This window comes from Scyliorhinus canicula, chromosome 28, assembly GCF_902713615.1.
Source record: "Scyliorhinus canicula chromosome 28, sScyCan1.1, whole genome shotgun sequence".
NCBI classification, from domain to species: Eukaryota; Metazoa; Chordata; class Chondrichthyes; order Carcharhiniformes; family Scyliorhinidae; genus Scyliorhinus; species Scyliorhinus canicula.
The window spans coordinates 10,042,819-10,114,907 of record NC_052173.1 but is presented as its reverse complement, the minus strand read 5'-3'; the positions used below and the strand labels follow the sequence as shown (position 1 = coordinate 10,114,907).

The window sequence follows — 72,089 nt, the reverse complement described above, 5'->3', positions numbered from 1 at the left end:
CCATCTTTGCAGGTCCTTTTTAACTTCCTCCGTCAGGCTGGTGAGGTTCCATTTGTGGATCCCTTTCCAGTCATGGGCTATTTGGATCCCCAGGTAGCGGAATTTATTTCGGGCTTGTTTGAACGGCAGGCCCTTTAGTGCTGCCCCCCCCCCCCCCCCCCCCCCCCCCTTGCGGGTGTACTGGGAAGATCTCACTTTTGCTCATGTTGAGTTTGTAGCCCGAGAAGGCTCCAAACTCTTTCAGGAGCGCTATGATTCCGTCCATGCTGCTTTGTGGGTCCGAGATATAGAGGAGCAGATCATCCGCATAGAGTGAGACTCTGTGCTCTCTACCTCCCCTTCGGATCCCCCTCAAATTTTTTGCTGCCCTGAGCGCGATTGCTAGCGGTTCGATTGCTAGTGCGAACAGCAGCGGGGACAGTGGGCATCCTTGTCTGGTGCCCCTGTGCAGCTGGAAGTATTGGGAGTTGGTATTGTTGGTCCGTACACTCGCCATGGGAGCGTTGTATAGGAGCTTTACCCAAGCGGTGAAGGCTACACATGCTTGGCTCCCATCTGGGCCGGCTTTCATGCGAGAGTCCGTTTACTCCGCTGATGGACACTCGCCCCTCAGCGGGGAAACTCGTATTCCACGAGGCTCATGGGGAGGCCAATTGGTCTATCCCCGTAGGTCTTGTGCGGGTTATAACACTCAAGCCTCAAACAACTTCCAGAAGATGTGTTTGCCCTGGATCGCAATGGAATCCAGGAGCTCTCATATGCTGCAGCCTTGACACCATCTGTCCTGCCATCCTTATTGTATTTTAATGAATTACTTAATTATATTATGCACTGATTTGTTACTTTTGGTACAAAGTACAAAGAACATAGAACATACAGTGCAGAGGAGGCCATACAGCCCATCGAGTCTGCACCAACCCACTTAAGCACTCACTTCCACCCTATCCCCATTACCCAATAACCCCTCCTAACCCTTTTGGACACTAAGGGACAATTTATCATGGCCAATCCACCTAACCTGCACATCTTTGGACTGTGGGAGGAAACCGGTGCACCCGGAGGAAACACACGCAGAATAGCCTGCAGGCACTTTACCACCAATTTTGTATACCATTTTAAACCTTAGGAATAGAATAGACCTTAACCACTCATCAGAAACTCACCAAAAGTTAGTTCCTTTCCCTGTAGTAGACCAAGAACCAATTCCTAGAGTGAGAATGGTAGAAAAAGCAAACAGAAACAAACACCTCCTTCCCCCACTTCACCAACCTCTCAGATTTGCACTCTGTCCCCTCAGCTGCGCTTGTTTTCTCACTCAAAACCCATTCACTTACAGTTAACATCGGCTCCATTTACTTGGGTTCCCTCTTCAGAGACGCTGCCTGCCCTGCTCAGTATTTCCAGCAATTTCTCTTATTATTTTAGACTTCAGTTCCTGTTACATTTAACACATGTCCAAAAAGTGTTTCACTTTTTTATGGACATCGAATTTTTTTTTTTAAATTTAGATTTTTTTTCCAATTAAGGGGCAATTTAGTGTGGCCAATCCATCTACCCTGCACATCTTTGGGTTGTGGGGACGAAACCCACGCAGACACGGGAAGAATGTGCAAACTTCACACGGACCGTGACCTAGGGCCAGGGTTCAAACCTGGGTCCTCAGCGCCGTAGACAGCAGTGCTAACCAGTTTGCCGCGCCCCCCCCCTCGGAAATTTATTTTAAAAACTGACGCAATGTTTATCGAACTTGGGTCAGAAATATGCCAGTAGTTACCAGTATAATTTTGACTGTTTCCACATAGGGAGTATCCTGAGCAGTGACCTTTGAGCTGAACCCGCTGTTCTGAATTGGAAAGTGGCAGTCATTTTGTGTGCTACAAGCTTCCTCAAATAGTAATGAAATAAATGACCAGATAATCTGTTTTTGTGGTGTGTGTAATGTTAGTTGAGAGATAAACGTTGGCCTGGACACTGGGAAGAACTTGCCTGCTCTTCAAACAGAGACATGGGGTCTTTCACATTCCCAAGAGGGCTGATGGAGACTAGGTTTAATGTCCCATCTGAAAGGCACTCCCTCAGTATTGTACTGGGAATGCCAGCCTGGATTATGTGTACAAGTGTCTGGAGTGGGGCTTGAACCCATGACCTTCTGACTCAGAGGCGATAGTGCTATCAGTTGAACCCAAGGCTGACACTATAAAGTTGTTAGCATGCTACTCCGTTTGCATTCTTTTGTCTATGTTTGAACCAAGGCTGAAATGAGATCAGGAGCTGAGTGACTCTGGTGGAACTCAAACTGAACGTCAGTGAGCAGGTTCTTGCTGAGTAAGTGCCACTTGATAGCGTTGTTGATAACCCCTTCCATTGATGAGGCGGTAATTGGCCAGGTTGGATTTGTTCTGTTTCTGGTGTACGGCACATACCTGAGCAATTTTCCACATTGCCGGGTAGATGCCAATATTGTAGCTGTACTGGAACAGCTTGGCTGGGGTTGTGGCAAGTTCTGGAGCACAAGTCTTCAGTACTATTGCCAGAATATTGTCAGGACCCATAGCCTTTTCAGTACCCAGTGCCTTCAGCCGTTTCCTGATATCATGTGGAGTGAATCAAATTGGATAAAGACTGTCATCTGTGTTGCTGGGGACCCGGTCCAGAGGAGACCAAAATGGACCATCCACGCGGCACTTATGGCTGAAGATTATTGCAAATTCTTCAGCCTCATCTTTTGCACTGCCATCAATGAGGATGGAGATATTTGTGGAGCCTCCTCTTCCAGTGAGTTAATTGTCCAACACCATTCACGGCTAGATGTGGCAGCACTGCAGAGCTTACATCTGATGCATTTGTTGTGGAATTGCTTAGCTCTGCCTACTACTTGCTGCTTATGCTGTCTGGCATACAAATAGTGCTGTTGTGCAGCTTCACCAGATTGACACCTCATTTTTAGTTATGTCTGGTGTTGCTCCTGGCACGGCCTCTGATATTCTTCATTGGTGGTAATGGTAGAGTGGGAGATATGCCAGGCCATAAGGATTGTGGTTGAGTGCAATTCTGCTGCTTCTGATCACCCACAGCGCTTCTGGAGTTGCTGGTTCTGTTTGAAGTGTATCCCACTGAGATCGTGCCACACAACACGATGGACACTGTCTTCACAAGGACTGTGCGATGGTCACTCCTACTGATACTGTCAAGCATCTGTGGCAGGCAGGTTGCTTTTTCCCTCTTGTTGGTCCCTCACCACCTGCTGCAGACCCAGTCTACCAGCTGTGTTCTGATCAGCGTGGTCTGTGGTGGCACTACCAAGCCACCCTTGGTGGTGGACATTGAAGTTCTGCGCTCTTGCTACCCTCAGTGCTTCTTCCAAGTGGCGTCCAACATGGAGAATCATCAGCTGAGGAGAGCGGTACGTGGTAATCATGTTTCACCTGATGCCATGAAACTTCACAGAGACCAGAGTCAACTCCCTCCCAACTGTATACCACTTCCAGCCATGTTTGCTTGATCTGTCCTGTTGGTGTTTTCTCACCTTTTGTAATTTTTGCAATGGTTGGAGATAATTGAGAAGCTTGCTAGGCCATGTAAGAGTCAAGGGTCTGGAGTCAGGCAAGGTTGCCTTCCCTAAAGGGCATTAGTGAACCAGATCGTTTTTTTTAATGGTAATCGGCAAGGTTTTATTCAACTCAAATTCCACCATCTGCCGTGGTGGGATTCGAACCCCTGGATCTCTGGATTACTAGTCCAGCGACAATACCACTGTAGCACCCAAAACAACTTCCACAACACGGAGGCAAGAGTGGGTTTGAGAGAGGTGATGGTGAGGTGAAGCTGGGGATCAGCAGTGTGAAAACCCACGTTATGACTTCCAAGTTCTTCAAATAAATGGGGTACAGAAAGGAAAAGAAAAAGTTGGCGAGTCAGCACATGGGACTGGGTGGCAGTGTAGAGCCATTGTGAGATGACAGAGATTGAAACCTAGAGCGTAGTTTCTATTATCAGTTGGGAGATACTGATGTCTTCCAATGGGTACAGGAAAATTCATTTAAGAATTTGTCTACTCTCCCTCTTAATATTTCAGCAATATTCTACATTGCTATTTCTAGCTTATATTCAGAATACACAAATCAAAACCCCCATGTCCTCAACATTATCTAGGGGATCTACTCCTCTCCGAACAAGTAATACAAAGGCCCATGGTCCATAGTAGCGCAGTGGTTAGCACTGCTGCATCACGGCACTGAGGACCCGGGTTCGATTCCGACCCTGGGTCACTGTCCGTGTGGAGTTTGCACATTCTCCCCATGTCTGCGTGGTTTCGTCCCCACAACTGAAAGATGTGCAGGGTAGGTGGTTTGGCCACGCTACATTACCCCTTAATTGGAAAAATTAAAAAAAAAATAAAGGCCCATGGTCAAATTCTTACTTTCCTCTCAATTCAGACTACTATTCCTCTTCCCTTTTTTCCAATCTCCCTTGGAAAACTGGCACTAATCTTCCACCACCCCTCCTAGTTCAAGCTGGCATTCCTCTTCCTCCCCAGATTCAAACTGGCACTCTTCTACCCCTACTCCAGTTCAGGCTGTAACTTACCCTCCCCTCTTGCTCAGTTAATGCTGGCAAATTTTTTCCTCTCCCACCTCAAGATGTCAGGCTCAGCATTTTCCCCTCACCAAGCAGTTGCAACACTGAGGGAGAAGGAGAGGGTTGGGGGGGCTAGTGGGTTTGGTCTGCACTGATTTTTGTCAGCTGACAAGTTGCTGTCTCGCTGCCATGTTTACCCAAAAAACAGTGACTTCACAATGGAATTATTTCAATGTGAAGTGCTTTAGAACAGTGTTCTTCAAAGTCGGGGGCACAACCCACGGGTGGGTCGCGGGCGGGTGTCGGGAGGGTCACGGAGCCGTTGTCCGCGGCTCTCCCGATCGCGCAAATCCCCGCGCAGCAGCCGGCTTTTCACAATGCCGGCTGCAAGCGGCCACGAACATGTTAAAAAAAAAAAATTGTCAGCATTGCGCATGCGCACACGATGATTGGCGTGCATGTGCATTCCGTGAACATGTTTAAAAAAATTCGGCCGCACTGCGTATGCACGCCGATAATCAGGCATGCATGTGCAGTGCGGCCACTATTTTTTTTCAACGGTTGCAGCTTTTTGTTTTACAAGTTCTGTAGTGGTTTTTATTCATTTATTTTATTCATTTAATTTTTATTTTTTTCATTTATTTTATTCATTTTCTTTTCTTTTACAAGTTCAAGAGGGGGGTTATTCATTCTTTTCATTTATTTTATTCATTTTATTTTGTTTTACAAGTTCGGGGGGGGGGGGATTTATTTGATAAAATTTTACAGGAAAAAAATGCAGAACTTTGGACAGATGGAGACTCCATACTTTCCGACACGGGAAGGCTTCACCTTCATCCAACAGGTTCCATTGGAGGAGCGTGTACGAGGGCCAAAGGGACCCAAAACCATTTCCTCCATTTTTGGCAGCAGCAAACAAGGTAAGAGAAAATAGTGGGTCGCGCAGGTGGGCAGGCGTGGGTCGCGAAGGTCGGCCGGCGTGGGTCGCGAAGGTCGGCTGGCGTGGGTCGCGAAGGTCGGCCGGCGTGGGTCGCGAAGGTCGGCCGGCGTGGGTCGCGAAGGTCGGCAAAAATGGGTCCCGGAAAAACAGTTTGAAGAACACTGCTTGAGAACATGATACAGGCATACAAGTGCAACCTGTTTCTTTCTACTTAACATGACTATGTACAATGTGTGCAATGCTGTGTGCTCCAATATGTACCACAACTCATATAGATATGTAAATTTTGCAGATAAAACTTCGGAAATGAGGTCTTCTGTGTTGATGACTTATATTTTTCAAATTGTTCAATGCAAACGTATTTCAGACAAAATCAGTTAATAATTAGTTCAAGGCCAATGCCTGGATTTGGTAATTCAGAGGGAATCTTACCAATCCATAGTAGGGTGCCCAGTCCACACTTCCCCAAACCTGGTCGATCTTGCATCCTCAGGCTAATTGCCATCATTCTGGTCCTGCTGCTATTTTCCCTTTATGCTGTATCCTGCATTTTTCAAACAACAAAAGTGTGGAATGCCAGACTTAACCAAAAATGTTCATCCGTCGCTTCTCTCTTTAGATGCCGACTTACCTACGAGCATATCTCTCGCACGTGATCTTTCTTTGATCCTGTATTTTAAACCAGGCTGCAACCTATATGGGTCTCATCATTTCTGTTTGGAAGAGTCAGATGACCAGCTTCACGAACTCAAGTCATTCCTCCCTCAGTTCATCTTAAGCGAACGTAATGGATACATTTCTTGTACGACTCAAGAAGCAACAAACAGCACACCTCTGCCTACTGTAGGCACCAATGCCAAAATAAATATTTTGCCTTTGAGCATAGCTTTATCCATAGTACTATGCTTTCATATACTTCATTTATGAGCTAGGCTCCGCCTCAGTCTTACTACCTATTTTTTACCCCCAAAATTGAATTTTACAAACTCAATTGTAACCCTTCCCCAAGGCAAAACAAATCCTTCCCTTTCCCTCTTTCCTCTATGCCTGATGGATGGTGCAGATCGTGTTACTGTGAAAATCCCCTAGTCGCCACATTCCGGCGCCTGTTCGGTTACACAGAGGGAGAATTCAGAATGTCCAATTCACCTAACAACACGTCTTTCAGGACTTGTGGGAGGAAACCGGAGCACCCGGAGGAAACCCACGCAGACATGGGGAGAACGTGCAGACTCCGCACAGACAGTGACCCAAGCTGGGAATCAAACCTGGGACCCTGACACTGTAAAGCAACAGTGGTAACCACGGTGCTACTGTGCCGCAAAAACCTCGGTGAAGGTCCATTTTGTACAGTGTACCTGTACTCGGGTTGCGAGTGCAGGAAATAAGTCAAGGGAGGGAGCAATGGTTTGGGCAACACTAAAAAAATAGGGTTTTTTAAAATTTGGAGATTTAAATAGGAAGAACAAAAATAGGAGGAAGATAAAAGAACGCTGCATTTTCTTCCCTACACCAACAATCCTCTCTAATAGTGAGCACTAGAGGGCGACAGCACACCATCAATGATTATCAGTGTCAAATTCTCAAGAATACTGTACGAAGATCATGTAGGGACATTTTCCACCCAGTAGCAAATTTGTTTTTCTTTCCCCAAGCAGGATGCACATTCTCCTATTTCCCCCTGGAGGTCTCCCTTTGCCACGCATCATATTTGAGACAGCAGCTCAATTTTCACTAATCTATCAGCAGCTCGGTATCATTGCCCTGATGGGACACTTTTAAGTGTGTGTGGGGGTGGGAAAAAAAATTGAGATGCCGGTACCAGTCAATAAAACGGATGGTAAATATTTCAAAACCTGTCCTCGAGAAAATTGTGCTCACGGTCCAATTTGAGTCAATAGATAGCCAGGGCAAGGCCGAGAGTTTATGGAGGCATCATAAAAATTCTAGTCAAGCAGCTAATGATTTTGGACTTTAAAAAAATCAATGTTTATCTTTAAATTGCAGAAGTTGTGCAATTTTTAAAAAACTCTTAAAAATTTGAAAGTTTGTGCTGTGTTAGTCAAAAAGGCAAAGTAGAAATAAGACAGTGCGGTGCAGAACCAGTCTGTCAGCATCTGAAAACATTAACCGTTGCAGTATAGCCCCTCTGTCATAACTGATCATTATAAAAATAGCCTTTAATGTCTCACAAAGACAAGGTCAACATATTTACACAGTTAAGCAGTACCCCAAAAGATGCGGAGAACGAAAGAGCTGTGCAGCCATTAGAAAAGGCTGAAAATTATCATCTCACTCGTACAAGTGTACATCTTGGAAGTCTACAGTTTGTTCCAGAGGTCCAATATGTTATTGGACTGTAAGAAATATCTCTCAAAGATATCTTAATTCCTTGTGGATCAATTCAATCTTTGTCCAAGAATTTATATTATCAGTAACTTGCTATGTATTTCTGCCTCTTGTGTAATTATCTTGTAAATGGGTCACACTTTATTAGCTTTAGCTGGAATGCAACAGTCCAACAAGCATGGCACTTACTGCCTTGCAGGCTAGATAGTATATGTGGCACATCCAACTTAATCTCCATAAGTTATTCTGTAACTAAAGAGGAATGATTAGTCCTATTGTCACCTTCACAACACACATCTGGGCATAGGCATCTCTTCAGTGCAGTACTGAGGGAGCGCTGCCCTGCACCAACTTTTAGCCGAGGTACTAAACAGAGGTTCTATGTGCTCTCTCCAGGGGGAATAAAAAGATCCCATGGCACTATTCAAAGCAGAGTCGGGGTGTTCTCCCAATCCCTTGACCAATGATTATCCCACAATCAACATCATAAAACAGCTTATTTGATCATTTTTCTCTTTGTGCAAGATTGCTATGTGCACATTGGCTGCTGCGTTTCAAACAGTGACTTTACTTCAAAAGTACTTAATCGGTTGCAAAGCACTCTGATGTCCTCAACTTGTGAAAGGTGCTATATAAATGCAAATTCTTCTTTTATTTCTTGATATCATCACAGCTCAAATTGTTGGAAATGGGTAGTTTTGGCTGTATCTAGACTTAAGGAAATAGGCTTCACTGATTTGATACAAAGTTAATTTTATATTTCAGTTCAGCCTTCCCTTCTCTCAATCAAACATTTTGCCACTTAAGAGCTTACAAGAGGGTCAATATGGCTGTTGCCAAGATTGTGGAGTTCCAGCAGGAACTGGTTGTGGGATCTTGTTGTGTACAGAATGGCTGTTAAACTTGTTTGCTCTTCAAATGAATTAATTGTAGATGAAGCACTTGGGTTGTGGCACCTTCTTACCTTCTTAAGTGTTCTCTGTCTCCACAGCATTGCTCCATTCTACCTAGGCTTCTGAACGATAAAATACAGTCACTGTGCAGAATTAACCACAGGCAGCAGACACAAGAAGAACTTTCACGACATTTTCTTGCTGATTTTTCCTGGAGAATCTGTATTGAGCATGAGGAAGACCATCTACACCTTTGCAGTTGGGACAGCTCTTAACTGTAAATTAAAATAGAGGTTTTCTTACTTTACTAAATAGAAACTCCAACCCAACAAGACCAGCTTACTCAACATTTGTCAAAAATACTAGGACAAAGTCATTGTATTTATTATGCATTCAACATGATGTTTATTTATTTTTTGATATTTAGAGTACCCAATTATTTTTTTCCAATTAAGGGGCAATTTAGCGTGGCCAATCCACCTAACCTGCACATCTTTGGGTTGTGGAGGTGAAACCCACGCACACATGGGGAGAATGTGCAAACTCCACACGGACAGTGAGCCAGATTCGGGATCGAACCCGGGTCCTCGGCTCCATGAGGCTGCAGTGCTAACCACTGCGCCACCATGCTGCCCCATCAGTAATCAGCCTTCACAGGTAGGTGATGTTATCTCATGCAGTTACAGTTCAGCAGCTTCTTTTATGTGTTCCCAATTCTTTGAAGACCATCATGAGATTATCCAAAAGGATGCCTGAAGCCATCAGTTGTGCACAAGGTAAAATTTTTCAGCTGACTTGGAAGAGAAACCACAAGCAAATTTTGTATTAAAAAACACAGGGAGATAGAAGAGACTCCCGAGGCCGGACATCAAAAAACTACAAGATTTTATGTCCGATTCTTCTCCAGATTCTCGCAGAGAACAATAAAGGGAAAAGTGCAGGTTCAAAACCTAAACAACATTGGGTTGACTTCCAATTATATTCCTCGGCTCCCATTTGCATTGCTATTCATACAATGCCCATAACATTATATTTCAGTAAGAAGTCTTACAACACCAGGTTAAAGTCCAACAGGTTTGTTTCAAACACGAGCTTTCGGAGCACGGCTCCTTCTTCAGGTGAATGGAAAGGCTTGTTCCAGAAATGTTTATATAGACACAGTCAGAGATGCCCCGGAATGCGAGCACCTGCAGGCAATCAAATCATCAAAGATGCAGAGAGAGAGGTAACTCCAGGTTAAAGAGGTGTGAATTGTCCCAAGCCAGTTCAGTCGGTAGGCCTCTGCAAGTCCAGGCTTGTTGGTGGGGGCCGAATGTAATGCGACATGAATCCCAGATCCCGGTTGAGTCCGCATTCATGCGTGCGGAACTTAGCTATAAGTTTTTGCTCAGCAATTTTGCGTTGTCGCGTCTCCTGAAGGCCTCCTTGTAGAATGCTGACCCGGAGATCAGAGGCTGAATGTCCTTGACTGCTGAAGTGTTCCCCAACTGGAAGGGAACAGTCCTGCCTGGTGATAGTCGCACGATGCCCGTTTATTCGTTGTCGCAGTGTCTGCATGGTCTCGCCAATGTACCACGCTTCGGGACATCCTTTCCTGCAGCGTATGAGGTAGACTACATTGGTCGAGTCGCACGAGTATGCGCCGCGTACCTGGTGGGTGGTGTTTCCACGTGTAATGGTGGTGTCCATGTCGATGATCTGGCATGTCTTGCAGAGATTACCCTGGCAGGGTTTTGTGGTGTTGTGGTTGCTGTTCTGAAGGCTGGGTAATTTGCTGCAAACAATGGTTTGTTTGAGGTTGCGCGGTTGTTTGAAGGCCAGTAGTGGGGGTGTGGGGATGACCTTGGCAAGATGTCCATCCTCGCTGATGATGTGTTGGAGGCTGCGAAGAAGATGTCGTAGTTTCTCCGCCCCAGGAAAGTACTGGACGACGAAGGGTACTCTGTCAGTGGTGTCCCGTGTTTGTCTTCTGAGGAGGTCGGTGCGGTTTTTTGCTGTGGCGCGGTGGAACTGTCGATCAATGAGTCGAGCGCCATATCCCGTTCGTACGAGGGCATCTTTCAGCATCTGTAGGTGTCTGTTGCGCTCCTCCTTGTCTGAGCAGATCCTGTGTATACGGAGGGCTTGTCCATAGGGGATGGCTTCTTTAATGTGTTTCGGGTGAAAGCTGGAGAAGTGGAGCATCGTGAGATTATCTGTGGGCTTGCGGTAAAGCGAGGTGCTGAGGTGACCGTCCTTGATGGAGACGAGTGTGTCCAAGAATGGAACTGAATTTGGAGAATAGTCCATGGTGAGTTTGATGGTGGGATGGAACTTATTGATGTCATCGTGTAGTATATTTCAGCTAAGTGAATCAATAGCAGAGTAGCTTCAAACTCTTTATGCATGGTTAACTATGTAGGCATGACCCATTTTAAGGGCTTCAACTATAGGCATGTGGATTTTTTTGCGAACAGTTAGGGGAGTTTTGAAATTAAATTAAGACGCACTTTCCAGCCTGACCTCCTAGATACAGCTCTCTTCAGACAAAAATCCAGCCGCTGCCAGAACTAGTTATATTTTAGTTTGTTAGTCAAAGTGGGAAATAAGGGGCTGCAGGAAGAATTACGAATATAGTTTTTTTCTTTCAAATTGACAAAGGCTAGTTATTAGAGGCTAGTTATCACTTGCTAGAGGCAAATCATGGTTTGGTTACAAAATTCAACTTGGAGAGTTTACCTGTTCTTTTTTTTAATTTTTCCAATTAAGGGGCAATTTAGCATGGACAATCCACCTACACTGACACAGGGAGAATGTGCAAACACCACACGGACAGTGACCCAGAGCCGGGATCAAACCCGGGCCCTTGGCGCCGTGAGGCAGCAGTGCTAACCACTGCACCACCACACTGCCCCAGCTTACCTGTTCTTAATACTTCTCGCAATCCATATTATCATATGTTACACAAACAAATCATTCATTTGAACATAGCTCCACTAGAACAGCAGAGTAACAATCAACTTAAATATAATTCTGTTAATGTTTTGGTTCTTGGAGGTGGTGGTGGGGGCGGGGGGTAGGGGGTAGGAGGAGGAGGCACCTATCTCTCACTTTATATAATCCTGGAATAAAAACTCGGGGGTTGCTACTGACCAGAAGCTTAACTGGAACAGCCATAAAAATACTGTTGTTACAATAGCAGGTCAGAGGCTATGAATTCAGCAGTGAGCAACTCACCTCCTGACTCCCCAAGCCTGTCCGCCATCTACAAGGCACAAGTCAGGAGTGTGATGGAATACTGCCCACTATCCTGGATGAGCGCAGCTCCAACAACACTCAAGAAGCTCAACACCATCCAGAACAAGGTAGCTCACTTGATCGACACTCATGCATCACCTGAAACATTCACTCCCTCCACCACTGACGCACAGTGGCAGCCGTGTGTACCATCTACAAGATGCACTGTATAACTCACCAATGCTCCTGAGACAGCACCTTTCAAATCCACAACCTTTACCACCTAGAAAGGACAAGGTCAGCAGGTGAATGGAAATATCACCACCTGCCAGTTCCCCTCCAAGTCACTCACCATCCAAACTTGGAACTACATATCTGTTCCTTCACTGTTGCTGGGTCAATATCCTGGACTCCCTCCCCAGCAGCACTGTGGGTGTACATACACCACATGGACTGCAGTTCAAGAAAGCAGCTCATCACCAGTTTCTCAAGGGGTAATTAGGGGAATGGGCAATAAATGCTGGACTAGCCAGCGACACGCACATCCCATGCAAGAATAAAAATATAACATTAGATATGACGATTGACAATCTTTTGACCAATAAAGCAGTTGCCCTGTCTCAGTATAATCAACTAAGAGATGATATCAAAATGATATCAAAACTTGAAAGTGCGTTCATAGATGATTAGTAATTTAAATTTGGACTGATGAATGTTCCCCTGCTGGCTGATACGTTGGCCAGGACATCTCCAAAAAGCAGACTGGGAGAGGATACCGCTAATAATAGTGCATGTGAATAAACATTTCTTGTTTTTATTTCAGACTTACAATATTTGCAGTTTCTACTTCTTGATGAACAAAATATAGAAGTACCCACAGTTATATGAACAATGTTGAAAAATAATTTGGTTGGCATTTAATTTCAATCTTGTGTTCACATGTGTGAATATTTCCCCAAATCAGTGGAATAATAGTAGTACTAATATTTACAACCCCAAATGTGCTCACAGCTTGTCCAGATGCAGGGTTCTTGTGCATATGTGATGTACTCATTGACTGCCGATCCATCAAAGTCTGTTGATCGTACTAGCTCTGGTAAATTCACATCACGAGAAACTTTCTTTTTTTCTGTATCTATTAGATGACCTCTTGTAGCAATGCACATGGGGAGTCAAGTGTAGTCTTCAGGTAAAATGGGGTTAGAAGGCCAAGGATAATTGGACCTGGCTACGGCGATGGAAATCAAACCCTATTTTATTTTAAATTTAGAGTACCCAATTCTTTTTGTTTTCCAATTAAGGGGCAATTTAGCGTGGCAAATCCACGTAGCCTTCACATCTTTGGCTTGTGGGGATGAAACCCACGCAAACACGGGGAGAATGTGCAAATTCCACGTGGACAGTGACCCAGAGCCAGGATCGAACCTGGGACATCGGCGCCGTGAGGCCACAGTGCTAACCCACTGTGCCACCGTGCTGCCCTTCAATCTGAGCCAGTTTTTAACGATTGATTCTATGAGCCGCAGCTGCTGAGGGAGCTCATATTACATGAACCCCACACGGAGATCAATTGCGTCATCCCCAAGGCCCTGTGGTAGTTGGTATTAGAGGTATTACGGTAGCCAGGTTGAGGCTGTAAGACCATTGGTGTGGGAGGTACCTGAGACAGCAAGATCATTGGTGAAGCCTGCCTGCTGGTTCTGCCCAGTAAGGCGGAGTATAAGAGTCTGTGTCTCCCCAGCTGCTGCATTCTGTACCTGTGCTGCTGGGGGAAACATCTAGTCCAATAAAGCCTTCTATTGTACTCCAATCTCGCTTCGAGTTATTGATTGTCCATCAATCCCTCCCCCCAAAGTCCAAAGGTCCCTCTGACGCTTGATGCAGAGAAGGTCTCCTTCACCGCTTTGCCTGAAGTTGTGCTTCCAACAGCTGTGGGAAGAGTTGAGGGGTGTATAAGGTGTCGGGGAACGTCATTTTCACGCCAATGATGTAGGAGGACTGTCTCTGACCATACTGCCCTCCGAAAGTATTGAGAATTCAGTATCCATATCTGATGCAGAGTCTTCCATCTCATGCAAACCTGGATCCTGGAGAGTTGTGCTCCCTGGCTCAGGGGACAAGGAACTGATTGGTCTGGCAGGGTGACCTCTGATACGGGTTCCCTGCCTTTGAGATGGTCCACATGTTTGCATTGTTAGACGTATTAGATGTTGTGGTATGAAGAGACATAAGTTCTGTTCCTTTTTCACCAACACACCTTTATTTCTTCCAACAGACTCTGCACAAAACTCTACACATCACCAGACCCAGAGGCCACCTGAAACCCCTTTACATATCACTGTCAATTATTGGACACTTAACATAAATGAGACAACTAATTGCAATGTCTCTTAACCCCTTCCTTGAAGAAAAAAAACCAATTAGGTGAAAACAACATTTCAAGAAACTAAAACACACACGTGATTTCCGCCCCCCTTTTTTCCCAGTTTTTTTTGTTTGGAGAAAAAAAAAGAAATCGCAGAAACAGGCGTCATTCATTAACAATATCCAAAAGTTTCCGTGAACTACTATAGTCCCTCTTTTCGTAAAACAGTCCAATAGTTGATAGCTACTGTCGACCCATTTAATTTTTGCTATCTCCCCTCTGTCCAACATCTGCTTCAAACTTGCAATGTCTATCCGTAACCTCTTTTCATTGACACTTTTTGTAGAGTGCACATTTTCCCACAGGGATTTACTGTCAATGTGACAGTCAATAGGTATATTACCCAAATCCCCTAATCCCAAAATTTCTGTCAATATCTGACTTATATAAAAGGCCATATCCACCGCTTCCACAAGGCTTAACGTCTCAGCAGCCAAAGTGCTTTTGACCACGCTCCTTATTTTCTTTGTTTCCCACACAAGAGGGCAACATTTACCATTGTTCCCCAAAAGGAAAATTATAAAACCTCCTGCACTTGAAACCCCATCACATAAATTTGCATAGGACGCATCACTATAAACTATGAGTTTCAAGTGCCTAAGGTCACCTAAAACCAGGAACTTCAAAACACACTCCTGCATTTTTAGTTTGGCCAACGCTTTATTTGCTCTTATTATGTCTTCCACTTTGGGATCATTTATTTTTGTACTCAACTCTAAGACATCAAAACTCACGTCCGGTCTAGTTTGTCTTCCTAACCAGTTCAGTTACCCAATTAAACTTCGCAGTTGCTCTTTTTCTATCTTTGAAACCATTGCGTCTTTTTGTGAAACCCGGCCACGACTAATTGCTATTGGGCTGATGCTTTCCAAATAAGATTGCCGACGTAAAGTTGCACCTAACTTAGTCTGTCCGATTTCCAGTCCAATATATTTAAATGCACCGGAAGCCTGACTTCCAACCCTGAATTCTTTTCTCAAACCAGAGATTACAATAGCTTCAAAATCACTAGTCCCACCCCACAAAAAATCATCGACATGCATCATAAAGATGCCAGAAAGATTTCCTTTATAGTGCCAGTAAAATATTGCAGGATCTGCTTTCAACTGGCAAAAGCCTAACTTTAACAAAACTGACCTCACCAAAAAGTACCACACTCTAGATGCATCATTTAATCCACATACACATTTGTTCAACTTCCAGGGTACCCCTTCTGTGTTAGCTGCTTCTTTAGGAGGATGGAGAAAAAATTATCTCTGGAGCTGATGCCCCTGCAAAAAGGCAGCTTTTATATCTATAGATTTGCATTTCCATGCCTTTGTGGCTAATAGAGCCAAGAAAATCTTTAAAATAACCTTTCCTGCTGTCGGTGAATCTACCCTTAAATCCTGATTTTCTAAGTTTTCTTCAAGTCCCCTTGCCACAAGCCTGGCCTTTGCCTTATAAGTTCCATCCGGAAGGACCTTTTCCGTGCAAATCCATCTGTGGGATAGAGCTTTTTGTCCCCTATCCGGTACTTCCGTGTATACCCCAAATTCACTCCAACTATGCAATTCTTGTTGTTTAGCATCTTTGATAACTTTTTCATCTAATTTATTTGAAGCCACCAAAATCTCACGTGCATGTGGGCTTCTACTCCTATTAGTATTCGTAGTCTTACTCATGTTCCGAGATCTTGATAAACTACATCCCCTCTCTCGCCTGGTATCTCGTTCTGTACTGCTACTGCTTGATCTTTCCCTTCTGTTGTGGGATGACCTGTTCCTGCGAACCTGTTCACTATCCGATGTACTATCTGAACTGGCACTGCGTTTCTGTGCCCTCCATTTTTGAACTTCGTTTTCCCAATCCATTGTCTTAACTCTCTCCCCTGAATGCTGTACATTCAACCAATGTTTATACTTTCCAGTGGCCTTCCCTGCTCTACTAATAACAGTTGCATCCTTCCATTGACTAGACCCTTCAGGCAAGTATGTCACTTTTGTACCAACTTTTGGCAGTTGCCCTTTTGGAAAAATGGCCTGTTCTAATTTATCAGGTGTCGTGTTCCTCGACAGAAACCCTGTCTATATCAGTTAGCTGGTCCTCATAGTTCTGTAACACGTGCGTACCAGATGACTCTGGTTCCTCGTCATGTCTGTCTGCTCTGTCTAAATTTGAAAATTTGTAATTGGTACCCATTATCCTTGATGAATGTACCCTAACAGTTTGATTACCATGTTGCAAAATAATTGTTTTGCCATCTATGCCTATGATCTTCCCTGGGCCTTTCCATTAATTAGAATTGTCTCTCTTGTAGTATACCATTTCTCCCTGCTGGAAAACGGCATCTGATGGCTGTTCATTATGTCTTAAAGCTCTGCAAATTCTTTCAGAGACTTCTGCTTCCAAAAAAGCTTTCCTACTGCTATGTAATGCATTTAAATGTTCAGCAAAACCTGAGCTAATTGTAGTCCCTTCCCAAGCTGGAGGCTGGTCATCCAAAATGGAGGGAATTTTAGGATTTCTACCAAACACTAATTGATAAGGACTATAGCCCCCAACCATCTGCAATGAATTATTTGCATGTACCGCCCATGCTAAAGCTGAATTGAGCCTGCAGTTTGGTCGATCTGCCAAAATGTTCTGAAGCATGTCATCAATGACAGCATGATTTCTTTCGCAGACACCATTACTAAATGGGCTTTCTGCAGCCGTGTTCATAAATCTGATATTCATGTTTTCACACATATCCATAAACTCATCATTAGCAAATTCTCCCCCATTGTCCGTAAGGAATTTTACCGGTGGACCCATTCCTGTCCCGATCCATTTTTCCAGGATTTGATCCAGAATTACTCTCTTTTCTTTACTTCGTACAATCGTTGATTGACAAAATCTGGTTGCTAAATCTACAAAATGCAAAATAAATATATTATTTGCTTTATCCCAGATCTTAAGGTCCATGGCCACAATGTTATTAAAATCTCTGGCCAAAGGTAGGGTTATTATCGGTTGTGCTGGTGTCCTTCTGTACTTCCTACAAACTTCACAGCGATCACTAACCTGTTCTATCAGTTTAGTATAGTCGTCATCCCTTACCCCTGCATCCTTTAATAAATTTTTCAGCCTCCGAGGAGACGGATGTGCAAATTGCCTATGCAGTTTTACTACAACAAGCTTTTTATCAGCTAAAGTCCCATTTTCAACTGCCATTAACACATCCTTAACCACTCTACTTGAAATATTATTTGTCAGTAATGGAATACAATAGTGTCCCGACTGTGTAAACTGTAAGTCCACCGTCTTTCCAAAAACTGTTGCATCCTGTTCCATATCCAGTTTCATGTGTGTTTTCTTCATCGACGGTCTGCTCAGAAGCAAAGGTATCTCACTTGATACAACATCCTTGCTAATGAAATGATTCACTCCAGCAATATTGCAACGGATCACCACTCTTTTCAGCGACTTCAGAGTATTATCATCCCCAAACCTGAAACTTGTGGAACTTTCAAATTCCTTAACCTTGTTATGATTTTCAGCATTCAAGGAGTCCAGATAACATTTTAACCAGTCAATCCCACACACAGTAGATGTGCAGCTACTGTCCAATACAGCACAGTTGAAGGATTCTGCAACCAACACCCTCATTACCAGCGTAAAACTGCTTGTTAATAGGACAATGCCTTCTTTCTGGTCACTATCTTTTTCCTCTTCCGACTCTTCCGTGTCATGTGTCGCTTCAAACACTCTATCATAACGAGTTGGACAGTTGAAAGCATAATGGTATTGAGAGTCACATCGATAACATCGATTTATCATGCCCAGTGCATTTCTGGGGTTCATCTTCCTATTGTAGGTTCTAACTGGGTTTCTGTCTTCATCATTTCCTTGTCTCGGTCTCCTTTTATAGTCTTGAGGCCTGTTCGTAGCCATACGATTTCGCCATCCTGTTAGTAGTGTATCTTCCATATTCTGCCTTATTGCAGGCTGACCTATTTGGGTCATCAGAGCCATCAGAATCGAATGTTTTCCCAGAAACTTTTGTAAAGCTTTTTTCATCTGTTCGAATAAGGTATCCTTATCCGTAAACTGAACTCCTGTCAAAACCAGGAGTCATGTTGCTCACTCTAGCACAGTCAAGTAATTTAAAGGCCAACACAGACTGTGGAAATTCCAGGTTGTGTTTCTGCAGCCTTTTATATAGTCTGCCAAATTCCATTATAGTCTTCCATGGATAAATCCTCCATTTTCTGGAACTTATCAAAATCCATGCTTCATACGCACTTAACAAGTCATCTTTCTTATAAATCTTATCCATATAATGTAATAAAGTCGCCAGACCTTCTTCCGAGTCTAACTCTTCCAATTCCAGCTCAGAAAGCACTTTGTTTCGGAATTTACTGCCATATGGTAAAGAAAGAGCCAATGCCATTCCTTGTTTTCTCTTTCCCAAGGACCTTAGTCCACATAACTACTGCACTTCTCCATTGGTCGTACGATTCCCTTTCAGAAAATAAGGGAGGATAGTCATATCCAGCCATCTTTATCCTGGGTTCAGCCATATATCCCTTTTTTTTCATTCACTCCTTGGTTTGATCTGGAAAAATTGTATCTTTCAACCCTTCACATTTACACAGCAACCATTCTCTGCTACCAATTGTTTGACGTATTAGATGCTGTGGTATGAAGAGACAAAAGTTCTGCTCCTTTTTCACCAACACATCTTTATTTCTTCCAACAGACTCTGCACAAAACTCTACACATCACCAGGCCCAGAGGCCACCTGAAGCCCCTTTACATATCAGTGCCAATTATTGGACACTTAACATAAATGAGATAACTAATTGCAATGTCTCTTAACCCATTACTTATCATGCATACAGGCCATTCCCTGGTTTTGACGCTAAAGGAGACTGGTCCTGTCTCCTCCACTATAGTCCTCGGTGTCCACCAGCTGTCAGCCTCAAAATTTCTGACGTATACTGCAGGCTCCGTACAGGAGAATGCCGTCCTATCCACTGAGTTCCTGTCGATTGGTTGTGAATGCTCACAGTTCTTCCTGAAGTTCCCCCTGTAGTTCCCCCATGTAGGACGACAGAGCGCAATTTTGCCAATGTAGGGTTGTTTTGAATCCATACACAAATTTGTGAGGCTGTGACAGGTAACATAGAACAGTACAGCACAGAACAGGCCCTTCGGCCCTCGATGTTGTGCCGAGCCATGATCACCCTACTTAAACCCACGTAACCCGTATACCCGTAACCTAACCCAACCCCCATTAACCTTACACTACGGGCAATTTAGCATGGCCAATCCACCTAACCCGCACATCTTTGGACTGTGGGAGGAAACCGGAGCACCCGGAGGAAACCCACGCACACACGGGGAGGACGTGCAGACTCCACACAGACAGTGACCCAGCCGGGAATCGAACCTGGGACCCTGGAGCTGTGAAGCATTGATGCTAACCACCATGCTACCGTGAGGCCCCTTTAACACATCCATAAAATTGTCAATACAGCTTTGTCCACTACTGGCGGGGATAGGGGACTTTTAGGCATTGGGAGTCAGTTAGCGGAACCCACATGCGAATCTGTGCGCCTGAGTGATACTCAAAAGTATATTCATACGCTGCCAACAGCGATGCCCTTCGCTGGATCCTGGCCGAAGCTATCAACCGTATCACTTTGCCTTTTGAAAAGGCCGAGTAAGGGCTTGTGGTCTGTGATTATTACAAAATTATGTCCATAGGCATACTGGTGGAACTTTTTGAGTGCAAAGATCATGGCCAGTCCTTCTTTTAGAATTTGAGCATAACAGCACTCTGCGTCACCAAGGTTCTTGATACATAGGCTATCGGACGCTATGTCCATTGTTCCACTGATGGGACAACACTGATCCAATGTCATTTGGGGAGGCATCGCATGTGAGTATCAGCAGTTCTGACGGGTCATAGCATATTATGGATGGATGGAGGAGATGCTCCAATCTTGTGTGTGGGTCCAAATGTGCAAACACTTGCTGTGAATAAAGAGTGATGGTTTTGAAAAGCTACAGACTCGAGCATCATACTTTGGGAGAACAGATAATCCTCAAACCCCCTGCCTAGACCTTCACCACAAAACAAAGCATGGTGTCAATGTATCAACAATTGCATCCTTTGGTAATTACATTGTTAAGCCAACTTTATTGTTGCCACAGCTGGAACAGGTGGGTGTGGGAAGACAGATGTTGTCACTCTGCTGAACTGCTCTGAAAATAAACTGGCTGAAGGTAAAAGACAAGCTTCAAAAACACTGCTTCACCATATATTATTATTAGGTTTAGCACATGTGGCAGTGAGGAAAAGTTCCAACAGATTTAAAAAGGAAGATACAGGGCTGACAAGAAAATAGATTCTTGAAGGAAGGGGAAAAGAAAAGATATTAAGACGTGCCAAGATGTTGGGACATCGCAGTAGCATCGGATACAAATTGAGACACAGCCCGGGAGACTGTACAGTAGTGAGCACAGGCCTGAAGCAGCAAGCTGGAACACAGAAGTGGGAACAATTCCAGAGCTTACCCCAAGTATGGAATCCGCATTACAACCCTACATAAACATTTCAGAGTGTAGAAGGCTTGCAACAGGCCCAGAACTGAGACAACTGAAGAAAGTGGTTCGCAAGGTGTAGAACCGCTTGAGGATTACACAAAAAAGATTAGAAAGAGCTGGTCAGTATGCTCCTTTATACAGTAGGATCTATCGCTGACAATGTGATAGCAAAGCAGGGGGTCGATAAGACTTCAACTTCTCATAAAGATGTCTTGCAAAATTTCAACTCTTTTTTTTCAGCAGGTGTCAGAATGTAATAATAGAGAGGGTTGAATTTAATAAAAGAAAGGAAAGATCAGTTGAAAGCATGGACTATGATTATGGAATATTAAAGGATGAACTGATTTGAGATTGGATTGTTGTCAGTTCCTAGATCAGGGGTGGGCAAACTACGGCCCGTGGGCCGCATGCGGCCCGCCAAAGGTTTTTATGCGGCCCACCAAGATCAAGTCATTTAAAAAAAAATTTTTTTTTTTAAATTAAAAAAATTTTTTTTTATAAGGTTAATGGGGGGGCTGTTGGGTTACTGGTATAGGGTGGATACGTTGACTTGAGTAGGGTGATCATTGCTCGGCACAACATCGAGGGCCGAAGGGCCTGTTCTGTGCTGTACTGTTCTATGTTCTATTAGTAGCCTGAAGGATAATAGCTGACACTTTACTTTGGCAAATGCCCTTTCTTGTGGTGCCTTCCATGCCCATTTCTGGCGCTTCCTTAAGAGCGCCAGTGTAGAGGTGCCAGTATGGTTGCCAGGTGTGGAATAAATTTTCCATAATAGTTAGCGAGCCCTAGGAATGACCTTAGCTCTGTCATATTCTCTGGTGTTGAGGCCTTCTTAATGACACAGACTTTCTCTTCGACCAGGTGCAACTCATCTTTTTCAACCCGATATCCCAGGTATATGACTTCTCTTGCCTGGAAAACACATCTGCCTCTTTTCAGGCGTAATGTGGAAATGCCGGCGTTGGACTGGGGTGAGCACAGTAAGAAGTCGACAACACCAGGTTAAAGTCCAACAGGTGGACACCTACTTACAAGAATCAGCGGAGGACTTTTTCTCGGTTGTCTAGGTGATCCTTCTCGGAGGCTCCTGTAATCACCACATCATCCAGGTACACAACCACTCTGGGGGGGGGGGGGGGGGCCTCGAAGAATGTTTTCCATAACCTGCTGGAAAATGGCACAGGCAGACGATACTCCAAATGGGAGCTAGGTATACTGATACAATTCCCTGTGGATATTAACGGTTACATATTTTCTGGACGTCTTCTACAACTCCAGCTGGAGGTGTGTGTGTGGCTCATATCCAGCTTCAAGAAAGAAAGTCTTCCACTCGTGGCATGGGGTACCGGTCTAAACTGGAGGACTTGGTGACCATCATTTTATAGTCACCGCACAAGCCCACGGTCTTGTCCGGCTTCAGCACTGGAATCACTAGTTCCGCCCATTCTGCAAATAATCCCCACGTCTTTGGCCGGCTCAGCTTACCGTCCACCTTCAACAGCAGGGCACATGGGAGTGGGATCCAATCCCACTTGGATTGGGTATCCGGGTCAACGTAAATTTTAACCGTGCCCCCCCTCATCTTCCCTTGGCCTTCCTGGCAGACTTCTGGGTATTTTCCCAGGATCTCATACAATCTGCCTGTACCCATTCTAAAAATCTGTTGCCAATCTAGGCGGAGTCTGTTATCAGTGAAATGATTTGTTGCTTTTCTATTCTTCCTGCCAATGTGGACAAGTTCACATTACCTCACATTATACTTCATCTGCCACATTTTTGTTCACCACGCTTACTGACACATCGACTATTTTTGTTTTTTGGACAGAGCTCTTCTCCCTACAGTTAAAACTGCTGAGTATTCTGCCTGAGGTATATCAGTCCATGCGTCTCTTGATCTGGCTCTTACTTCCAAAAGTAATGGAGGCCGACCATTACTTTTGGACGTAATAATAATAATCGCTTATTGTCACAAGTAGGCTTCAATGAAGTTACTGTGAAAAGCCCCTAGTCGCCACATTCAGGCACCTGTTCCCGTACCAGCCTCTCCGAACAGGCGCCGGAATGTAGTGACTAGGGGCTTTACACAGTAACTTAATTGAAGCCTACTTGTGACAATAAGCGATTATTATTATTACATCCAAAAGTAATGCTTGGCCTCCATGGAGATTTGAGATTTGACACAACTCTACTATCGGACAAGGATTTTTGTAAATCTATATCCACTAGTATAGATTTTTTAAATTAAAACAAACAAATCTGATTCCACCACCCCATCAGTATAATGGGAGACCCTCAAGGTGGTTCTCCAAGGAAACATCATTTCTTCCAATACGTATATCATCAAACAAAGAAAATTAAAACAAGAAATGGTGGATTCAATTTTAGAAATGGACCGTCAATATTCCATTACTCCACCCCTGAGTTATATGCAAACAGGCTAAAGCTCCAGACTCAATTTGACCTACTTTCCACAAATAAAGCTGTGCACATGTTATGGTGTTCAAGAGGGACTTTGTATGAATACGGGGACAAAGCTAGCCACCTACTAGCCCACCAGCTCAGGCGCCAGTCTGCTTATCGGTTTATCTCCTAGATCTACAACTCCTCCCATAATCTTACTACACACCGCTCTGATATTAATTTAATCTTTGTTTCCTTTTATCGTAACCTCTATAAATCCAATATCCTGTCAAGATAGCATGGCAATGGTTGACTTCCTAAGTAATTTGGGCATCCCATCTGTAGATGTGGACAGGAGCAGAGACTTAGACAACCCTTTGCGCCTGGATGACATAACAAATGGCATTAAGTCGATGCAAAGTGGTAAGGCCACAGGCCCCGATAGCTTCCCTATTGACTTTTGGAAAAGGTTTCCTACACATCATTATCTCACGGTTCTCTGCCCCCCACATTGATTCAAGCTTTCATTTGGCTTATACTCAAAAAGACAGGGACCCTGAAGAATGTGATTCATATCGGCCTATCTCTCTTTTAAACACAGAAGTAAAGCTGTTAGCTAAGGTATTGGTGCGCTGTTTGGAGACATGTCTCCCTGACGTTATATGAAGACTAAACTGGCTTTGTAAAGGGACGCCAATTAGCCTCAATTGTACATTCACCTTCTTGACATTATACTTTCCCCAACTGCCTCGCCCATCTCTGAAGTTGCTGTCTCTTTGGATGCAGAGAAGGTTTTTGACTGGGTGGAGTAGGATTATCTGTTTGTAATTTTGGATAACTTACTTCATGGATTTGCCTTCTTCATACCTCCTCTGTCGTGAGTTGCACACTAACTCTCTACAGTCGAGTACTTCACAGGGGAACCCGTCAAGGGTGTCTTTTGTCTCCACTGCTCTTTGCCCTACATAGAACATAGAACGATACAGCGCAGTACAGGCCCTTCGGCCCACGATGTTGCACCGACATGGGAAGTCAAAAACTAAAGGCCATATAACCTACACTATGCCATTATCATCCATATGCTTATCCAATAAACTTTTAAATGCCCTCAATGTTGGCGAGTTCACTACTGTTGCAGGTAGGGCATTCCACGGCCTCACCACTCTTTGCGTAAAAAACCTACCTCTGACGTCTGTCCTATATCTATTACCCCTCAATTTAAGGCTATGTCCCCTCGTGCTAGCCACCTCCATCCGCGGGAGAAGGCTCTCACTGTCCACCCTATCTAACCCTCTGATCATTTTGTATGCCTCAATTAAGTCACCTCTTAACCTTCTTCTCTCTAACGAAAACAACCTCAAGTCCATCAGCCTTTCCTCATAAGATTTTCCCTCCATACCAGGCAACATCCTGGTAAATCTCCTCTGCACCCGTTCCAAAGCTTCCACGTCCTTCCTATAATGAGGCGATCAGAACTGTACGCAATACTCCAAATGCGGCCGTACCAGAGTTTTGTACAGCTGCAACATGACCTCATGGCTCCGGAACTCAATCCCTCTACCAATAAAGGCCAACACACCATAGGCCTTCTTCACAACCCTATCAACCTGGGTGGCAACTTTCAGAGATCTATGTACATGGACACCGAGATCCCTCTGCTCATCCACACTACCAAGAATTTTACCATTAGCCAAATATTCCGCATTCCTGTTATTCTTTCCAAAGTGAATCACCTCACACTTCTCCACATTAAACTCCATTTGCCACCTCTCAGCCCAGCTCTGCAGCTTATTTATGTCCCTCTGTAACCTGCAACATCCTTCCACACTGTTTACAACTCCACCGACTTTAGTGTCGTCTGCAAATTTACTCACCCAACCTTCTGTGCCCTCCTCTAGGTCATTTATAAAAATGACAAACAGCAACGGCCCCAGAACAGATCCTTGTGGTACGCCACTCGTAACTTAACTCCATTCTGAACATTTGCCATCAACCACCACCCTCTGTCTTCTTTCAACTAGCCAATTTCTGATCCACATCTCTAAATCACCCTCAATCCCCAGCCTCTGTATTTTCTGCAATAGACGACTGTGGGGAACCTTATCAAACGCTTTACTGAAATCCATATACACCACATCAACTGCTCTACCCTCGTGTACCTGTTCAGTCACCTTCTCAAAGAACTCGATAAGGTTTGTGAGGCATGACCTACCCTTCACAAAACCATGCTGACTATCCCTAATCATATTATTCCTATCTAGATGATTATAAATCGTATCTCTTATAATCCTCTCCAAGACTTTACCCACAACAGACGTGAGGCTCACCGGCCTATAGTTACCGGGGATATCTCCACTCCCCTTCTTGAACAAAGGGACCAAATATGCTATCCTCCAGTCCTCTGGCACTATTCCTGTAGCCAATGATGACATAAAAATCAAAGCCAAAGGCTCAGCAATCTCTTCCCTGGCTTCCCAGAGAATCCTAGGATAAATCCCATCAGGCCCCGGGGACTTATCTATTTTCACCTTGTCCAGAATTGCCAACACTTCTTCCCTACGCACCTCAATGCCATCTATTCTAATAGCCTGGGTCTCAGCATTCTCCTCCACAATATTATCTTTTTCCTGAGTGAATACTGACGAAAAGTATTCATTTAGTATCTCGCTTATCTCCTCAGCCTCCACACACAACTTCCCACCACTGTCCTTGACTGGCCCTACTCTTACCCTAGTCATTCTTTTATTCCTGACATACCTATAGAAAGCGCTAGAACCTGGCGATAGAATCCCTGTCAATAACCTTAAAGTAATCCACACTGCTGAAGGGTATCCTTCAAGCTGGTGTAGAGCACCGTGTCCTTATATGCTGATGACCTATTATATATCACTAACCCCCCCCAAGAGGACCACAGGGATACCATTGTTGATCTCCTCATAGGACACGTAGAGTACGAGCTTCCCAGATAGGGGGTGGAGGCCACTCAGCTGGACCTTGTTACAGACTTAAATAGAAGCCGGCCCAAAGCAGGGCCTGGTGTGGTTAATTCTCCCAACACGGGCCAGAGTGGAAGTGAGAGCAGATTACTGCCTTGCGCAGAATATTGTATATAGTTAAATACATCTCTGTTCTACTACCTACCACCGGCTTCCTCAAGTTACTAAAATGTCATTATTAATATTTTCAGCACCTTTGGCTCGTTCTCTGGCTATAAATTGAATATCAACAAAGTGATTGTTTCCCAATTAACTCTAGTGCCCAACAAATCCCCCCTCCCATCAAGAGCTTTGCCTTTTCGTATATCTGGTGCTGGTTTTCACTACTTGGGTGTGAACATAACGCACTATCTTGTGACTCTTCAGAGAACAAACCTTCCAAGCCTGGTCACCAAAATGAAAGTGGATTTACAGCACAGGGATAGTTTGCCTCTTTCCTTAGATGGCAGAATTCAAGCATAAAAATGAACGTTCTGGCCAGATTCTTGTGTCTTTTCCAACGTCTCCCTATTTTTGTACCAAAATCATTTTTTGATTAGATTAACAAGCCAATATCAACATTTATCTGGGAAGGCAGAACTCCTCGAGTCTGTAGAGCAATACTTCAAAGAGGGAGATGGGTTGGTGGAACCTAATCTACTGTACTATTATTGGGTGGCCAATATTCAAAAGATTTTAACATGGTGTCACAATCCAAGTTTAAACTGGTGTCTAATGGAAGCACACTTCTGCTGCACATTCTGTCTTCCTGCCTTAATTTGTGACCCTTTTCCCCTCTAAATACACGTCAAACCCCATTGTGATTCCACTTCATGGGACATTGGCATCAGTTTTGGAACCGGGGGGATCTGTACCGTTGGGACGGTCTCCACCTGAACCGATCTGGAACCAGTGTTCTAGCGAAGAGGATAAATAGGGTGGTCAGTAGGACTTTAAACTTCTGAGTTAGGGGGAAGGGAAAGTGAAAGCGACAGGGAGCATGGAGTTAAATGGCAAGGTACGCAGGAGGATAACATGTAGGCAGGTGGATTTAAGCTTGAGGCAGACTAGGAATTCAACAAAAAGGAAGGATAACTTTGGACATCTTAGGACTTCCAATATCTGTAATGATAAGAAAGTTAGCATTAAGGCACTTTACCTGAATGCTCGTAGCATTTGTAACAAAGTAGACGAACTAATGGCACAGATCATCGTGAATGATTATGATGTGGTAGGCATCACAGAGACATGGCTGCAGGGGGTTCAGGACTGGCAGTTAAACATCCAAGGATATACAACCTATCGAAAAGACAGGGAGGTGGGCCGAGGGGGTGGGGTTGCCTTGTTAGTTAAGAACAAAATTAAATCTATGGCACTAAACGACATAGGGTCGGATGATGTGGAGTCTGTGTGGGTAGAATTGAGGAACCACAAAGGCAAAAAAACCATAATGGGAGTTATGGACAGACCTCCTAACAGTGGTCAGGACCAAGGGCGCAACATGTACCGGGAAATAGAAAAGGCATGTCAGAAAGGCAAGGTCACGGTGATCATGGGGGACTTCAATATGCAGGTGGATTGGGTAAATAACGTAGCCAGTGGATCCAAAGAAAAGGAATTCATGGAATGCTTACAAGATGGCTTTTTGGAACAGCTTGTCATGGAGCCCACAAGGGAGCAGGCTATTCTGGACCTAGTGCTATGTAATGAACCAGACTTTATAAAAGATCTTAAAGTAAGGGAACACTTAGGAAGCAGTGATCATAATATGGTTGAGTTCAGTCTGCAGTTTGAAAGAGAGAAGGCAAAATCGGATGTAATGGTGTTACAGTTAAATAAAGGTAATTACGAGGGCATGAGAGAGGAACTGGCGAAAATCGACTGGAAGCAGACCCTAGTGGGGAAGACAGCAGAGCAAAAATGGCAGGAGTTTGTATGCATAATTGAGGACACTGTACAGAGGTTCATCCCCAAGAAAAGAAAGATTATCCGGGGAGGGATTAGACAGCCATGGCTGACAAAGGAGGTCAGGAAATGTATCAAAGAAAAAGAGAGATCCTATAAAGTGGCCAAAAGCATTGGGAAATCAGAAGATTGGGAAGGCTACAAAAACAAACAGAGGTTAACAAAGAGACAAATAAGGAAGGAGAGGATCAAATATGAAGGCAGGCTAGCCAGTAATATAAGAAATGATAGTAAAAGTTTCTTTCAATACATAAGAAACAAACGACAGGCCAAAGTAGACATTGGGCCAATTCAAACTGATTCCGGAAGGCTAGTGATGGGAGACGAGGAAATGGCTGGAGAACTTAATAACTACTTTGCGTCTGTCTTCACAGTGGAAGACATGAGTAATATCCCAAAAATTATAGAGGGTCAGGGGGCTGAGTTGAGTATGGTTGCCATTACAAAAGAGATGGTGCTAAAAAAGCTAAAAGGTCTTAAAATTGACAAATCTCCTGGCCCCGATGGGCTACACCCTAGAGTTCTGAGGGAGGTGGCTGAAGAAATAGCGGAAGCGTTGGTTGAGATCTTTCAAAAATCACTGGAGTCAGGGAAAGTCCCGAACGATTGGAAGATCGTTGTTGTAACCCCCTTGTTCAAGAAAGGATCAAGACAAAAGATGGAAAATTATAGGCCAATTAGCCTAACCTCGGTTGTTGGTAAAATTCTAGAATCGATCGTTAAGGATGAGATTTCTAAATTCTTGGAAGAGCAGGGTCGGATTAGAACAAGTCAACATGGATTTAGTAAGGGGAGGTCGTGCCTGACGAACCTGTTAGAATTCTTTGAGGAGGTGACAAGTAGGTTAGACCAGGGAAACCCAGTGGATGTGGTCTATCTGGATTTCCAAAAGGCCTTTGATAAGGTGCCACACAGGAGGCTGCTGAGTAAGGTGAGGGCCCATGGTGTTCGAGGTGAGCTACTGGCATGGGTTGAGGATTGGCTGTCTGACAGAAGGCAGAGAGTTGGGATAAAAGGTTCTTTTTCGGAATGGCAGCCGGTGACCAGCGGTGTCCCACAGGGTTCAGTGTTGGGGCCACAGCTGTTCACCATATATATTAATGATCTGGATGAAGGGACTGGGGGCATTCTAGCGAAGATTGCCGATGATACGAAGTTAGGTGGTCAGGCAGGTAGTGCTGAGGAAGTGGGGAGGCTGCAGAAGGATCTAGACAGTTTGGGAGAGTGGTGCAGGAAATGGCTGATGCAATTCAACGTGAGAAAATGTGAGGTCTTGCACTTTGGAAAAAAGAATCCAAGCATAGACTACTTTCTAAACGGTGAGAAAATTCATAATGTCAAAGTACAAAGGGATCTGGGAGTGCTAGTCGAGGATTCCCTAAAGGTAAACATGCAGGTTGAATCTGTGATTAAGAAAGCGAATGCAATGTTGTCATTTATCTCAAGAGGGTTGGAATATAAAAGCAGTGATGTGCTACTGAGCCTTTATAAGGCTCTGGTTAGGCCCCATTTGGAGTACTGTGTCCAGTTTTGGGCCCCACATCTCAGGAAGGACATACTGGCACTGGAGCGTGTCCAGCGGAGATTCACACGGATGATCCCTGGAATGGCGGGTCTAACATATGATGAACGGCTGAGGATCCTGGGATTGTATTCATTGGAGTTTAGAAGGTTATGGGGAGATCTAATAGAAACTTACAAGATAATACATGGCTTAGAAAGGGTGGACGCAAATAAACTGTTTCCGTTAGGCGAGGAGACGAGGACCCGTGGACACAGCCTTAGAATTAGAGGGGGTAAATTCAGAACAGAAATGCGGAGACATTTCTTCAGCCAGAGAGTGGTGGGCCTGTGGAATTCATTGCCGCGGAGTGCAGTGGAGGCCGGGACGCTAAATGGCTTCAAGGCAGAAATAGATAAATTCTTGATGTCGCGAGGAATTAAGGGCTACGGGGAGAATGCTGGTAGGTGGAGTTGAAATGCCCATCAGCCATGATTGAATGGCGGAGTGGACTCGATGGGCCGAATGGCCTTACTTCCACTCCTATGTCTTATGGTCTTATGGATTGCTACTTTAAAAATATGTAAACAATTATTCCAGTATTTTAAACTTTGAACTCCTTCCACATTGGATCTTATTTGTAATAACCGCTTGTTCATGAACTCCATGCTCGACTCGGCATTTACCTTGTGGAGGAAGAAGGTACTCAAGCGTTTTACTGACTCGTTTGTGGGTGGGAACTTCGCCAGCTTTAGTGAGCTTGCAGCCAAATTTAATTTACCTGAAGCTAGTCTTTACTGTTATTTTCAAGCCCATGGCTTTGTTCACTCGCGCTGTCCATCCTTTCCTCTACTACTTCCAAGTACATTGTTGGAAGGGGTTTTATCATGGCCTCAAACCAACTGTGGTTCTATTTCAAGGTTGTACGATTCCATGATATTCTCTGGCTCCTCCCTTCGCCACAAGGTAATAAATTATTGGGAAGCAGAGCTTGGGCTTGACCTTACAGATGATTGGTGGGAGGAGACCCTTTTTCAGGTCAACCCCGATGCTAATTTGGTTTTCAGTTCTGCACAGCATTCGCTTTACCAAGGCCAGAATCAGTAAATTTTTCTCCAACACAAGCAACAGGTGCACACTCACCTCTGCAGACCATATCGACATATTCTGGTTATGCTCGAAGCTGGACGGTTTTTGATGATCCTTCTTTGACACTCTTTCCAAAGTTCTAGATATTGACCCTTGTCCTTTGATAGCCACATTTGGAGTCTTGTCTGAACTGGCCAGTTTCAATATGATTGAGGCAGACATAATTTAGTTTGCTTCATTAATAGAACATACAGTGCAAAAGGAGGCCATTCGGCCCATCGAGTCTGCACCGACCCACTTAAGCCCTCACTTCCACCCGATCCCCATAACCCAATAACCCCTCCTAACCTTTTTGGTCACTCAGGGCAATTTAGCATGGCCAATCCACCTAACCTGCACGTCTTTGGACTGTGGGAGGAGACCGGAGTACCCAGAGGAAACCCACGCAGAATAGCATGCAAGCAGATTCTATTAACCGGCAAATCCCCCGAAGCAAGCCAATGCTTCATCCCGGTTGGAAGACTTCATGCCTTTCCTATACTTGGAGAAGATTAAGTAGGTCATGAGACGATCCACTGAGAATTTGTTTTTGTAGATGGCAACCATTTGTCTCTTTCTTTGAAGAGCTGATAACTGTAAACTGTTAAATTTACTGTTTCTTTTTGTATAGTTTTGTTTGTCTGTTTATTGGGGGGAGGAGGGGAGATGCATTATGGCACTGTGTTGAACTTTCTTTACCTGCCCCTTTCCTCTTTTGGAAAATCAATAAAAATAATGTACAAAAATAAAGTCTGTGGTACATTTCATGTAATTATAGGTAGTGATAGAAAATACTAAATAAAGTCAGAAAATACAAAGAGTTGAAAAATATAGCTTAACGTTTGGGGCAGGCTCTATCATTATAACTGGGTCATTTAAGTTAATTGAACCCTTAAAAGTAATACTTCTCTGCTCATAGGATAACTTTTTTCCCGTCCCACCCGCACCGTTTATTAAATGGCGAGTCGATGTTGACAGGATTTTATGGTCGGACTGCAGCTTGATTGACAGTCGGGACAACCAATGGGTAAGCGGCTTTTTGGCAGGTCCCACCAGGTATCGAGTCGTCATCACAAGAGGCTGACCAATCAGCGAAGGAACATTGATTAGGCGGGGACAAAGCCCAGGTTTATTCGGTGCCGGTGATTGACAGCGGGATCGGCCAATGGAAGGTTGGAAGGACTGTCACGGGGCGTACTGGGGCACCAATGAGCTGCGAGGGGTGGGGCCGTGACTGCGTCGTGGATGACGGTGGAAGTGGGGTGTGAGGGAGAGTGCTGGCTGGCTGAGGGGAAGGAGGAATAGATCCGGGCGGCAGTCAGGATGGTTTGCGGCGGCTTCACCTGTTCCAAGAATGCACTCATCGCTTTAAATGTGGTGTACATAGTAAGTGGAGCGGCTACTGGGGCCCGGCGCGATCTCTGAGGCGGCTCCTGTACCGAACAATCCCGGCCCGGGACCTGGAGCATGCGCAGCAGCCCTCCCTCCCCAAACTCAATGAGGGGCAGCAACAAGACAGAGGATCCTGGAGGACAGCTCAGACCATTCAGCCCGTCCTGTCCGTGCTCGCTCTCTGGAAGAGCAGCATACCTCTTCCGCTTTCTTCTTCCTCGTAGCCCTGCTTTTAATGCAATTCCCTATGAATATTGACTCTCAGACTGTACAGTCCAGGTTTTTTAAAACATTGACCTCGTGTTGCCATTGGGTTCTTTTGTCACTCACCTTAAATGAGTGTCCTCTGGTTCTTGACCGATGTGCCAATGAGAATGGTTTCTCCCTCCACACATCCATGCTGGCTTTCCTTGATTGAAGCACATTTGTCCAAGCGGCTGCTAATTTTGTTCCGGATTATTGTTTCTAAAAGCTTTCGGGTTGCTGAGTTAATCTTCTCGCCCTCTCTTGAACATTACAATTATCTGATCATCTGGCACTTTTTTCGCCCCCCCCCCCCCCCCCCCCCCCCCCGGGCCCCGTCCAAGGGGGATTGGCGAATAGCCAGGACCTTGCTATTTCTATTGTTACTTCCCTTTATATCCTTGGATGTATCTGTTACAATCCCTCGGATGTATCTGTTACACTACCTCCTGTTACATTTATGTAGCACATATATTAGAGCCATTCAGCTCCTTTAAAATGTTGTAATTGTTGTAATGTAGGGATCAATCAGTGTAACCAATGGCTTGATTTTCTAATATCTGGGTCAGTGCTTCTCTTGATGCATTGGGTATTTATGGTTTGTGGAGATGATAAAGAATGCAGATTTTCTGTGCATTTAATTTGCAACTCTGAAAGTTAACCTGAAGCCTTATCTGCTGACAGCCTGCATATTTCAAAGGTCAGGGACTGTCCTGAAGCAGTAAAACACTGAAGCCTGCATCTTTTGACAGTTCAGGAAGTTTATTCAGCGAGGAGCTAACTGAAGGTAGCTTGCCAGTTCTGTCCCTGCTCTGTGCTGAATTGGCTCATCTCCACTGAGGTCGTGGTAGGAGTGCTGCAATTGACCTCTGCCCATGGGTTAGGAAGGGAAAAATCAGTTTGCTGATCACTATCCAGTGACCCCTGCTTTGAAAGTTCAGATGTGGATACCAGCTTATCTGTGATGTTTGGTGTGATCAAATAGCTTACAGTCACTGTAATAGCACCATGGTAATTTGGCAGCAGCGAACACTGAAAGAGCATTTTTTTTCCTATTCTTTAATGGGAAAGTGGGCATTTATTGCCCATCCCTAACTTCCCTTTAACTGAGTCCATTTTATTTGAGAAAGCATTTTTGAGTCAACCACATTGCTGTGGGTCTGGAGTCACTTGTAGGCCAGACCAGGTAAGGACAGCAGATTTCCTTCCCTAAAGGACGTGAGTGAACCAGATAGGTCTTTATGACAATTGGCAGTGATCAACATTAGACTTTAATTCTAAATTATTTTTTTTAAAATTGCATTCCAATTTCATCACCTGCCATGGTGAGATTTGAACCCAAAGCATTAGGTTGCTCATCAACCGTCAATACCACACCACTGCCGTAAAGTGGTATGTTTGGAGGATCAAAGATTATAGTTACATACCTTCAGTAAAATGATTCCTACTTTCAGTGATGCTAAAAAATAGTGTGTGAATTGTTCATGGTAGATCTGTTTGGCCTTCAGGCCCAACTGTGCAGTCGACAGCACCTCATCCTAAATTGAACTTTAGCTTTCAAACTGCATTCTGAATGTGGTACTTTGCAGTCTGTGTTTAAAATAGAAAAGGTAAAATAGCTGGTAAACTGAGCTCTGTTCTTGCATTCTGTTATTTGGATGCTATGATGGTCCAAACCATCCTCTGCCCATTATAGTTACTTTCAATTTATTTGGATGGTTAGGTCAAATCTTGCTTCAAATCTTTGCAATTCCGATAGTGAAAGCATAATGTTGTTGGTCACAATCTATTGGATGCTTGGTTCCATTGCAGCTTTTCTTTTCCCCCCTGGGGGATGGAGGGAAATTGGAAGACTTGGCCAGGGAAGGACACTTTCCTTTCTCTGTTCGGAATTGTGGAATTAAATGATATTCCACGATCTGTGTGTTTTTGTTTCCAAATTAAAAGTTCTGTACCCATGGAGAAGCTCCGGTGGCTGTTAAGATCTTGGTGTGAAATGAAAAGATTCAAGAGGTGTCAGTTGGTAGGGCGGAACGGTGGTGCAGTGGTTAGCACTGCTGCCTCACGGCGCTGAGGACCCGGGTTCAATTCCGGCCCCGGGCCACTGTTCGTGTGGAATTTGCGCGTTCTCCCTGTGTCTGCGTGGGTCTCACTCCCACAGCCCAAAAAGATGTGCAGGGTAGGTGGATTGGCCACGCTAAATTGCCCCTTAAATGGAAAAAAAGAATTGGATACTCTAAAAGGTGTCATTTTATTATTGGCGGTATAGAATCACTGAACATTTTGCCTAACTTTGTGTTGTCCTTGCGTCCTCTCTCTCCAGAGAAAGCTGTAGAATAATACAGCTGACTGCTTCCACTTCACATCAAGCAGGTGCATAATTGTGTGAAAAAGACATATGACTCGACAAAATAATAATGTCTCTGTGCTGGACATTTTATGTCATTCTTTTGAATTGTGGAATTATATTCAAAGATTTGTACCTGTGCTGTTTTTGAGCCATGGGTTCTATACCAATGGAGAAGATTTGTGGCTGTTGCATATTTGAAGGCAAAGAAGGACTTATCATGGTGCAAATTGTTACATTGGCATTAGTGTGCAAAAAGAAGCACTTTGATAACAACATGACCCTGCTGTGATGTCTCTATAAAGAGCAATATCTTTGAATGCTCCCAGACCTGCCTGAAGTCCGGTGAATAATTTGTAACCGCAAACCAGCATTCAGGTGGCCTTAAATAAAAACTCAGCAGGTCTGACAGCATCTGTCGAGAGAAACAGAATTAACATTTCTGATCTAAATGATCTTTCTACAGTTGGCCTTATTGCATTGAAAGAGCATCAAAACTTAAACAACCATCCAGGCTTCTTACTTACTGAAAATAGACTTCATTCAGTCATGGTAACAAACTACTTGCATTTTCACAACCCCTTTAAGATCGAAACCATCCCAAGGCACTTGAGGGATGTAGCTTGACAAAAATGCTAGAGGGGAGAAGTGGTGGTGTTTTTTTTTAAGTGGGATTAGTTCAAGAAGGAAATTCCAGATTGCAGGGCCCAAGCGACTGGAGGTACAACCACCAATTGCGAGATGGAAGGAGGGAAAGTGATAAGCCAATTAGAGGTGTAAAGAGTGTGGGGCCTGGAGAGGGTGACGGAGGGGAGGAGGCTTTAGTCTATAAGATGATTTATGCACTCGGATGAGAATTTTAAATTGGAGGCTGTGGAGAAGTAGGAATCGATCAAAATCAGCAAGGGCAGATTGACAGCTGCAGATGTATTGTGAACAGAGGGCAGGTGAAGGCAGATGGGTTGGAAGGTGGCAGGGTGGTGAGGGGTACAGTGATCTTGTCTGTGATAAAACCATGGGAGTTGTGACCACTGGAGACAGCAAAGCCAAGGGGGTGGAATTAAATGTGGATAGGAGAGTTTCTACATATGGAGAGAGGCTTTGCAAAAAAAAAAATCAAAATGACGGAAGATCTAATTAGCAATGAATTATTATATTTAAGATGGATCTCGAACATGTTAAAGCAACTCTAAGATTGATTAAATTTGAATGTTATCTAACTACTTGTGAGGCATTAACCTTTGCCTGCTTAATTTATGCAAGATGGTGATCTTTGGTATTTGTACCTATTTAGCCACGTGGATGACATAATGACGGGAGCAAAGGGTAATATTTGTGTCATACAACTACAGTCTGGAATTGTACAGAGCCTTTAGCATCAACATCCCAAGGAGTCTTGCAGGTATCGGAGAAATGAGCACGGTTGATTGAAAAGGTTTTGAAAAGAACTTCTGATGCTACCACGCATGACAAAATAGAACACAATGCAATTAAATATGAACAGGATCAGGGGAGACCTCCTTTAGTCCCTCAATTTGAACAGAATAATACAGATCAAGAAAATCTCTGATTCAATTACTGCTTCTGTGCTGAGTTGTTGGTGGTTGGAGGTACCATTACTGGCCTTAGTGCCTTGCATTAGCGACTTCTTACAGCCCAGTGACTCCTGCTGAAAAGTGTTGTGTAGATGTGTGATGAGAATGCACCAGTTGTCAAACTCTGCCCTCCTTTTGTTTGTCTACCTAACCAGTGACTACACTGCAAAATGTTAGTCGTGGTTATAAAATGCTTTGGGAAATCTTGAGGCATTTGTTCTCTTTTAAACATGCCGTACTATTCCAGAATAATGTGAATGGCCAATGTATGGACATGACCTTTATTCCTGTTTCTCTTGCAGCTTGTTGGACTGTTACTTATCGGAGTAGCAGCATGGGGCAAAAGCTACGGCATTGTTTCCAGTATAAACATCATTGGTGGAGTCATTGCTGTGGGAGTCTTCCTGCTTCTTATTGCTGTTGTCGGACTTATTGGAGCAGTCAGTCACCATCAGGTCATGCTGTTCTTTGTATCCTTTCACTGATTTCATTGGTCTTCTAAAAGCAAATGGAGTATGGCTTTTGTAAGCTATTCTTCTGTTTGTAACCAATTGGGTTGATGTCCCACTCCTAGGTCTTCGATACCACTGTGAAAATGCCCACTAGAAGGTTAGTAAAAATGACCCTTGTTGATTCGCTGACCTGGGTGGAAATGCCTGGCCTTTGCTCACTACTTCCCACGGAGCCTAGGCTACGATTAGGATCTTAATCTTTTCGGTTTCTGTGGAAAAATAAAAATACAGCCATATTCCTTTAAAGGATAACGGAAAAGAATCATACTGAAGCTTGCTTTAAACCTTCTGGCCAAAAATACCCAGAGTTGTATTTGCATTGAAAGTCAGGCTCATTATTCTGACACCAGTAATCCCGAGCTCAATGATGGGAGCAGCCTCAGGGACTGCAGCGGTTCAAGAAGGCAGCTCACCACCACCTCCTGAAGGGCAACTAGGAATGGGCAATAAATGCCCTAACCAGCGATGCCCACATCCTGTAAATGATTTTTTTTAAAAAGCCTTTGTGAATGACATACTATATGAATAAACTGAGAAGCAACCATTGTGTTCCTTAAGCCCTTGTCAAAGGCATCCTCTTTGTCAAAAGATAGAGTAGCACTGTTACTTCACAGCTCCAGGGTCTCAGGTTCAATTCCCAGCTTGGGTCAATGTCTGTGTGAAGTCTGCATGTTCTCCCTGTGTCTGCGTGGGTTTCCTCCGGGTGCTCTGGTTTCCTCCCACAAGTCCCGAAAGATGTGCCGTGAGGTGAATTGGACATTCTGAATTCTCCCTCTGTGTACCCGAACAGGCGCCGGAATGTGGCGACCAGGGGCTTGTCACAGTAACTTCATTGCGGTGTTAATGTAAGCCTACTTGTGACAATAAAGATTATTATTATGCCCTGGAACAGAGCATGTTACTGATGCTATGGCTGCCATTGTTAGGATTTTGGTGAAGTGCAGTGTGAAGAGATGGATGAAACATTCACGTTGTACATGGTCCCCTTCCAAACCAGCAGGAGAGTATTTCTCCCTGCACCGATTGGAATAGTTTCAGATGATTTTATGCATGCTGGCACAATACTCAAAGTAAACTTGTTGAATACAATTTTTTCCTATAAAGTATTGATACAATTACACTAAAACCTGCTGATATAACAGCACCTATGTTAATTATGGGGATATGTTCAAGGAACCAGATTACCAAATGAAATGCATGAGCAGATATTAAATAGCCTGTGGTATAACAGAAACTTTTTCTTTTAAACAGACAAAGGGAAGGACCCTGAGATGTACCAGTGTCACTGGAAGTCTGTAATAAATTGGGGCAGTACCAATCCAGTTATTGAGGTGGGATGGAGGAGCTTTAGTGTGTTTCTTCAGAAGTTTAAGGCACAATGTTGGCACACAGTAATTAAAGCCTTTGCTCTGCATTTAATCTGTTCTCTGTCTTACCTGAGAGCATTTTATGTGGAGACAAAGTGAAAACAATAGACAAGCGTTCATGAGCTGAAAATGTCACCCAAAGAAAATATTTGAATGGAGCTTTGAGAGACCTTTACAAATACATTATTCATTCCAATGATAGTTTTTTTCACCAGTGATTTTTATTTCCATTAATTTCCCCTCCTTCTTTCCTTGACTTTGCTTTCACTCCAGTACATGGTTATTTTATTCCTGGTCTTTGTGATTCAGTTTGGAGTCTCCTGCTCGTGCCTAGCTCTGAACCGCAGTCAACAGGTACCTTTTGCTACATGTCACTACAACTGTGTTGTGTTGTGGTTGCCCTTTGAGGAAGGACAATACCGTCGAACCCTGTTGCAAACAGCAAGTCCAGACATCAATCTCTTTGAGCCGACTGCTCATCTTAGATGCAGTGATCTATTTCCTACTTTATAAAAACTGTTTTAAACACATGGTGTGTTTTGCATTATCCTCGGCACAATTATGGCAGAAGGTTACCAACCTTCCTCTCTCCACAGATGCTGCCTGACTTGCTAAGTGTTTCCAGCATTTTCTGTTTTTAGAGAGTCCAAGATGTTTTCTGACCCTTTCAATTATACTTTCCCGCCTGCATTTACTACAGGATGGGTCTAAGTTCACACCCCACACACTACAGTCTACTTTGGCATAGAATTTGCCAATAGGGCCATTTAACCCTCCCCACTCTGAACATCCAGAAACTAAGTTCTGCTCTTGTCCTATTGACCTGCGTCAGTAGGAGTCACTGGGAGGTATCAGGAACAAGGAAACCCCTTTCTAATCCAGTGGCAGAGACCAGTTGTAGCACCTAACTTGAGACATGCAAGGGGGTCATTCGGAGACCTTCCCTAGTCTTTGTCACTCAGGACTGAGTGATACAAATTTGAACTAAGATGCAACTCGCTGATTATATAATGAAAATGTGAAATTACTATTGCTTACTTCAGATTAATATCTCAATTTATGTAATAGCATTAGATCTTGCACCTAATCCGCCAAATTTTACTAACTTGATATTTGAAAATTCAAACTGTGCCTCTCTGCAGGCAGGCTTATTTCATGATAAATCACTAAGATTGTAATTTTGGTTAACTAAATATTTAATTCATCTTTACTTGTTACAGGTATTCAAGGAAATAAAGATGGATTCCTCTTGAGGCTATAAGTGATCAGATCAGTAAAACTAGCTGACATAATGTAATCACAGCAAATCCCATTTTGTGTTGGCAATTATTTATTTCACAATTAAACTAGGTCATAATACTCATTTGGAGAGCCGGTGCAGACATGATGGGGCTAAATGGTCTCCTACTTCGTCATTACAGATCTGTACTAATTGAAGGTTAAGCCCCTCTAGCATGCCACTGCATCCAAATGTGTTTTGTTTTTATTTAAATGCTCCTTCAATTATGTGAACCTCTTTAACATGCTCTCCTTGTAACCTTTTTTGCACACATCCCAAAGACAGTCATAAAAGATTTACTGTCAGAACAGAGGCACTTGCCATTGGACAAGTTTGAGTAGATTTGACTCCTTTTGACTGTGACCTGAGCTACACTTGCCATAGCTGCAGCTGTTACTCACTTGTGCGGAAAACAATTTTAAAAAAAAAGTCAGATGTGGGGAGACTGCTGAAAAGCTGATCAGAGTTGGAACTGCTTATTTTAAAGGTGGGAAATTAGCAGAGCTATCCATTCGCCGCGACTGAAGAAAGGATCCTGTGTGTTAAACAGTTTATTTTTCATCTATAGGACTGAAGTTGGAATCTAACCCAGACAGATGGGGACCATGGCCTCTTTTTAAAAAAAATTTATTAATGGGAGAGAAGCACGTGCCAGTCTCTATTTGGCACACGGGGAGTGGATTCTTTTTAAACCAGGGTGACATTGTATATGGTTTGTTTTTTTGTGGTGTGGATTAACAGAAGACTATTTGCCAGAGCACTGGGAGAATTCTGTCCTTCAATTAGTACAGATCTGTAATGATGAAGTAGGAGACCATTCAGCCCCATCATGTCTGCACCGGCTCTCCAAATGAGTATTATGACCTAGTGCCATTCCCCTGTACCCTTGCACATTGTTTCTATTCAAATAATCATTTAATGTCCTCTCCAGTTCCTTGATTGAACCTGCCTCCACCACACTTCCAGACAGTGCATTCCAAACCCGAACCATTCGTTGTGTGAAAAAAGTCTCTCATCACATTTGTTGCCTTTGGAAATAGCTATAAATCTGTGCCCTCTCGTTCTCAATCCTTTTACGAGTGGGAACAGTTCCTCCCTATCCACTCTGTCCAGCCCCTTCATGGATTTGAACATCTCTATCAAATCTTCTCTTAGCCTTCACCTCGCCAAGGAGAACAGTCCCAATTTCAGTTATTAAGATGGATTGGAGAAGTTTTTCATCCTGGGAGCCATTTTTGTAAACCTCTCCTGTATTCTCTCCAATGCGTTCACATCCTTCCTAAAGTGTGGTGCCCTGAACGATACACCATAAGAACTAGGAACAGAAGGAAGCTGTTTGGCCTCTCGAGCCTGCTCCACCATTCAATTGGATCATGATGATCCGACATTCCTCACGTCCACTTTCCTGCCCTTTCCCCGTAACATTTGATTCCCTTACCGATCAGGAATCTGTCTATCTCAGCCTTAAGTATACACACGGACTCTGCACCCACAGCTCCAAAGACTCAACCCTCTGAGAGAAGAAATTCCTCCTTATCTCTGTCTTAAATTGGCTCCCCTTTATTCTGAGACTCTGCCCTCTGGTCATAAACTCTCCCATGAGGGGGAACAGCCTCTCAGCAATTACCGTCAAGCCCCTGAGGAATCCTCTTAAGTTTCAATCAGATCACCTCTCATTCTTCCAAATTCCAATGTGTGGAGTCCAACCTGTTTAACCGTTGCTCATTAGACAATCCCTCCACACCTGGGATCATCCCAGTGAACCTTCTCCGATGAAATACTATCTTTCCTTAATTAAGGGGACCAAAACTGCTCACAGTATTCCAGATGTGGGGCAGGATCTCTGGTCCCCCAGTCGCATGTTTCTCGGCCGCATGCCATTCGCTGGCGGGCGGGATTCTATCCCCTGCTGCTTGTCAATGGGATTTCCCATTGAAACCACCCCACGCCGCCAGGAAAAGTGAATCGCAATGACTGGAGAATTCCGGCCGTTGTCTCACCAGTACCTTGTACAGTTGCAGCAAGACTTCCCAGCTCTTGTACTCCAACCCCTTGAAATAAGGACCAACATTCCATTAGCCTCCCTGATTACCTGCTGCCCGTGTGTGCCAGCTTTCAGCATTTTGTGCACAAATCCCCCCCGCGGCCCTTTGTGTTGCAGCTTTTCTCCATTTAAATAATACTCTGCTCTTTTGTTCTCTCTTCCAAAATGAACAACTTCATATTTTTCCACATTAAACTCCCTTTGCCACCTTTTTGCCCACTTATTTAACCTATCAATATCTCTTTGCAAACTGTTTGTATCCCTCTCGCAACTTGCCTTTCTACCTATTTTTGTGTTGTTTGAAAATTTGGCTACAGTACATTCACTTCCTTCCTCCAAGTCATTAATATAAATTGTAAACAGTTGTGGTCCCAGCACTGATCCCTGTGGAATCCCTACTGGTTACAGGTCACCAACCTGAAAAAGAACCCCTTATCCCCATTCACTGTTTCCAGTCCATGGCAATATATTACCTCCAACACCATGGGCTCTTGCGACTAAACCTTTTGTGAGGTATCTTGTCGAATGCCTTTGGGAAGTCAAATACAACCCATCTACTGGTTCCTCTCTATCCACTTTAGTTGAGACTTCCTCAAAAGAATCAAATAAATGAGTCAGACACTATTTCCCTTTCATGAAGCCATGCTGACTTTGCTTGATTGAGGATGTCTAACTGAGGTCTAATCAGTGTCTTATACAAGTTCAGCATAACCTCTGTGTTCTTGTACTCTGCCCCTATTAATAAAAGCCAGAGTACTAGCTCCGTTACTAACTACTACTCTCCATCTGTCCACGCACCTTTAATGAATTATGCAGATAAACACCCAGGTCTCTCTGCTCCTGCACACCCTTTAGAGTTGTACCTCTTATTTTATATTGTCTCTCCATCTACCTACCAAAATAAATCAGCTCGCACTTCTCCACATTGAACTTCATCTGCCACCAACTTGTCTAAATCTTTTTGAAGTTCTGCCCTGTCCACTTCACAGTCTACAATATTTCCAAGTTTTGTGTCCTTTGCAAATTTTGAATGCACACCAAAATCTAGATCATTAATATATATCAGGAGATAGCATGGTAGCGCAGTGGGTTAGCCCTGTTGCCTCACGGCATCGAGGTCCCAGGTTCGATCCCAGCCCTGGGTCACTGTCCGTGTGGAGTTTGCACATTCTCCCCGTGTCTGCGTGGGTTTCCTCCGGGTGCCGCCCTCAAAAATATAAAGATAATCAGAGTTTGTGCTCAGCAATAACCAACATGGGGCCTCACGGTAGCATGGTGGTTAGCATCAATGCTTCACAGCTCCAGGGTCCCAGGTTCGATTCCCGGCTGGGTCACTGTCTGTGTGGAGTCTGCACGTCCTCCCTGTGTGTGCGTGGGTTTCCTCCGGGTGCTCCGGTTTCCTCCCACAGTCCAAAGATGTGCGGGTTAGGTGGATTGGCCATGCTAAATTGCCCGTAGTTTAAGGTTAATGGGGAGATTGTTGGGTTACGGGTATACGGGTTACGTGGGTTTAAGTAGGGTGATCATTGCTCGGCACAACATCGAGGGCCGAAGGGCCTGTTCTGTGCTGTACTGTTCTATGTTCTATGTTCTATTCTAACATTCCCATACAAACGGGAGGGTGGCACAGTGCCGCAGTGGTTAGCACTGCTGCCTCACGGCACTGAGGTCCCAGGTTCAATCCCGGCCCTGGGTCACTGTCCGTGTGGAGTTTGCACCTTCTCCCCGTGTTTACGTGGGTTTTGCTCCCACACCCCAAAGATGTGCAGGGTAGGTGGATTGGCCATGCTAAATTGCCCCTTAATTGGAAAAAATGAATTGGGTACTCTAAATTTCTAAAAAAAAAAAACAAACAAAAAAATTAATATATATCAGGAAAAGCAAGGGTCCCGACTTCTGGGGAACACCACTACAAACCTTCCTCCAGCTTGAAAAATATCCATGGCTCTCTGCTTCCTATTACTCAGCCAATTCTCTATCCATGTTCCTACCATCTCTTTTATTCCATGAGCTATGACTTTTCTCAAATCCGTTGTGTGGCATTGTAGCCATCAAATGCCTTTTGGAAGTCCGTGTAAACCACATCAACATCATTGCTCTCATCGATTCTTTCAGTTACCTCTTCAAAAAAACTCCAGCAGGTTGGTTAAACACAATTTTCCCTTTAGAAATCCATGCTGGCTCTTCCTAGTCAACCCACATTTTCCATGTGACTACTATTTCTATCCTTTTTTTTTCAATTAAGGGGCAATTTAGAGTGGCCAATCCACCTACATCTTTGGGTTGGGGGGGTGAAACCCACGCAGACACGGAGAATGTGCAAACTCCACACGGACAGTGACCCGGAGCCGGGATCGAACCTGGGACCTCGGCGCCATGAGGCAGCAATGCTAACCACTATGCCACATGTCGCCCTATATTTCTATCCTGACATTGTTTCTAGAAGCTCCCCCACCACTAAAGTTAAACTGACTGCTCTGAAATTGTTGCACTTATGCTTTCAACCATTTTTGAACAAGGGCAAAATGTTTGCAGTTCTCCAGTCCTTTGGCACCTCCCCTGAGTCTAGGGAAGACCAAACTGTTATGGCCAGTGTCCCCGTAATTTCCACTGTCAGCTCCTTCAATATCCTTGGATGCATCCAGTCCTAAGTCTTGTCAACTTTCAGTACCAACACTCTATCCAACACTTGCTCCTCATCAATTTTGCACCCTTCTAGTGACGGACTTTCCTCCCCTGTTGCCATGTCCTGGGTAGCATCTACCTTCTTGGTATAGACAGATGCAAATTATTCATTTAACACCTCGCCACATCCCCTGCCTCCATGTGTAAATCTCCTTTTGGTCCCTAATGGGCTTGACTTCACCTTTTTTTTTTTATAAATGTTTTTTTATTGAGTTTTCAGATTTTATATATGACAAATTACAAGTTATTAGAGAGAGAGAAAAAAAAAGGAAAACACAAAAATTTAACATGAATATTTACAGGTAAGCATCTTCATAACAATAATTGTGGCCGCCCCCTTTAGCCAGCATACATATTTTACATTCCCCAATATGGCCGAGGCACATGTTTATAGGCATTTATTTATAGTTTGGTTTTGGGCCTTGGCTTGCCATCAAACCCCCATACCGAGCCCGGCTACCTTCCCCCGATTCCCGTCCATTTTCCCCTGGTTCTTGGCCACCCGACTATTCTTCCTCATGTACGTTGGCCACAAACAGGTCCCGGAACAGTTGCATGAATGGCTCCCACGTTCTGTGGAAGCCGTCGTCCGACCCTCGGATGGCGAATTTGATTTTCTCCATTTGGAGAGATTCCGAGAGGTCGGACAGCCAGTCTGCAGCTCTGGGTGGTGCTGCTGACCGCCAGCCAAACAGGATTCTACGGCGGGCAATCAGGGAGGCAAAGGCAAGGGCGTCCGCCCTCCTCCCCAGGAATAGATCTGGCTGGTCTGAAACCCCGAAGACCGCCACTATCGGGCATGGCTCCACCCTCACCCCCACCACTTTGGACATAGCCTCGAAGAAGGCTGTCCAGTACTCCACAAGTCTGGGGCAAGACCAGAACATGTGGGCGTGGTTGGCCGGGCCTCTTTGGCACCGCTCACATTTGTCCTCCACCTCCGGGAAGAACCTACTCATACGGTTTCTCGTTAAGTGGGCTCTATGTACCACTTTTAGTTGCGTCAGGCTGAGCCTTGCGCACGTGATGGTGGAGTTGACCCTATGCAGTGCTTCGCTCCAGAGTCCCCACCCTATCTCCATCCCCAGGTCGTCCTCCCATTTCCTTCTTGTTGCGTCCAGTACGGTGTCGTCCCTATCTACCAGTTGGTCATACATGTCACTACAGTTCCCTTTCTCTAGGATACTTGCGTCCAGTAGGTCTTCCAGTAGTGTCTGTCGTGGCGGTTGTGGGTACGTCCTTGTCTCCTTTCGTAGGAAGTTTTTGAGCTGCAGGTACCGTAACTCGTTCCCCCCAGCTAGCTGAAATTTCTCTGTCAGTTCGTCCAGTGTTGCGATCCTGTCGTCCGTGTATAGGTCCCTGACTGTCAGTGTCCCCCCGTCCTGCCTCCACCTTTTGAAGGTGGCGTCAGTCAGTGCTGGTTTGAACCTATGGTTGTTGCAGATGGGAGCCTTGTCTGACATTTTGTACAGGCCAAATTGCTGCCGCAGTTGGTTCCAGGATTGGAGGGTGGCCGTCACCACTGGGCTGCTGGAGTGTTTTTTGGGTGGGGATGGGAGTGCTGCCGTGGCGAGGGCCCGGAGGGAGGTTCCCATGCAGGAGGCCTCCTCCGCACGCACCCACTCGGCTTCTGGCTCCTGGATCCATCCCCTTACTCGCTCGGCTGTTGCCGCCCAGTGGTAGAATTGTAGATTCGGGAGGGCTAGCCCCCCCCCTGGATTTTGTTTTTTGTATGACCTTCTTTGGGATCCTAGCATTTTTACCCCCCCATACGAACGCCATGATATGTTTGTCCAGCGCTTTGAAAAAGGCCTTGGGGATGTAGATCGGAATGGATCTAAACAGGAAAAGGAACCTGGGCAGTATGTTCATTTTGATCGTCTGAACTCTCCCCGCGAGGGAGAGCGGGAGTGTGTTCCATCTTTGCAGGTCCTTTTTAACTTCCTCCGTCAGGCTGGTGAGGTTCCATTTGTGGATCCCTTTCCAGTCATGGGCTATTTGGATCCCCAGGTAGCGGAATTTATTTCGGGCTTGTTTGAACGGCAGCCCCTTTAGTGCTGCCCCCCCCCCCCTTGCGGGTGTACTGGGAAGATCTCACTTTTGCTCATGTTGAGTTTGTAGCCCGAGAAGGCTCCAAACTCTTTCAGGAGCGCTATGATTCCGTCCATGCTGCTTTGTGGGTCCGAGATATAGAGGAGCAGATCATCCGCATAGAGTGAGACTCTGTGCTCTCTACCTCCCCTTCGGATCCCCCTCCAATTTTTTGCTGCCCTGAGCGCGATTGCTAGCGGTTCGATTGCTAGTGCGAACAGCAGCGGGGACAGTGGGCATCCTTGTCTAGTGCCCCTGTGCAGCTGGAAGTATTGGGAGTTGGTATTGTTGGTCCGTACACTCGCCATGGGAGCGTTGTATAGGAGCTTTACCCAAGCGGTGAACCCTGTTCCAAGCCCGAACCGCTCCAGTACCTCTATGAGGTATTTCCATTCGACTCTGTCGAAGGCCTTTTCTGCGTCCAGGGAGACGATCACCTCTTGTGTTCTCTTCCCGGAGGGGGTCATTATCACGTTCAGCAGGCGCCTGATGTTCGCGGTAAGCTGTCTACCTTTGACGAAGCCCGTCTGGTCCTCTGTGACCACCTCAGGTACACAGTCTTCTAGCCTTTTGGCTAGGATTTTGGCCAGTATTTTGGCGTCTGCGTTCAGCAGAGATATGGGTCTGTATGACCCACATTCCGTTGGGTCTTTGTCTTTCTTAGGTATCAGCGAGATTGAGGCCTGTGCTAACGTGGGTGGCAGTGTGCCCCTAGCTAGCGAGTCTGTGAACATCTCCCGCAGGTGCGGGGCCAGCGCTGTCGCGAATTTTTTGTAGAAGTCCGCCGGGAATCCGTCCGGTCCCGGCGCCTTCCCCGTCTGCATGGAGCTAATGCTCTCCATGATCTCTCCCAGTGCTAGTGGTGCTTCCAGATCCCGTTTTCTGCCCTCTCCCACGACTGGTATGTCCAGTCCATCAAGAAACTGGTTCATCCCAGCCTTCCCCGTTGGGGGCTCCGAGGTGTACAGCTCTTGGTAGAAGGCCTTGAAGGTTTTGTTAATCCTCTCTGGTTCTGTTTCCCACGTGCCTCTGGTACCTCTGATTTGCGCAATTTCCCTGCTGGCTGCCTGCTTTCTCAGCTGGTGTGCCAACAGGCGGCTGGCTTTGTCTCCGTGTTCGTACAGGGTCCCGCGTGCCTGGCGGAGTTGGTGCACTGCTTTCCTGGTGGAGAGCAGGTCAAAGTTCCTTTGTAATTCTTTTCTCTCCGCCAGGAGCTCTACGGTCGGGGCCTCGGAGTATTTACGGTCTACCTCCAGTATGGAGTCGACCAGCTTCTGCCTAGCCGCCCTTTCCTCCCTATCTCTTTGCGCTTTGTAGGCAATGATTTCCCCTCTTAGTACGGCCGTAAGCGCTTCCCAGAACGTGGAGGATGAGACCTTGACTTCACCTTTTAACACCCGTTTATTACTTCTATGCCTATAGAAGACTTCCGGATTCCCCTTTTATGTTGGCTGCCATTGTTTTCTTATAATCCCTCTTTGCTTCTCTTATTTGCTTTTCCCTTCTGAATGTTCTGTATTCCTCTTGGTTCTTAATTGTATTTTCTACCATGCACCTGTCGTAAGCACATTTTTTCTTCTTGATTTCTATCTCCTTTTTCATCCAGGGAGCTTTGAATTGGTATGCCCTAACCTTTCCTTGTGAGGGAATATATTGTGACTTTACCCAAACCATTTCATTTTTGAAGGTAGCCCATTGTTCAGCAATGGGTTTTCCCACAACCTTTGTTTCCAGTCTATCCAGCCCAGCTTTGTCCTTGCTCCATTTGAAGTCTGTTCTTCCCCCAGTTAATTATTCTTACTCTGGATCATCCATTGTCCCTTTTTATCGTCATCCTAAACCTTAAGATACAATAATCACTGTCTCCTAAATGTTCCCCCACTGACACCTGGCCCACCTAATTTCCAAGAACCAGGTCCAGCAATTCCTCCTTTCTTGTTGAACTGGACACATATTGCTGCACAAAATTCTCCTGAACACAAGCTCGGAACACTTCCCCTCTCCTCCCTTTACCCAAATATAGATTGGGGCAGAGGTAGAGTAATTTAAGTTCCTTGTAATGATTACGCCTCTGTAAACCTCCCTGCTGATTTGTTCCTCTACATCTGTTCCACTGGTTGGAGATCTGTAGACCACACCGAGCAATGTGATTGCACCCTTTTTGTTCCTTGGCTCCAGCCAAATTGTTTGTCCCTGAACCCTCTGGGACATCCTCTTTCTCCAGCATGGCAATGCACTCCTTAACCAGAACTGCCACCCTCCTCCTTTCCTATCTTTTCTGAACACCTTGGCCGGGATTCTCCGAGCCTCCACGGCGAAATTGCGCTTGGCGCGGGGGGGGGGGGGGAGAGAATGGCCTCAGACCCGCGTTCGGGTCCGACGCCGCACCCGCGATTCTCCAGGGACTGGAGAATCGCCACCAATTGCGCGCGGTCAAGGGCCATTGAAAGAGGCCCCCGCGCTGATTCTCCGCCGACAACTGGCCGAGTTCCCGCCGGCGTGGTTCACTCATGGTTCATCCGGCGGGAGCTCGGAGTGGCGGCTGTGGACTCATTCCACGGCTGCCCTGATGGGGGGAGGGCGGGGGGGATCTGTCACCGGGGGGGGGGGGCCCTCCAGGACGCCCAGGCTCGCGATCGGGGGCCACTGATTGGCGGGCGTGCACGCTCTCGGTGGGGGGGGTCCGCCATGTTGCACGCATGCACGGACCTGCAGCCGGAAGTACAGGCCCCGTATTGGCAGCCGGAGCTGCGAGGAGCATTCCGGGGCCCTACTAGCCCCCGGCAAAACAGTGAATCCAGGAAGGTCCAGAGTGATTCTCGCCCATTTTCTCGCGGGCGTGGGAACACAGCCCCATTATTAGAGAATTCCGCCCCTTGTTCCCAGGAATATTTAACACCCAGTCCTGCCCTTCCCTGAGCCAGGTCTCTGTTATCGCCACATCATCATAATTCCACATGGTAATGGGACCGTTAAAGTTCGCCTGAATGTTAAGGCATTAAATCAAGATCCATCCTTATCAGAAATTAACACCTTCAACACTGTAGCATGTCTTCAATCCTGCATTGACATGAAAGTCGAGATTAATGGACTCAAACTCTCAGACTGAGACCCAGAGATAAAGCACTTCCTCTCTCTTGCTCTGCCCTCCTGATCTTCCAGTCTGAATCGGTGCTTGAAATTGAGCAGATGTTAGTGCTGCAAATTATCAAAACCACACCACTCCCAGAATGAGTTTCCACAAAAAGCTAACTGAGCATTGGGGAAAAGAACTCCATCACTGCAAACACACTGGTCTTGAACTCAAGTCCAAACTTTACAGCCAACCTCATTGACAATCCATTCCACTCACTTGGAATGCTGCTTCAGGACCATATGGTAAACTTCATTGGACGTTGGTGTGTTGTGAGACATTGATTTTTCATTTTCTTATTGTTTAGGAGCATCTGCTGAAGTTGACCTGGAACAGAATGTCAAATACAACCAGACAAGATCTAGAAAACCAGCTGGATTGCTGTGGATTTATGAATGATACCGAGAATATTGCCATCTACACATCTGATTATTCATTATGTAAAGCTGTGAGTATTTTTTTTCTTGTAGGATTATTGATGTTATATCAAGGCATGCAGTCAGCAAAGTAAGTTCCCTGGACAACAATAAATGGTAATATTTAGTATGTGCTTGCTCCATAGACGTACCAGGAAATGGACCTTTATTGCACCCCACCAATCTATTTGTGGTCAGAAATATGATATTGGGCTCCTATTCCTCCAATTGAGTCTTTATTTGAAATTACCTGTGTAGAAATTTGGGAATGATTATAGGTTTAAGACTGATTTCACTTGTGATGCTGGTGGTGGAAAGTGGGGTAGGCGAGGGAAGATTAGAAAGATCAATCATCCTCTACTATCCTTTTGACAATATGCACTGGTGGCCTGGGTGCATATGTTGAATCACATGAACAAAAAGAGCGCATTAAAGTTCCCCAAATCTTCCCCCGCACCAACGTTAAAATCGGCTTTTCTATGAAACTCAGCACAGTGGTTAGCACTGTTAGCATATCATAAAATTTACAGTGCAGAAGGAGGCCATTCAACCCATCGAGTCTGCACCGGCCCTTGGAAAGAGCACCCTACCCAAGCCCACACCTCCACCCTATCTCCGTAACCCAACCTTTTTGGACACTTAAGGGCAATTTATCATGGCCAATCCACCTAACCTGCACATCTTTGAACTGTGGGAGGAAACCAGAACACCCGGAGGAAACCCACGCAGACACAGGGAGAATGTGCAGACTCCGCACAGACACCAGGGTCCCAGGTTCGATTCCCGGCTTGGGTCACTGTCTGTGCGGAGTCTGCATGTTCTCCCCGTGTGTGCGTGGGTTTCCTCCGGGAGCTCTGGTTTCCTCCCACAAGTGAAAGACGTGCTTGTTAGGTGGATTGTACATTCTGAATTCTCCCTCTGTGACCCGAACAGGTGCAGGAATGTGGCGACTGGGGGATTTTCACAGTAACTTCATTGCAGTGTTAATGTAAGTCTACTTGTGACACAAATAAAGATTATTATCATCTGTGAAGGGGCTGGAAACCAAATATAATTGATGCAAAAAAGATTGTAATCTTTCTTGCCTGGTGAAAATGTTTTAAGTTTGCCTTCCAAATACTGTGCATCTACTTTGCATTTTCTTTTTTGACAGCCCTGCAAATCAACTGTTTGTAAAATCTGTGGCAATGTCATGTTAACACATTCTGGCCAGGCTCTGAGGATCCTGGGTGGAGTGGGACTTTTCTTCAGCTTTACTGAGGTGAGGTTTGTTGTGTTGTGTTGTAAAGTAACAATGGATTTGCCTCTTGCCAATTATCTTGTGGAGGTATAGTTTTAAAAGTAAAAATTGGTTTCTCATTCATGTGAGCAATCACGGTTCTTTGGATGTGAAATCCTGATGTTCACGGATGCCACATGGGGCTACCAACAATCCAATCTTTGGCTATTTTAATTTTTCCTCCGTAGTCTTACTGGATATTTCTAAAAAAATAAATGGAGACTCTGGAAAATTTGGTTGACATTAGGTGCCACTCAACCCACAAAAGAGTGGGGATGACCCAGACCTTGGAGCAAGTGAAATATCAGCCAAACCATGAGCAAAGCCATTGTTTGCTCTCTAAAGTTTGGTATGATCTGAACCTATTGATCAGGTTATTGCCAAATCATTGCTCTGGAATATCCATTGCTCTTGGTGTATGCTCTCTCCGATATTCTTATGTCAATATTGTGAATTTTTTTACGTACATGTTACGTAATGTATTGGGGCGGGGTAGAAAAATCATGTAGGTATACTAATTTTCATTTGTTCTTTTTTTCCTCCCCCAGATCCTTGGAGTTTGGCTAGCTATGAGATTTAGGAACCAGAAGGACCCTCGAGCAAACCCGAGTGCCTTTTTGTAGAACCCTCCCCTTTCTCTGCACTCTCATGACCGTTGCATCCTCTAGCTGCTAGTCAAAAATTATCTTTCCCAGGGATTATTTTCATCAAAGCTCACATGGATACGGAAGGCAGAAGAAGAATGTCCACTTTCCTTCTCTAATGCATGATGGGATGGAGCAAATTGGCCAAACTGCATGAATTATTGTGATGCCACAGCTGATGAGACTCTGTGACGTTTGGGCTGTACTAATTGAATGCTCCATCCTTGATGTGAAGCCCCTGGTTATGTGGCTATATTTGAGTGTAAGAACCAGAACTTGAAAAATGTGTGCAAAGTCTTAATTTTTAAAAATTAGTCCGGAGCTTGCTGTTTCATGACATACAGTTAGGTATGCCAGACTAATAATGCATCATTACAGCTACTATTAATGTTCAGCCAGTTTTTAGGCTTGTTAATGGAGGGGAATTGAAGAGAGCAGGAGAGAAACTTCCTTTTAAATAAAGGTTTTAATTGATTGCAAGAGCCTTTTTATTAAACAGAACTTTTATAAGGAATAGTTGTCACAATCATAAGTTTAAACGTGATGGTAACTTTAAATTTTAAATTTGTGACAGGGGAATTGGTAGGAACAGCCATACTGATTTCAAATTTACAACACGTGCAGCTTCAGTGCCACTGCTACTGTGTGGCTGTGGAAATGAAGGTATTAGCTCAATTCCTACTTGTAGGTCAAAGCAGAAGCTAACTTCCTACCATATCCATGTACACTCTGGTTGGTGCTTCACTAGAGGTATGACTAATGTTCTGGCGAGCCCTGGGAGTTGCACTTCTCTGCTAACTTGCCTGTGAGATAGCTGCAAGTTATAGCACCACTCGATCTGGCAACTGCAAGTCAGCAGAATGCCTTTGAATTGAGGGAGGGAAAGAGAATAAATGTCAAGAGTTAAATGAAAAGCTTTTTTTCAAGTCCTGGTTCAGACCCAATGGCTCATGTCCATTTTCAACTGTCTAGCTTCAGTGTTTATAGTTATGCTGGTACCACTGAAATGTGACGAATCCCAATAGTTCCAGATTGTTGTCATTCTTCCTAATTGTTTAAGGGAGTATTCTCGTGATGTTTTGATTTTATCAAAGTTGAGGCTACACTGCCTTCTCCTTGCTGTTGTATCGAGCTATGTTCCACACAACTAGAATGCAAGGAAGATGGAGGAATGTCTTTTCTCAAGCTATGAACAAACTGCAGCATTAGTATTATAAAGACCCTACACTGTAAGTAATTGAGCAAATAAACGTGACCATCCAATCCAAAACCCTGGCTGGGAAATGTCTGATGCATTCACCTCTCTTCACATGAGCCACCAAATTGTATGGACGTAGTATTCATACACAACTAGATAAATGCAGTCAAACTGCTGAATCGGAAGCCCTTCAATTAACGTCGGTCTGCTTTAATTTTCTTTTCCACCGAGCTGTTGTGGAAAGGAGGTAAATCAGGAGTGAAGTTTTCGTATTTTGGATATTGATAGCTCACTTGTTCATGCAAAAATAACCTTGGCCCTGAGGTTCATCAGTGAAAAGGCAGCTCAGTAGTTTGACTTTTGCTAACTACACAATGAAAGTATTGCAGGATGTGATCTTCAGCTGTGTGCCCACATATCGCCAACCTAAACACACCTGTTTGTGAGAATTCATTGCCACCATGAGGAGAGGGATGAATCAATGCATGTATCTGAATTGGTTATAACAGGAATTGCATAGGGAACTCCACTGCAGGCTGGATCCATGCAAGGATTAGTGGTATAAAAAATTGTGCTAATTAGGTGGACTCGAGTCCAGATTGTTAATAGGTAATTTAGAAACCTCCCAGTTGACTTTTTAACCAACATATTTAATATTTTGTTAATGGTGTGGAAGAATGAATGTCAAATACTCCTTTAATTTTGTGTATTTTATACCTACATATATATATATTATATAATGACCATTACAGAAATGTATTGGTTGTGTTACTGAACCAGTAATCTTAACTTGGACTAATAATATCACCATAGTAGATATGAGAACCTGAATTCATTTTTTTTTTATAAACAAAAGTCTCAAAGAGCTTGATCCTTTGCTGAATATTCATTACGGTAATTTGTATTTTTTTAAGGTTGTGTTTTTTGCCACAAGTGATACTGCCTTTGAGGGAAGTGGTGTTTGCTCGAGACTCAAAGTTACACATTGTAAATCTCTTCCCCAACCACCCACCCACCCACCCACCCACCCACCCACCCAAATCCAGCTCCATTATCCTTTTGAAATATTTGTGTGACTGGGGCAAATTTTCATTGCATTTTGTGAAGGGAATATACTGGATGAGACTGGCTTTTTTTTGGCACTCAGGCTCCAGTGCAGGGACATGTAGACATGGAGAGAATCCAGCAGAGGGCACAAGAGATGTGGTCTTACATTGGCAATGAGTTAGGTTAGTGGATTTGGAAAGCATATAATTTGGTTGACATTTGTGGAAGCCCTCCTGTGGCGTGGGTTGGCGATTGCCAACTTTAGTAGTTTAGGTGGACTCTTGTTGGTACACCCAAGTGTGTGCAAAAGCTTGATGGTGGTTCTGGAAGTGTGGACAGGGTCAAATGAGTGATGTTGTGCCTCAGTAGCTGCACGCTTTTGACCTATCAGCTAGAAGCAAGGAATGTGGCAGCACTGCTGCCTGACAGCACCAGGTTCAATTCCAACCTTGGGAGACTGTATGGAGTTTGCACACTCCATGTGTGTTTCCTTGCACAGTCCAAAGATGTGCAGGTGAGGTGGATTGGCTATGCTAAAATTGCTCCTTGGTGTCCAAAGGTTAGGTGGGGTTATAGAAATAGGGTGGGGGTGCGAGCCTGGGTAGGGTGCGAGCCTGGGTAGGGTGCTCTTGCAGTGGGTTGGTGCAGGCTTGATGGGCTGAATGGCCTTCTGCACTGTAGGAATTCTATGAATTAGTGGGACGTCTCTGGCAGTGTTTGACCTGTGTTTTAGGATGACAACTGGTTGCTAAGAATTTATATTGGTACCAATAACTTGTTCAGAAAGACACTTGATTTGAGGGACAGTCCTTGTGTTAAGCCTTGGTACATTCTGATCAATGAAAGGTTTGGCTGTAATCTATTCCTACATAATCTGGATTTCAGGTGTAGACCAACACATTACATTAAAATGTTTTATTGTATTAAAAAAAAGTGAAAACAAAACCTGCAATAAATGCTTCACTAATTCATGAATGATATTACTTTTTCTTGTCAATACTTTGTAGCCAAACATCAGGGGGTAAGGAAGAGGCATCATCACTATGCAATATGTTAGAAGCACAAATGGAGGTTCCACCATTCCTTACCTCAGTTGTTATTATAACAAAGTGAAAAGCGTAAAGGACTCTTCTGCTTTGGAGGTTCCCCATTCATCTTGGTAAAGGTTTAAGGGGTATAGCTATCAACCCATATTGCACCAGAATACAGGATGATTCTATTGTGATTTTCTTTTCCCCAAGGGGGCAGGGTGCAAGTTCTACCAATCACTGGTAACTGTGTAGGAAGTGGATGCTCAATGTTCAGTCTCAGCACTTCAAAAGGGAAATTGCAAAACCATGACATCATAACCCAACAAAATTTTCCAAAGGGGGTTTACCTGGACATTTTGATTACTGGATCGTTGGGACCGCAAACATATGAAAAACCCACAGATGTGCTTCGACGCGACGGGGGTCAGGCTATGCAGAGAAAAGTGTGTATTTCATGCCCAGGAAGTAGTCTACCTCTGTTATGGAGTGGACCATTATGGGTTGCACCCAGTTGACGACAAAGCAGGCATCTGTACCAAAAGGACTCGATGGAATTCTGGGGTTGATAAATTATGGGAAATTCACCCCAAATCTGGCGACTGTTGGTTCTGTTGCTCCGTTAGATCGCTGTTAAAGGGCCAGAGATGGTTTTGGTACCCACCACAACATGCTGCTTTCCCCGAGGTAAAGCGACAACGCTCATCCTCGTGACCGTTGACATATTTTGACCTGAAGACACTTTTGCTGACTTGCGATACTTCACCATATGGCATTGGAGTTGCTCTAGCCCACAGGATGGACAGAGCGGCCCATCGCATCTACCTCCTGAACCTTGCAGCGGTGGAAAGGAACTATACCCAGATAGAGGATTTGGCCGTAGCTTTTGCGGTAAAGCGATTCCAGCAGTTCACGTATGGTCATGGTTCTTATGGACCACAAAGCCTGACTGGGTTTGTTCAGGAGGACATGGCGATCCCACCTGTGGCATTGGCACGGATCCTGCATTGGCCATTACATTTGGCGGCACACAAATATCCTGGAGCACAGATAAGAAGCAAAGATCCCCCACATGGATGCCCTCAGCTGACTCCCATTACAAACCAGGCCGCTGATGCCCACTTCCACAGACCTAAGTGATAGTGGCTTATGGACACTTCGCCTGTTGCGGTGGCCCGAGTCAATCGCATTGTGCTGTATGGAGCTCAAACATCGGGTGCTCCTGGATGACCTGAAGGCGTTCATTATGAAAGTGGCAGCACTCAGCATGGAGGATGGTATTTATGTGGGGTAGTGGTAGCGCCAGAAAAAGGATGTGGGGCCATTCTGAAGGACCTTCACAACGGCCACCCAGGGAGGGGGGGTCTCAAAGATGAAGATGATGGTCCGCACTGGTCTGGTGGCCTGGCAAAACTGTGGGGTGCCAAGAGCACCAGAAGCTGCTGCCAGCAGCACCCCGCCATCCCGGGGAGTGGCCGGGCTGGCCATGTTCACGGTTACACATAGATGTCGCGGGCCTGTTCAAGGCTCAATGTTTCTGCTCATAGTGGATGCCCACTTGAAGTGGTTAGATGTCCACCGCATAACAATGACTATGTCGCAGGCCACGGTCAAAAAGCTCCGCCAGACCTTGTGTCCACGGTATGCTAGAAATGTTGCAGTGTTGGACAACGGAACTACGTTCAGCTCAGATTTTGGGGATTTCCTACAAACTGCATCCGCCATGTTAGGACCGCTCGCCCCCACCTAGAATCCAATGGGTAGGCCGAGCGGCTGGTACAAACTTTCAAGTTGGGCATGCAGGGGCAGCACGGTGGCCTAGTGGTTAGCACAACCGCCTCACGACGCTGAGGTCCCAGGTTCGATCCCGGCTCTGGGTCACTGTCCGTGTGGAGTTTGCACATTCTCCCCGTGTCTGCGTGGGTTTCGCCCCCACAACCCAAAAATGTGCAGAGTAGGTGGATTGGCCACGCTAAATTGCCCCCTTAATTGAAAAAATAATTGGCTAATCTAAATTTAAAAAAAAAAAGTTGGGCATGCAGAAGCAGACCTCTGGTTCTCCAGCGACTTGCTTTTTGTTTTACAGGACCATGCCAGCACTAGGGTAGTGCCTTCAGAGCTGCTGCTGGGGGAATGGCTGCTCACTACTTCGAGCCTCGTGCTGCCTGATTTTGGCGGGAAAGTCAGCAGGGGGCAGGGCCACCCCACCCCAGCCGCCAATTCACTGCCGCTGAAGTGGGATATTTCTCTGAAGGGGCCATGTGGACCCCAAGGCTTGTGGTGAAATGGTCTGGACCAGGCCGTGCCCAGTCCCAGGACAGAGGACACCCAGCGAACTGAAGGGCCCTCCAGCTGTCCCAAGGAACATGTTGCGAGGGGGGAGGGGAAGGGGAGAGAGATTAAAATTTCATGTAAATAGTAAATTCCTTTCCACACCTGGCTGAATAAGTTACAAAACACTTGACTGCAGCTCTCGTCTCCTCCATCAGTCCAAAAATGTACAACCCACTCCCAACATTTGGTTACCTTTGGAGCAATACTGTTTTATGGAGATGAAATTCCTTCCATACGGATACTAGATATTACACATATCACCATGTGCCAAAATACATGAGCAAGTAAAACATATGAAATACAATTGCCACATTGATGTCAATTTGCAGCATTGCAGATGTCATGATATGCAGATAATGATATACAAACAGCTAATGCACACAGAGAACAGGACATAACCAATGAGCAGGCAGGGCACTCTGGTGCTATTTCCCTATAAAAGGCACAAGGCATTCACACTCCACCTCTTTCCACTGATGAACATCTACAGTGTGAGTCAGGGTGTATGTACAGTATCAAACCTCAGCATGTGGCTAAGAGCTAGTCTGGTTCAGTCAGACAGAGTAACCACACTTGGGTCGAACTCGGAGAACTGTGCTAACTGCTACTGGTTCAATAAATCAGATTGAACTAACTTCAAGGTCTGGAGTATCTTTTGGTTGAAGTTGCAGCCTGTGTTATCCTAGAGTACATAACACATCAGCAGGCAAAGTTGTTATTCTCCACCAAAGATCCATATGCCCCAGCACAAGTACAACAGTCTGTCCAGCACCTTAGTCACAACCTCGTATTGGGCACTTTATAACTTTTGGAATTCAACACATCTTTTAATCTCTCCAGCCTTCCACCCACTCACAGATCTTCCTTTGTTCTTTCCCCATCTCCCACCTTTCTCTGCCCCTGTACTGGTTTGAAACCTGGTACATATCCAACCTTTTCCAGTGTTCATTAAAAAAAAATCATTGACCAGAAACATTAACTCTTTCTCTCCACATAAACTGCTAGAGTGGAGTATTTCCAACATCGGTTTTATTTCAGTTATCCAAAATCTACATTATTTGCTTCTGAAACTTCAAACCCACGTTCAGTCATGTGAGAGATTGTTTTCAACATGTGGCTGGAGTACACACAAACTCAGTTACAATACTAAAAGTGGACAATACCAGCCTCCAAAAAGGTCAGAATAACTAGATCGAATAATAACTAATAACGAGATTCGGGAATATGAAGTGCATTTTATTTTTGCTAAATACAGAACTCAATAGGCGGCCTTGTGGTGCAGTGGGTAGTTCCTGTCTCTGAGCCAGAAGCTCCAGCTATCTAGTCCCTCCCTGTGGCCAAGGAAACGGCGTCCATAACATGACCAATAGGCCAAGTATCAACTTGCAAATCCTTACACGACACCATGGTAGGTAGCACTGTGAGGTGTGACTGTGAGGTGATAAGAGTACAGTTTTATTCATATGGAGGCTAGTTGAATGAATATCGCTAATAGGCAAAATATTAAATGTCATTGATTGTGGGAACCCAGTCATTTTCTCATAATGTAGTAACCATTGTATTCAGTACCGAGAACAGATTGTTGTCCAATCAATTTTAGCTAGGTCTCTGCCATGCTGTGAAACATGGATGTGAGAGAAAACATATCCAGTAATTTTCCTAGGACTGCACACGCAGATGCTATACTAGTTTTGATAGGCATCAATCTTAAGTAACAGCCAATGTTTGTTTATCCTCTAAGTAAGACATTCATTTGAACAATGTAAACGAGGGGTTAAACCAGATACAAATTCCCTTAAAAGATAGGATCCTGAATTCTTGAATCATGCTTGTTGTGTATATAGTGATTTATTTTGTACTTATGCTTTTGCCATGTGCTTGACTTATACAAAGTTTTTATTCCGTTTTTATCCAAGTGTATACCAGTGAATAACTATTTCTAACACCTCCCACCAACTGGATTAACGATTCTTATTAAAGTAAAATTAATGGGCAGCACAGTGGCACAGTGGTTAGCATTGCTGCCTCACGGCGCAGAGGTCCCAGGTTCAATCCCGGCTCTGGGTCACTGTCCATGTGGAGTTTGCACATTCTCCCCGTGTCTGCGTGGGTTTCACCCCCCATGTTAAATTGCCCCTTAATTGGAAAAGAAATTGGGTACTCTAATTTACCAGGTCAGCCATGATGAAAAGTTGACATCTCTACCATCACGAGCCATAGCTCCAGACTACATGTATGCCACAAGTTACCATAGCAACTGATGTTGTAATCACCATTGTGCTATATACAAAGTTGTTGTTGCAGTCCCATTTCATTGTATAAATCAGCGACAGGAGGAAGGGCAAGGCTACAAGAACAGGGAAAGACAGAGAGGAAATTACATTACCCAAAAAGTCCACCCTTTTTTTTGGCTGAACAGTAACATTAGGACTGTCAGTTACGCCTAGGCTAATCTTAGTTGAGCTGGCCAGCCAAGGAACTTGGAGTCACTAGAGCATGGCGTATTGTCAGGACCAAGTGTCGAAATGTAATAGGATGATAAACCAGACTAGCACAATCACTGGCTCATTCGGCAGCCACAAATCGGATGTAGGTGTGTAACTTTCCAGAATCATTTGGCTCTGGGGAAAACGCTAGAGACCAGGTACTTCTTGCAGTCAGCTGGAGAGTGAGTCAAGCCAAATCACCCAACCATAAGGTCACAGGGTTCCAGCTTGGCACTTAGACCTCAAGACCAAAGCAATTCCACAAGTACTGAAGACCGTGCATTTAAAGTAGAGAAAAGCTCAAAACTAATGTATTCCAAGAGACATGGCTATGCTTTCACATCAGATACCTAACCATTGCATGGTTCAGATGCCTCTGAAGTAAGTGTCCTTGCAGACAATATCAAAATAGCGTTCCAAATGAAAAAAGATCAAGTTTCCATGCCATATAATTTTATTCTAAATGTGTAATAATAAAATGTTTCCATACAAGTGTTTAAGATTCTGTCTTTCACAAGTACGGATGGGGGGGGAAATTCATACTTTCTCATTTGCATAATAAATATCCAAATCTAGAATCTGCTTAATGGCCCCAGAAGTTAGTCTTATTCTGGGGATTAATGGAGCAATCATGATTCAGTGTTGGTTCAGCATCTAACTTCACCTAATCCCTAAATTGGTCATAATTCCATGCGTTAAAATCTCAGCCCACCACAGATCCTGTCCATTGGAGTCTTTAATACACAGAGGAAATAACAGGTCCGTGCAGACGTGCGCTGTACCCCAAGAGTAATTTTCAAGAATAGCAGATTTAAATCAATTGCAATACTGACAACTAGCAAATCCCATTCGTTATACTGTACTCCATTTTATACATCAGATTTACTCAACCTCAAGTAGACGACCATTTTTTAGAATTGAAGTGTCATTATAGTGCAGGAGACCATTTGGCCGATCAAATCGCTCGGTAACGAGCATGGGAAATTTTACTGTGTGATCAGGCTTAGACCTGTTCCTAATGTGTATGTCTGTATCATACCATACCGCACCGCAGATGAAGGCCAACCTATATTTTAATTTAATTGCAGGCTTAAATCAGTCATAATTACTGACATACCTAACTGGAAGTTGGCATTCAAAGACTACCACTTTCTGGCGTCAACTGGGGATTGATCCCAGGGAAAGCAAAGTGGGGGTTGGGAACGGACAGGTTTAAAGTGACCAACAGGTCTGATTAACCATGAAAAACAGAGCAGGGAAGCTCTAACCACGGCAATACTCTACTGCCAATGATCAAAATAAACGGCTGTTAGAAGTGAATCCAAAGATGTGCAGGTTACGTGGGAGTTACAGGGATAGGGTGGGGGAGTGGGCTCTTTCAGATGGTCTGTAGATTGTAGATTCTATAGGTTCCAAGACCACCCCTTATTCAAAGCAAATTCTGTCTGCTAGAATCCTGATTAATAAGTTACAAACAACGTTAGATCTGGTCACATATCCAAACATGCAGACTGTTGCATGTCAATTGATCAAAGAAATCAAAGTGATGATGTGAATAAAAAGGATGATGGCACTACCAACTGTGAATATAAAAGCATTCAGAGGCCCTCTAGGGCCAGATGACTATTACTACACAAACTATTTCAACACCCCAAATCCAATAACAGGCTTCAGAATCCTAAACTCATGTCCATGACATTGCGATCCTTTCCAACATTCGGTGAGAGTTCAGTATCACACAACTGGGAGGAGATGGAAGGGTTCCCCGCAAGCAGAATTTACTGTCAGCAAATTTTACTTTTAAGGAAGATGCCTTCTATCTGGCCCTTCAGTGAGGTTTGAACTTTCTGGACAGCCAGATTAGTTTATTGTAAAAGCAAATTACTGCGGCTGCTAGAATCGGAAACAAAAAATTGGAATCAAAAACAGAAAATAGCTCCCTTCTCTCTCCACAGATGCTGTCAGATCTGTTGAGATTGTCCAGTATTTTCTGGTAGTTTACTGTAAACTTGGGACACTGAAACACATCTAAATATAAAATGACTGCCCACAATCACTTGTGCAACTGAATGAAGTGACTTCCTTGTTGCTGCCATTACATAGTCTGTAATAACAGAAAATTGTATCAATAAAAATGGCAAGCATATCCACACATTACATGTAATGGACTTCAGGCTGTACACTTTGCGAGCAGGTTTCACCCAATTAATTTCAGGTCAGTTTCTCAACCTTAAACAGAGGCAGCACCGCATTACAGATACAAATCACATTGGATTGACCGAGGCCAGTCAAGTGCAGTTTAAAAAAAAAAGAGATATTTGCAGCTGAAGTTTGTACTTATTGCTTTCTCAGTTTAGTCAAAAGAATCTTCCAGTAACACTCACTTACACTGCCAGCTTCAAGAATTCATCCCAAATGGCAGGTCTTGTGGTATTGTAGAGTATTTTTGTCCAAGCAGATAAACATTTTGACTGTTAAAAAGGCAGATGGCAAGGGCGGCACGTGGCGCAGTGGTTAGCACTAGGACTACGGCGCTGAGGACCCGGGTTCGAATCCCGGCTCTGGATCGCTGTCCGTGTGGAGTTTGTACATTCTCCCTGTGTCTGCATGGGTTTCATCCCCATGACCCAAAGATGTGCAGGTTAGGCAAATTGGCCACGCTAAATTGGCCCTTAATTGGAGAAAAAAATATATAATTGGGTACTCTAAATTTATTTTTAAACAGGCAGATTGCAAATATAACACAATGGCACCACATGGGGAATTGTCAATCTCTTCCCCCATCCCAAATGAAGTCCAGCAACTGCAGAAATGGACGTCGCAGGCTAGTTTAGCACACAGGGCTAAATAGCTGGCTTTGAAAGCAGACCATGGCAGGCCAGCAGCACAGTTCAATTCCCGTACCAGCCTCCCCGAACAGGCGCCGGAATGTGGTGACTAGGGGCTTTTCACAGTAACTTCATTGAAGCCTACTTGTGACAATAAGCAATTTTCATTTCATTTTTCAGGCTTCAGGTAGGAACACTGGTGCGTGGGAGCCACTTGAAGACTTGAAAGTGAAACATTTTGAACCTTGGGTGGGCTGCGACACAGTTTTGTGTTAGCGTAGGACACTGATTTCTCGTCAGGTGCTGAATTGTGTTTTATTTTCCATAAAAGATTATGTTGTACTACAGACAGTTTTACAAAGGCTGGAATTTACTTCAGTTCAAGTGGTGCTGTCCTTGGCTTGACTTTTATTCTCGAGACCTGATGACTATATCACAGTACATGGTGTAAAAATTCCCTCTCGAGTAAACCAGACTGGCCTTCAATGTGTGAAATGAGTCTTTTATTCAGACTGCTACAGCGGCTGGAATTGCAACAGCCTGACATTCAGTACGACAAATAGGTTTCTTCATCGGCGCAAAGTTGCAGTCAATCATGGCTCCCATGCACCAGTAAAAGCAGATTTGGCAAGGAGGTTTTAGTGTCAGAATTTCAAATCCATGTTGCATTGTTCGACAATCATGGGGCAATTCATTGGTTGACAGGCAAAGGAAAAATACAAACATTTGAGCGACACTTCTGATAAATCAAATGCTTCCAGCACTTATAACCACTGTGCGACTACATTTGGTGAACATGCCTCTTGATGAAGAGTTGGACGGTACACTGAGCTAGCTTCCCCATGTTTCAAGACAGGCAGCATAGAGGTAGCTCAGCCAGGAAGACAATATTAGAACAGAGAAAGGAGACATAGATTTGTATGGAAACCCCTTTGTTTGCCGCCTGTCCATAGCTGCAGAGGTCCTTCTGTGGCTCATCAGTCGCCTTCGGAGTTGTCAGGAGTTTGTGGGTTCAAACCCTGTTCCAGATGCCCAAGAACAAAATCTAGGCCAACAGTGCAATACTGCAATAAGGAATGATGTATTGCCCAAAGTTCCAGCTTTTAGATGAAGCATTAAACGAAGGTCTGGTCTGGCCTCTCAAGGATCCCATGGCACAATTGGAAGAGCAGCAGGGAAGTTCTCCCTGGTACCCCATTATTGATCCCTAATTATTAATCCCTCAAACAGATAATCTGGTCATTTATCACATTTCTGTTTGTGGGAGCTTGCTTGCGCAAATTGGCTGCTGTTTCCCATACATTACAACAGTAACCACGCTTCATTGGTTATAAAGCGTTTTGGAGCATCCGGAGGTCAACCATGATCGCAAATATCAAAACACTCGGGAATCATGGGCCATGGCTCCTTAAGGTCAATGAATTGTTAAACAGTGGATGGGGGAGACTGAAGAATTACTGTCAGGCAGTGTGAAGCAACATGTGATCTTGGCATTAAAATCTTTCGATACCAGCTGGAACGGAGTCAGTTTAGGCAGCGTCACTGTCCACCCTTCCATTGAAAGAGCCATGCCCGAAATGATGCAACCTAACAATTACAGAGATTGGAGAACGGGGGTGGGTGGGAAGAAATGGAAGCAAAGAAGGCAGCAGACAAGTACCTCTTCAGATGGCATCATATTCCTTCCGCTCACTTGTCAGTCATGTGAACAGATCGTCAAGAAAATAGTGCCATGCATAGAGCTGAAGAAGCAAAAGAACCTCCTTTTAACTGACTGAGAACTGCAATCCTGGGGGGCAAGGACTGCCCCCAAGAACTGCCCAATGACACATTCCAGGCTTCACTTCCTCTGCCCAAAGGACGGGCAAGTCAACACAAGAGAAAGAAAGACATCTCGCAAACTATGACAAGTCTCGGTTGGTTAATGCTTGGTTTTCTGCACCCACCCCCCCTCCCTCAACCCACCCATCCCCCCAGCAGTGCACATCTGTAGGACAGTTGTAATAGTAGCACCCAGGTGGTGACTTGCAGGCAAAGGCACAGGCAGTTTTTCCCCCACCCCACCCCCAGGTTACTAGTCTTAAACTTCAGGATTTTGGCCTTGGAAGTAAGGATGTTGCAGGGCGTTGAAGGCAGAGATTCTTTTATAGGGGCTGAATGCCAGTAACTCCTGAGAAGAGAAAACAAAAAGGTCAATGTCCGGTTAGTGAGTTCCCAAATATTAACAGTTCAATAAACATACCTCAAAAGATCTGTCACATTAAACTATTTTGTAATTAAACGATGTGCAGGCAAATAATTCATTTGCTGTGGGTGACTGGCAAGGTTGGCATTTATTGCCCACTCCAAATTGCACTACTAATAATGAGCCGGTTTGCTAGACCCATTTCAGAGGACACTGAAGCGTCAACTACATATTGCCCAGACCAATTACGAATGGCAGATTTCCATCTCTGAAGGATATTAGTGAACCAGTTGGGGTTTTTAAAATAAATTTAGAGTACCCAATTATTTTTTCCAATTAAGGGGCAATTTAGCGTGGCCAATCTACCTAACCTGCACATCTTTGGGTTGTGGGGGTGAAACCCACGCAGACACGAGGAGAATGTGCAAACTACACATGGACAGTGACCCAGAGCCGGGATCGAACCTGGGACCTCGGCGCCGTGAGGCAGCAGTGCTAACCACTGCGCCACCGTGCTGCCCCCACCAGTTGGGTTTTTGATGACAATCCTACAGCTTCGTAGGTCACATTTACTGGTACCCCAGCTCTGTTCTTTCCTCCACTTCCAACACGCCCCCCCTCCCCCAAAAAAAGTTACCCCGCCTTTTCTCTTAACAGCTGGCTGACCTGCTGGTCTTTGCAGCATAGTCTGCCCCTCATTGGGAATAACAGTTTGGAAAACCAGAACGGACAGCTCGATGAAGAGCAGCCATTCAACCTCTCAGCAGAGCACATCCAGCAACAGTGAAGCTGCGAGCAACAAAGTGAATTAAATACGGAAGAAATCTAGCCAAGAACCATAATTGGAGGGAGCTGTGCTCAAACTCAGTGCTCCAGTCAAACACCAACCAGGAGTCACCAGAACAAGCTGGCAACATTCAACCCATAGCAGCAGTTTAAGAGAAGGGCTGATTCTTCGCACCGAAAGATTATGGGGTAGGAGTAAGATAGTGGAATGGGGAGGTTCAAATGAGTGCTAGGTTATCAAAAAAAAAAATAGATCAGGGTACTTACGAAGCTAAAATCAGTGGATGTCTAAAGAAACCTGGGGTTCAGCTGCATTGATTTTTTAAATAATAAGTGCAGAGTCATGGTGGCTAGTAAAATGCTGGCCTTTATATCTGGAGGACTGGAGTACAAGGACACAGAAGTTATGCTGCAGCTTTACAAAACCCTGGTTAGACCCCACGTGGGAGCACGGAGTGCAGTTTCGGGCACACACCTTGAAGGATATTTTGGCCCCGAGTGCAACGTAGGTTTACAAAAATGATTCGGGTGAAGTACAAGTTCGGGTCCTGCCGAGGTCGTTTGGGCAGCAGGGTAGCACAAGTGGCGAGCACTGTGGCCTCACAGCACCAGGGTCCCAGGTTCGATTCCCCGCTGGGTCACTGTCTGTGTGGAGTCTGCACGTTCTCCCCGTGTGTGCGTGGGTTTCCTCCGGGTGCTCCGGTTTTCTCCCACAGTCTAAAGACGTGCAGGTTAGGTGGATTGGCCGTGATAAATTGCCCTTCGTGACCAAAAAGGTTAGGAGAGGTTATTGGGTTATGGGGATAGGGTGGAAGTGAGGGCTTAAATGGGTCGGTGCAGACTCAAATGGTCCGAATGGCCTCCTTCTGCACTGTACGTTCTATGTTCATACCTAGACTTCCAGTATAAGAACATAAGAACTAGGAGCAGGAGTAGGCCATCTGGCCCCTCGAGCCTGCTCCGCCATTCAATGAGTTCATGGCTGATCTTTTGTGGACTCAGCTCCACTTTCCGGCCCGAACACCATAACCCTAAATCCCTTTATTCTTCAAAAAACTATCTATCTTTACCTTAAAAACATGTAATGAAGGAGCCTCAACTGCTTCACTGGGCAAGGAATTCCATAGATTCACAACCCTTTGGGTGAAGAAGTTCCTCCTAAACTCAGTCCTAAATCTACTTCCCCTTATTTTGAGGCTATGTCCCCTAGTTCTGCTTTCACCCGCCAGTGGAAACAACCTGCCCGCATCTATCCTATCTATTCCCTTCATAATTTTAACTGTTTCTATAAAATCCCCCCTCATCCTTCTAAATTCCAACGAGTACAGTCCCAGTCTACTCAACCTCTCCTCATAATCCAACCCCTTCAGCTCTGGGATTAACCTAGTGAATCTCCTCTGCACACCCTCCAGTGCCAGTACATCCTTTCTCAAGTAAGGAGACCAAAACTGAGGTGTGGCCTCACTAACACCTTATACAATTGCAGCATAACCTCCCTAGTCTTAAACTCCATCCCTCTAGCAATGAAGGACAAAATTCCATTTGCCTTCTTAATCATCTGTTGTACCTGTAAACCAACTTTGTGACCCATGCACTAGCACACCCAGGTCTTTCTACACAGCAGCATGCTTTAATATTTTATTGTTTAAATAATAATCCCGTTTGCTGTTATTCCTACCAAAATGGATAACCTCACATTTGTCAACATTGTATTCCATCTGCCAGACCCTAGCCCATTTACTTAACCTATCCAAATCCCTCTGCAGACTTCCAGTATCCTCTGCACTTTTCGCTTTACCACTCATCTTAGTGTCATCTGCAAACTTGGACACATTGCCCTTGGTCCCCAACTCCAAATCATCTATGTAAATTGTGAACAATTGTGGGCCCAACACGGATCCCTGAGGGACACCACTAGCTACTGATTGCCAACCAGAGAAACACCCATTTATCCCAACTCTTTGCTTTCTATTAATTAACCAATCCTCTATCCATGCTACTACTTTACCCTTAATGCCATGCATCTTTATCTTATGCAGCAACCTTTTGTGCGGCGCCTTGTCCAAAGGCTTTCTGGAAATCCAGATATACCACATCCATCGGCTCCCCGTTATCTACTGCACTGGTAATGTCCTCAAAAAATTCCACTAAATTAGTTAGGCACGACCTGCCCTTTATGAACCCATGCTGCGTCTGCCCAATGGGACAATTTCTATCCAGATGCCTCGCTATTTCTTCCTTGATGATAGATTCCAGCATCTTCCCTACTACCGAAGTTAAGCTCACTGGCCTATAATTTCCTGCTCTCTGCCTACCTCCTTTTTTTAAAACAGTGGTGTTACGTTTGCTAATTTCCAATCCACCGGGACCACCCCAGAGTCTAGTGAATTTTGGTAAATCATCACTAGTGCATCTGCAATTTCCCTAGCCATCTCTTTTAGCACTCTGGGATGCATTCCATCAGGGCCAGGAGACTTGTCTACCTTTAGCCCCATTAGCTTGCCCATCACTACCTCCTTAGTGATAACAATCCTCTCAAGGTCCTCACCTGTCATAGCCTCATTTCTATCAGTCGCTGGCATATTATTTGTGTCTTCCACTGTGAAGACCGACCCAAAAAACCTGTTCAGTTCCTCAGCCATTTCCTCATCTCCCATTATTAAAACTCCCTTCTCGTCCTCTAAAGGACCAATATTTACCTTAACCACTCTTTTTTGTTTTAGATATTTGTAAAAGCTTTTACTGTCTGTTTTTATATTCTGAGCAAGTTTACTCTCATACTCTTCTTTATAGCCTTTTTAGTAGCTTTCTGTTGCCCCCTAAAGATTTCCCAGTCCTCTAGTCTCCCACCAATCTTTGCCACTTTGTATGCCTTTTCCTTCAATTTGATACTCTCCCTTATTTCCTCAGATATCCATGGTCGATTTTCCCTATTTCTACCGTCCTTCCTTTTTGTTGGTATAAACCTTTGCTGAGCACTGTGAAAAATCGATTGGAAGGTTCTCTACTGTTCCTCAACTGTTACGCCATAAAGTTTTTGCTCCCAGTCTACCTTAGCTAGTTTTTCTCTCATCCGATTGTAATCTCCTTTGGTTAAACACAAAACACTAGTATTTGATTTTACCTTCTCACCCTCCATCTGTATTTTAAATTCCACCATATTGTGATCGCTCCTTCCGAGAGGTTCCCTAACTATGAGATCATGAATCATATACAGACAAATTTTATACAAGACTCAGCGCTTTCGATAGTTAGTAGTGTACAAGGTCATTACTGAGCCTTCTACCAACCACTTCCAAATAGGAAATCAAAAACACTCAATGGTGCAATGCTTAGTCAGAGAGAGGGGTGGCAGAGAGGGAATCAGACATTGCGGATCCAACATGAACCTTGCAGAGCTGGTCCACAGACTCCACTGCATCCCAGAGCCAAAGGAAATCCCTGCAAGTAGATGATGCACAGTGCCCAAGGAGTGGAAGAGAGTCATCCTGAACTGTCAGGTTGTGTCAAAAGTGGCAAGACAGAGGCTTGGCAGTCAGTCACCCCTCTGCCCTTAACCAAAGCCAAAAAGAGTCCATTCAGATGATGGTTCTGCAATCACGTCAACAGACATTTACCCACCCACAGTCCACTTCCTGGGATACAGGATACAGTGACTTTGAGGCAAGAATGAATGGCCAGCCAATCGAAGTTTTAAAAAAAATAAAAAATTGCAATCCTCTGGGCTCCTAACCCTTCGGATCGTGGCATTCCATTCTTAATTGGGAATTTGCAGCTATTCTGCCCAAGAGCCCATCTCACCAGTAGCAGCTCTGCTCCCAAGTCATCGATTTCAGGTATATAGGACTTGACTGACTGTGGAGGCCGGTTGGTGAATGCACTTCGTGGAAGCGTCACATCTTCTGGCCAATCTTCCTCTGCTGGGAGTCCAGTCATGCTGAAAGCAGAGAAGTTCCCATTCTCAATTACCAGTGTCGAACAGCCACGCCAAAACCAGGAACAACTTGGAAGATTCAATTATGATAAAAGATTTGCGCCTTTAGTTAATGCAGTGCACCAATTTCCTCAGGTCATAAACCTATCAGTTAGGGCCAGCAATTAATGAGGTGCAAAGGGACCAATCCACCCGCGAGTCAAGACATTAAAAAGACTTGCATTTATTTAGCGCCTTTCACAACCCCAGGACATTTCAAAGCACTTTAGAATCAATGAAGTACTTTTGAAGTGTAGAAAACATAGCAGTTAATTTTGCGCACAGCAAGCAATGAATTAATGACAAGATAATTGGGGACGTTAATGGAGGGGTGAATATTGGCCAGAGGATCACAAACTCAACCAATTCAAAACATTTCAGCCATTTTCCCCACCCATCTCGGTGCTCCCGCCCTCGAACCAGCCCGAATCGTTGGCTCTTTCCCAGAGCTCTTCCCTGGTTACACTAATGCACCCCACCCCCAGGGCAAATCTCAGCCTTGTCTGGGGCCTCACCCACTGTGGAAATTGGAAATCCACTTGTACACATCAAATACACTTACTCAAAAATCTTTCCTAGTTGGTCAGCTTCCGATTTCCCACAAAACAGAGGCCTGTAAAAAGACAGTCAGTCAGTTAAACTTTATTTGAATACTAAAACCCCACTGGCCCAATTTCCTCCATTCAATGTGAAAACCCCAAGGCGCGAACCATTTTTGGGGCAGGAGATAGAGGGAAAAAAAAGTTACTCCTGTAAAAAGGACTTACGTTTATTTAGCGCATTTCACAACCAGAGGATGCCCCAAAGCACTTTACAGCCAATGAAGCACTTTGAGGTCCAGTCATTATTGCAATGCAAACACAGCAGCCAATTTGCGCACAGCAAGCTCCCACAAACAGCAATGCGAAAAGACCAGATAATCGGTTTTTTGATAAGTGACGTTGATCGAGGGATACACATCAGAACACTCAACTCCCCTTGCTCATCAAAACAGTGCTTTTAGGTCCACCTGGAGGGGGCAGACGGAGCCTTGGTTTAATATCTCATCCAAAAGACACCATCTCCAACAGCTGAGCATTCCATCAGCACTGCACTGGAGTATCAGCCTGGATTTGTGTGCCCGAGCCATGGTGTGGGACTTGAACCCTGCTGACTCAAGAGGAGATTGCTACCCATGGAGCCAGTGTAAAAGAAAACGTTTTGACACTATAACTTATTGCGCATTATTCAAGGTGCTTCCTTGTGCTTTAGGGGACTCTCATGCAACCTGCTTGCCTATGTGGAAGCTCCAATCAACCTCTATCCAAGACAGATCTCAATGTCTCAGCTGAGACAGAGGTATCAGGCTGTCTGGGTCAGAATCCTGGAATTCCCCCAACAGTACCTGTGTACCTGCACCGCATGGACTGCAGTGGTTCAAGAAAGCAGATTCAAGAAACCATCTTCAATGGCAGCAAATGCTGGCTTTGACAGCAACACCCACATCTCAATGAATAAAAACTACAGCATAGTGAAGAAAATGGAAAGGATTTCATGCGGGTGCAGTATACGGATCTAATCGGAGATTTAGATTATGTAGTTTTGAAGCAGAGCAAAAAGAGCCCCAACACTAAACAAACATGCTGTGGTAAACGTCATTTATGATGTGGAGATGCCGGCGTTGGACTGGGGTGAGCACAGTAAGAAGTCTTACAACACCAGGTTAAAGTCCAACAGGTTGGTCTGTTTCGAATCACTATCTTTCGGAGCGTAGCTCCTTCCTCAGGTGACTTTAACCTGGTATTGTAATATAATTTATGAAAACCAGAGAGCATGCATTCAGACAACTTGACTAATAGAACCAATGGAAAAGGATTAGTCAAAACAGTTTGGTATAAAAAGGTCAATTTCCAGAGGGGTAAAGGATTAAACAAAACCACACTCTCCAGTCCTTTAAATTGTGGGGGTAAGGGAAAAAAACTCCTCCAAATAAAGAATTGCCACTTTTACATGGACAGCAACAGTAAAGGTAAATTCACTAAAGTCAGAAAGTCATGCAGAATTCAGTTCAGGTCCCTGGTTCGTACACAACAGGCCACAACACGCCATACATATACAAGTACAGGTTTCAAAACCAGTACAAACTGAAAACTCCTCCATGCCTGTCAAGCCTAAGGCAGGACGTCTCGATGATTCCTGTACACATACCATAGTGCTGAATCACGAAGGTGGCCCAGCATGTCGACAGTGCTGAACTCCCCCTGCAACA

The 72,089-nt window shown here is 44.6% G+C and overlaps 1 protein-coding gene and 1 long non-coding RNA gene across 3 annotated transcripts; one reads left to right on the top strand and one right to left on the bottom strand.

Annotated features, from left to right (window-relative positions):
• Nucleotides 1-32,156: 32,156 nt before the first annotated feature.
• On the top strand, nt 32,157-55,199 carry tspan31 (tetraspanin 31). 2 transcript variants are annotated; one of them, XM_038786635.1, is made up of 6 exons: nt 32,157-32,335; nt 36,829-36,996; nt 38,679-38,759; nt 49,945-50,085; nt 51,207-51,314; nt 51,881-55,199. In XM_038786635.1, exons 1-6 carry the CDS (start codon nt 32,273-32,275, stop codon nt 51,953-51,955), a joined length of 636 nt encoding a protein of 211 aa, XP_038642563.1. In that variant the 5' UTR covers nt 32,157-32,272; the 3' UTR covers nt 51,956-55,199. The 2 variants fall into 2 exon arrangements, with proteins under 2 accessions (XP_038642563.1, XP_038642564.1); XM_038786636.1 differs by lacking the exon at nt 51,207-51,314.
• Nucleotides 34,817-49,949, bottom strand: LOC119958229. Its single transcript, XR_005458981.1, has 2 exons — nt 49,857-49,949; nt 34,817-37,247 (listed from the first exon to the last, which is right to left on the bottom strand). It is a non-coding gene; the product is annotated as an uncharacterized LOC119958229 (long non-coding RNA).
• Nucleotides 55,200-72,089: the final 16,890 nt, after the last annotated feature.

Excerpts from the sequence above, each read along its gene's own strand:
- tspan31 (XM_038786635.1), top strand. The coding sequence starts at position 32,273 with ATGGTTTGCGGCGGCTTCACCTGTTCCAAGAATGCACTCATCGCTTTA. Across the intron at positions 32,336-36,828 it reads CTTTAAATGTGGTGTACATA|CTTGTTGGACTGTTACTTAT; the intron begins GTAAGTGGAGCG and ends TTTCTCTTGCAG. Across the intron at positions 36,997-38,678 it reads ATCAGGTCATGCTGTTCTTT|TACATGGTTATTTTATTCCT; the intron begins GTATCCTTTCAC and ends CTTTCACTCCAG.